This window comes from Arachis hypogaea, chromosome 8 (genome assembly GCF_003086295.3).
Source record: "Arachis hypogaea cultivar Tifrunner chromosome 8, arahy.Tifrunner.gnm2.J5K5, whole genome shotgun sequence".
In the NCBI taxonomy this organism is placed as follows: Eukaryota; Viridiplantae; Streptophyta; class Magnoliopsida; order Fabales; family Fabaceae; genus Arachis; species Arachis hypogaea.
This window is the reverse complement of record NC_092043.1, coordinates 26,503,349-26,573,697: the sequence shown is the minus strand read 5'-3', so window position 1 is coordinate 26,573,697 and position 70,349 is coordinate 26,503,349. Positions and strand designations below refer to the sequence as shown.

The 70,349-nt window shown below is 34.0% G+C and overlaps 3 protein-coding genes and 2 long non-coding RNA genes across 13 annotated transcripts; 3 read left to right on the top strand and 2 right to left on the bottom strand.

The window, feature by feature from the left end:
- Positions 1–15,552: 15,552 nt before the first annotated feature.
- Positions 15,553–19,636, bottom strand: LOC112706634 (protein FAR1-RELATED SEQUENCE 4). Of its 2 annotated transcripts, none has more exons than XM_025758038.3 (4): positions 19,404–19,636; positions 17,105–19,273; positions 16,969–17,016; positions 15,553–15,943 (listed from the first exon to the last, which is right to left on the bottom strand). In XM_025758038.3, the coding sequence occupies exons 2-4, from the start codon at positions 19,157–19,159 to the stop codon at positions 15,797–15,799; spliced, it is 2,250 nt and encodes a 749-aa protein (XP_025613823.1). In that variant the 5' UTR covers positions 19,160–19,273; positions 19,404–19,636; the 3' UTR covers positions 15,553–15,796. The 2 variants fall into 2 exon arrangements, with proteins under 2 accessions (XP_025613823.1, XP_025613824.1); XM_025758039.3 differs by having other exon boundaries at positions 17,105–19,293; positions 19,404–19,526.
- A 7,668-nt stretch (positions 19,637–27,304) lies between these two features.
- Positions 27,305–30,588, top strand: LOC112706635 (transcription factor bHLH122). 3 transcript variants are annotated; one of them, XM_025758041.3, is made up of 7 exons: positions 27,305–27,412; positions 28,067–28,583; positions 28,832–29,178; positions 29,318–29,488; positions 29,660–29,725; positions 29,825–29,893; positions 30,096–30,588. In XM_025758041.3, exons 2-7 carry the CDS (start codon positions 28,091–28,093, stop codon positions 30,147–30,149), a joined length of 1,200 nt encoding a protein of 399 aa, XP_025613826.1. In that variant the 5' UTR covers positions 27,305–27,412; positions 28,067–28,090; the 3' UTR covers positions 30,150–30,588. The 3 variants fall into 3 exon arrangements, with proteins under 3 accessions (XP_025613826.1, XP_025613825.1, XP_029144252.1); XM_025758040.3 differs by lacking the exon at positions 27,305–27,412 and adding an exon at positions 27,567–27,772; XM_029288419.2 differs by lacking the exon at positions 27,305–27,412 and having other exon boundaries at positions 27,849–28,583.
- A 6,164-nt stretch (positions 30,589–36,752) lies between these two features.
- On the top strand, positions 36,753–39,703 carry LOC112706633 (uncharacterized). The gene is made up of 4 exons (XR_003155818.3): positions 36,753–37,392; positions 37,469–37,561; positions 37,651–37,774; positions 39,455–39,703. It is a non-coding gene; the product is annotated as an uncharacterized lncRNA (long non-coding RNA).
- Positions 39,704–43,713: 4,010 nt separating this feature from the next.
- Positions 43,714–49,615, bottom strand: LOC112705153 (transposon Tf2-1 polyprotein). Of its 6 annotated transcripts, none has more exons than XM_072201667.1 (5): positions 46,978–49,615; positions 46,513–46,698; positions 46,367–46,420; positions 46,133–46,289; positions 43,714–43,992 (listed from the first exon to the last, which is right to left on the bottom strand). In XM_072201667.1, the coding sequence occupies exons 1-3, from the start codon at positions 49,613–49,615 to the stop codon at positions 46,410–46,412; spliced, it is 2,835 nt and encodes a 944-aa protein (XP_072057768.1). In that variant the 3' UTR covers positions 43,714–43,992; positions 46,133–46,289; positions 46,367–46,409. The 6 variants fall into 6 exon arrangements, with proteins under 6 accessions (XP_072057768.1, XP_072057769.1, XP_072057770.1 ...); XM_072201668.1 differs by having other exon boundaries at positions 46,513–46,695; XM_072201669.1 differs by having other exon boundaries at positions 46,513–46,670.
- A 5,765-nt stretch (positions 49,616–55,380) lies between these two features.
- On the top strand, positions 55,381–58,622 carry LOC140174819 (uncharacterized). The gene is made up of 3 exons (XR_011864711.1): positions 55,381–56,162; positions 56,461–56,600; positions 58,378–58,622. It is a non-coding gene; the product is annotated as an uncharacterized lncRNA (long non-coding RNA).
- Positions 58,623–70,349: the final 11,727 nt, after the last annotated feature.

Genomic DNA, 70,349 nt, shown 5'->3' with positions numbered 1-70,349 from the left:
CTGACCTTTTCGCCTAGAAAGCCTCCGACATGCCCGGGATAGACCCCAAGCTAATGTCCCACAAGCTCTTGGTGTACCCAAGATCCTGACCTGTACAACAGAAAAGGCGCAAGCTTGGCCCTGAACGAGCTCTAGCGGTGGAAGAGCAAGTACATGCACTCCTAGAAGCCGGCTTCATCAGAGAAGTCAAATATCCAACATGGCTAGCAAATGTAGTGCTAGTCAAGAAGCAAAATGGCAAATGGAGAATGTGTGTCGACTACACCGACTTAAATAAAGCATGTCCCAAAGACCCTTATCCACTTCCAAGTATTGACGCTCTAGTAGACTCCAGCTCGGGATATCAATACTTGTCGTTCATGGATGCCTACTCAGGATATAACCAAATCCCGATGTATGAGCCGGACCAGGAGAAGACATCGTTTATCTCGCCCAGAGAAAATTTTTGTTACGTGGTCATGCCATTTGGATTAAAAAATGCAGGGGCCACATATCAAAGATTGATGAACAAAGTGTTCGCTTCCCACCTGGGGAGCTCAATGGAAGTCTACGTAGATGACATGCTAGTAAAAACCAAGGAAGAAGTCGACCTCTTGTCAGACCTCTCACAAGTCTTCGACACCATAAGGCTACACGGGATGAGGTTAAATCCCGCAAAGTGTACCTTCGCAGTAGAGGCTGGAAAATTTCTAGGATTCATGCTAACACAGAGAGGGATCGAAGCAAATCCCGACAAGTGTAAAGCCATCCTTGAAATGAAGAGCCCGACTTGCTTAAGAGAGGTCCAACAATTGAATGGCCGACTAGCAGCCCTCTCCAGGTTCTTGGCAGGATCAGCACTCAAATCCCTGCCACTGTTTTATTTATTAAAAAAAGGGATGCCAGTTTGAATGGACTCTAGAATGCGAAGGAGCGTTCCAGGAGTTCAAAAAGTTCTTGAGCCAACCACCAATCTTGACCCGACCTCTAAGCGGGGAAGATCTCGTCCTATATCTGTCAGTAGCAGATAAAACTGTCGCATCAGCCCTGATAAGGGAGGACGAGGTCGGACAGCATCCAGTTTACTTCATCAGCAAAGTTCTACAGGGCCCTGAACTAAGGTACACAAACTAGAGAAGTTTGCCTACTCCTTAGTAATAGCCTCACGAAGGCTACGGCCTTATTTCCAAGCGCATACCATAAGAGTTCGAACGAACCAACCCATGAAGCAAATCCTCCAGAAGACGGATGTTGCAGGGAGAATGGTTCAATGGGCAATAGAGCTCTCCGAGTTTGACTTAAAGTATGAAACTTGGACAGTAATCAAGGCCCAATGCCTCACCGACTTCATAGCGGAATATGCGGGAGATCAAGAGGAAAAACCAATTACATGGGAACTTTATGTAGACGGATCCTCAAACAAGACAGAAAGCGGCGCAGGCATAATACTAGTCGACGAAAGGGGAACCCAAATAGAGGTGTCCCTCAAATTTCAATTCCCAACTTCAAATAATCAAGCAGAGTATGAAGCCCTGATTACAGGGTTGAAACTGGCAGAGGAGGTCGGTGCAACGAAAGTGATGATATACAGCGACTCTCAAGTGGTGACCTCCCAGATAAATGGAGAGTATCAGGCCAAAGACCCAAACATGAAGAGATACTTGGAAAAAACTCTAGAACACTTAGGGCACTTCACGGAAACCAAAGTTAAGCATATAACTCGGGATCTAAATAGCAGAGCAGATGCCCTCTCCAAGTTAGCAAGCACCAAACCAGGAGGGGATAACAGAAGCCTGATCCAGGAAACTCTCCAAGAACCCTCTGTAGTAAAAGTAGAAGACAAACGAGATGTCCTTGAGGTAACAGGACTAAACCTCGGATGGATGAATCCTTTGGTCAAATACCTAAAATTCGACATCCTCCCCAAAGAGAAAAAAGAGGCTAAGAAAATCCGGAGGGAAGCACAATACTACACTATGGTGAAAAATATTCTCTATAAAAGGGGAATATCAACACCGTTGTTGAAGTGCGTACCGACCTCAAAGACCAGGGAAGTACTAGAAGAGGTTCATAATGGGATCTGCGAAAACCATCTCGGATCCAAGTAACTAGCCAAAAAAGTAATCCGAGCTGGATTCTACTGGCCTACCTTGGAGAAAGATGCCACAGAATTTGTAAAAAGGTGCCAACCATGCCAGATGCATGCAAATTTCCACGTGGCTCCCCCCGAGGAGCTCATCAGCATAACTTCTCCATGGTCCTTCGCAAAATAGGGAATGGATTTGTTAGGTCCTTTTCCCCAGGCGCCAGGACAAGTCAAATACTTGATCGTGGGAATAGACTACTTCACAAAATGGATAGAAGCAGAGCCATTGGCCACCATCTCAGCCCAAAGAAGTCGGAGGTTCCTCTACAAAAATATCATCATAAGGTTTGGAATACCCTATTCCATCACTACAGACAACGGAACCCAGTTCACTGACTCTACCTTCAAAAGCCTAGTGGCCAGCATGAAAATCATACACCAGTTCACCTCGGTGGAGCATCCACAAGCCAATGGACAAGTCAAGACAGCCAACAAAGTCATACTGGAAGGGCTGAAGAAAAGACTACAAGAAGCAAAGGGAGCTTGGACAGAAGAGCTCCCACAAGTGTTATGGGCTTATCGAACGACGCCACAATCTGCCACTGGAGAAACACCCTTCTGACTTGTTTATGGCATAGAAGCCATGATACCGGTGAAAATCAGTGAACAAAGCCCAATGGTGATTTTCCATGATGAAATCGGGAACATACAGGGGCACAAAGAGGAACTTGAACTCCTCCCTGAAGTCCGCGAACGAGCCCATATTAGAGAAACGGCATTAAAACAAAGAATGGCGAACAGATACAACCATAAAGTCATTCGAAGGAGCTTCACTGCAGACGACTTGGTCTTAATTAGAAATGACATAGGAGTCAACAAGTCTGGGGAAGGAAAGCTCGCTGCTAATTGGAAGGGACCATACAAGATTAGAGAAGTCCTAGGAAAAGGTTATTATAAGGTGACCAACCTAAACGGCACCGAGTTACCAAGGTCGTGGCATGCTTGCAACATGAAAAGGTACTATAGTTAAAAGCGAGCTCTACTCCCTGATGTACTCTTTTCCCTACTTCACGATTTTTTCCCAAAAAACAAAGGGTTTTTTCTGAAGAAGGATTTTTAACGAGGCATCATAGTAGAGCCTAAGGGGAATAAGTTGCTAAAAGCCCTTAGTAGCAGTAAAAATACCTTTCCAAATAAATAAAGATCTTTTACAAATATCTCTTATAAAAATTCCTTCTCGTTTATTTTCTTTCTACGAAACGCGCCGACTTAAGCTCGACAAAGCATGAAAATCCCATGAACCGACCTAGATGGTCGTCAGGATAAAACGACGAGGTACAAGTCGGTGTAAAGATGTTATAAAAGTTGATCGTAAGAAACTCGGAAACACTTCGACTCATAAGTCGAAATGAAAACCCGAGTAGAGAAGCTCGGAAACACCTCGACCCCTAAGTCGAAATGAAAAACCGAGTAAAGAAAAACGCATCACAAAAATAACCTAAGTCATAAAAACTCAAAACGCAAAGTTGAGTATAAGGAATAGTGAAAAAGAGATCTCAGAAGGACAGACAAGCCAAAGGAAAAGGTTTTCAAGAAAAGGTCGAAAAAATTCCTAAGTATCAAAAACAGAAAAGCATGCACACGAAAGATAACTTAAACCCTTATCCAAAAAAGGGTATTTCTAAAATATTTTGTTTACGGCCTTAAAAGGCTAAATAAAATGTCAACTACCACCACCAAACATAAAAAAGAGAGAGTTTAAAAAAGAGGGGGCCCGGCAGCCAACAAATTTTTCAAGCATCACCAAGAGTAGTCGGATCACCACCAGAATCAGGAAGATTGGCCGCAACGCCACCAGGACCTGGGAGAGGAGCACCCACAGGAGTTGGAAGAGAAGTCTCAGGAGCCTTGGAAGAACTCAGAGCGTCGTCTGGTCGGGGAGGAGATTCTATGATTCTCTGACCCCGAGTCTTCAACTCGGACTCAGACACAGGTCGAGGAGGAGACACAATGGCCCCATCAATGACGATCTTGTCAGAGTCCAAAGGAGAGAGATCCAGATCGGGAGCAAGGACTCCGACCTGCTCCTTAAAAATCCTCCAAGCCTCCTCGGCTCCCTCAGCAATAGAGTCCTCCAACTCGGCGTAAGCAGTCCGAGAATTCAACAAGTCCTTCCTTACCGCTACGAAGTCCTCGAACAGGCTCGAATAACTCTCCTGCGCCTTCTTCCTCAAGCCCTCCTCCATATTGCATTGGGCTTGTAACTTGCTCCCCTTCTCCCGAAGGCCATCCCTCTCCTCCTTCAATTCAGCGACCTCCTCCTTCAACTCCTTCTCATGTTTCTGATACATGAGAACCTTTCCTCAAACTCTTCAACCCTCGAAGCTGAACCCAGAGAGCTAAGAGGAGTCTTCTCAAAAATATCAGGAAACTTAGTGCACACCGCCGCCGCCCTGATATTTTCCTGAGCAAAAATAGTGAGGTGGTTCCGGACAAAAACATCATCCATACCTATACGAGTATGGGGATAGATGTGTTTCCGGATAAATGCAAGAGCATCCACCTTAGCCTCTCCTTCAAAAGAAGAGGAAGACTCCAAAGTCTTGCGCTTCTCTTATCTGGCTCAGGAAAAGATTGGGGGGAAGGGGGCGGCTGAGAAGAGGCAGAGGAGGAAACAACAATAGGATGAGAAGAGGTCCCCAAATTTTGGGAAGAAGGGGGAGGAAGAGGAAGAGGGGAGCTAGTTACCCTAGCGCTGCCGGTCCTGGCACGGGACCTCGCTTTGGCCTCCTGGACCCTCTGGTAAGATTCACTGGAATTCCTCTTCGCCATCTCTGCAAAAAACAAATTAGTTGCCAAAAAAGTCAGACAAGTCGGGAAAACAAGTCGAAAATAAAGCAGAAAAGACAAAGGCTACCTAATTGTGTTTGGACAAAGGTCGGCGACTCCTGGAGAAATTTTTTGGTATCCAGATATGGGGCCCTCCCCCACACTTCTCGGAGGAACCCCACAATGGCTGCCTCCACCTCATCCAAGTCGTCCAAACCATATTTCTCACAGGGGGAGGCCTCTAACCAGTACAGAGGAAAGCGAGGAACAGAATTTTCATCCAGAAAAAAGGGGTGGTGACCCTCTACACCTTGAACTTTGAAAAAATAATTTTTGAAGTCATGGAAGGATTCATCAAAAAGGGTGAAAACTCTCCGACCTTGTATGCCTCAGAAAGACACCCATTGCTGCTTGTTATTTAGCCCACTAAAGGGCTTGGTCATGTGGAAAAGATAGAAGAAAATCCTCAAAGAAATCGAAAAATCTAAGGCGTGGCTGATAAACTGGTAAATTTTCAGAAAACCCCAAGAATTGGGGTGAAGTTGGGTAGGAGCAACTCGGCAGTGACGTAAAACAGCTATTTCAAAATCAGAAAATGGAAGAAAAACACCCAAACGGGTAATCATGCTTTCATACAGATAGAAAAAATGAGGGACCTCCTCAGTATCCCTCCCAAAACAAACCCGGTCTTCCAGACCCGGGACCTTGACAAACCCGGATTTCGTGGTTTATTTTGTGCTTATTTTGGGAGATTTTATCACCTTTTCCCACATTTATTCAATGAAATAGCATGGTTTTGTAATTCTCCTTTGAATTGTACTTAAATGTAAAAACATGCTTTTTAGGCCCTAAAATTGGTGATTTTAATCCACTTTATTTCCATTCGATGCCTTGATATGTTTGTTAAGTGATTTCAGGTTCATAAGGCAAGTATTGGATGGAAGAAGTGAGGAGAAAAGCATGCAAAGAGGAGAATGCATGAAGAAACAAGAATTAGAAATGCACCACGAGACGCGCACGCGTACAAGGCGCGCACACGCGAAAGTGGTCTCGCCAATGGACGCGCGCGCGTACATGCCGCGTCCGCGCGGGTGAAGAATTGCCAATCGACGCGCACGCGCACTTTGCGCGCGCGCGCCGATGCTGTCCGTGGCCCACTTTAATGAAATTGCCCCCAGCGATTTTGCAGCTCATTTTGGACCCAATCCAACTCATTTCTAATGCTATTGAACCCAAGGATTGGAGGGGGAATGAACACACTTAGTCATTTTTTAGTTTTCATCATGTTTTAGGGTAGAATTCTAGAGAGGGAGGCTCTCTCCTCTCTCTAGATTTTAGGGTAGTTTTAGTTAATTCTTCTTGAATCCAAGTTTTAATTCTTGTTTTGATTTAGTTTCTCCTTTTAATTTCTTGTTATTATAGTTTTACTTGTCATTTCCTTTATTTTGTCCTCTTTTATGTTTATGAACATTGTTGAATCTTAATTTTCTTTAATGCAATTTTATGTTTGATGTTCTTTTTATTGTTGATTTGTGTTGAGATCTTACTTTCCTTGGTAATTGGTAGATTTTATTATTCTTGCACATTTACTATGCTTTCCTTTTATGCCTACCAAGTGTTTGACAAAATGCTTGGTAGGATGTTAGAGTAGATTTTGAACATTCTTGGCTTGGAAAGAGTAATTAGGCAATCTTGAGTCATGAAAACCCAACTTATGTTGGTGATCTAGAGTTGTTAGCTAATATTGTTTTCATTGACGCTAATCTTTTGCTAATTTAATTAGTGAGTTGATTAGGACTTTTGGAATATTGTTTCCATTGACGCTAATCTTTTGCTAATTTAATTAGTAAGTTGGTTAGGACTTTTAGATTGAGATTAGCTAGTCTTATTAGACTTTCTCTCGTGGAAGATAATATGATACCTTCTTCCAATGTTGGAGATGACGTAATAAGATAAATTCTTGTTTAAATTTGTAACATGATTGATTAATCTTGTTTGACTTTCTCCCTATTTGTTAGAGTTGACTAAATAAGATGAATTAATCATGCATGACTAGGATAGAAAGCCTAATATCTCAATTCATTGCCATGAATATCTCTCTTTATTACTTACTTTCTTTAATTGCTTGATTTACTTTCTCGTCATTTATATTTTCTTGTCCCTATACAATCAAAACCCCTTGATCCCCATAGCCAATAATTGAGCATTTCATTGCAATTCCTTGTGAGACGATCCGGAGTCTAAATACTTCGGTTAATTCTTATTGGGGTTTGTTATTTGTGACAACCAATATTTTTGATGTACGGATTGTTGATTGGTTTGGAAACTATACTTCACAACGGAACTCCATTGGATAAATTCTAAACCGTCAAGAATCTGATCATCAGACCACCAATTCATACTTTGGCTCATCCTCTTCAGAAGTACAAATATGGTGATGAGTGTGAAGATTGGTGATAAACTCGGCATCAACCAAGGGTTCCTCCCCTAAGACCGTAACATCAACCCATTGAGCAAGAACTTCTACAGAAGACATTTTTCCTAAGGTACGATGAAAACCTACAAAGGAAAAAGAAAAAGAATAAAAAACGAGAGTTCCTAAGGGGGCATGGAATTTAACAGAAGCCTACGACGTCACCTTCTCCCTCTCCAAATAAAATAAAAGGCATGCAAAAGCACTTAATATAAAAAAGGGGAAGAAAGAACCAACCTTTACCGGAAAAGGGGTAGAGGAAGATGAAAGCCTTCAACGAAAGTGTTCCACGAACAGATACGAAAGTGCTCCACAAACAGATGAAAGGAAAAATTTGAAAAATCGAAGAAACGAAACAACGAAGGAAGGGGGAAGCACTTATAAGCACGTTAGGGGCATAATGGTAAAAATGGAAGCGGACATTAATGAATGCACCGTTACCAAGGTAATTAATACCTATGCATACCCCTAACGGACGCGACGTTTGATTAGACGTAACTGTGAAAATCAAAAGTCACGAAAATTCACGTCGGTTGCAAACAATCACGTCGGTTCCCCCACAAGTCGGTTATGACCCCGAGTAGAATACTCGAACCCAAATCCTAAAAGAAATTGGGCTCGAGTAGGGGCACTGTTCATACCCTGGCCCAATGATAAGGCCCAAGTCCCAACAAAAGGCCCAACCCAAAAGGATTGAGCATCGCCTTATACCGACCTCCTCCCTACAAAGTCGGTTCTTACCACGACTAACCCTAAAAAAGTCGGGGACGAAGATTAGCTGGCAGATAATCACTCATTCAAATGAGTAACTGCCCCTAAAATCTCTCTACCCACTTCTAGGAGCCATATCTCAACCTCCTTAAGATAAAGGGGGCGGTTATCCGCCTTAAAAGGCGGAACTACTTCAGCGGTGGTTATGGGTTCACCCCTATAAATACACTGACACCTCTCAGGTATCTCAGAAGCCCAATACTCTCTAGACCTGTTTTACCCCTTTGCTGACTTTGGCATCGGAGTGTCTTTGCAGGTACCACCCTCCATTCTCCCTTACACAAGTCGGACGGGGGTCTCGGAGCACAAACTCACTTGGACGTTTCATCGTTCAGACGATTGGGCCAGCCAAACTTGTCCAACCCATTAATCTCCGGTTACCCATCGTAACAGTTTATATTTTAAATATGTATTTAATTTTAAAAGGACATTAAATCTATTCATAATTTTTAGATGTGTTTATTTTATTTTTTTAAAATTATTGTAATAAAAAGCTGAATATTGTACCATTTTAAAAGGATACCTAGTTGAATTGTAATATTATTTAAGAGGTAGTGACCAAATCAGTACCCGAAAGATTCAAACGCTGACATTTCGGTACCTCACTATTATAATTGACAAAATGGTACCTGGATAATTTTAAAATTGATAAACGTGTCCATGTGCTTGCCAGACCAAAGCTCCGGTGAGGACAATGCTGAGCTGGACACCGAATTTCGCTGACAAAACAGGTTTTATTAGAGTTGGAATTTGTAATTAAATAATTTGTTAGCCTAGGTGAAAATAAAATTAATTGAATTTGATTGTGCCCCAAATCAGAGGTCTTTGCCCTAATCCCCAATTAACAAGTGTTGTTACTAGTTGCTTACTTACTGTGACTTAGTGTTTCACTATGAGTAAAACTAAAAGGTCAGGTAAAGAGGGAGAGACGTTGCTGTGGAAGCTTGGCGCGAAGAAGAACGAAAACGAGGTGAAAGACATTGTCAAAGTCGGAGCGTCAAGTGTGAGGGTTTGCTAGTGGCATCATCGCGCCTCCATTCTTTGCTAGGAACAACCCTACGAAGAGGTAAGTTCTCCTTCATTCCATCGTCTCGTTTACGTGGCTTCTGTGGACAACATTATGATCATTTTGATTGTTTTAGTATTGAGCCATTTCTGTTGTTTGTTTTCTCTGCTTGTAACTCCTTGTTTATTCATTGTATCTTCCCTCTACAATTTTTTAGATGGATCGTCTAGTTACGTTTGTTTATCATCATATGGGTGCCTTGAAAAGGGCTGGGGACGGTAATGTGATATACGACGGGAGTTTAGTAACTGAGATACACAGGGTGAATGTGGAGACATGCAATTTATTTTTTGTTGATGGCTTATTTCTAGACTTGGGTTACCCTGGATACAATGAGGTGTACTGGTTAGAACCTGGTTTAGACTTAGCTAAGGATCTTAGAGTGCTTAGGACGGATGCTGAAGTGATGAGGATGTGTGAGAGTGTGATGAAGAATGACAACACTGTCCACCTATATTTTGATCACCCCATTGATATTAACCCTGAAATCATTGACGAAGAAATCGTGTTTGATGGTAGCAGTGATAGTGTGGTTGAAGTCAATCTAGCTGGTGATAATGTGAACGAAGTTGAAGTGACTAATAAGGTAGTTGGTCAGGCTAATGAGAAGGAGAATAAAGGTGTGAATGAGACCAGTGGTGAGGTTAATGAATTGAATATGGCATTGAGTGTTGTTGTAAAGGAGACTGTGAATGAGGTTGTGAATGAGGCCATTGTTGATGTTAACGAGTTGAACAAAGGTGAGAGTGGTGCTATGAACGAAGATGTGAATGACGGGAATGAGGAGAAAGACACTGAAGGAGCATCAGCTCCAGAGAAGAGTGCTAAGAAGGTTAGAAAGAGGCATCCAAGACCACCACCAAGTGGTTTATCCCGAGAAAGAAGAGCTGCCGAAAATGAACAACCTGAGAGTGATCCTCGAGAAGCTGAAGCGGTAAATGAATCCACATACAAGACCAACGCTGATGATGTTAATGATCCGAATGAAGGTTCTGATTTTGGAGAACCAGTTGTGGATGAGTTGAGGCCAGAAGAACTAGTTACAGAAAATGCAACAGGTATATTTGTTGTTTTTATTTTGTTAGAGGCTATGTGAATAAGCATTGCATCAGTTCTCACGTATCTTAACTGATTCTGCAATAGATAATGTAACACAAACAAATGAGAGGACCAATGCAAGGAGAAATCATCCACGGCCTCAACCTTCTGGGCAGAGAATTGTACCTGAAAATGACGATGAAGCACCAAGGGTAGAGGTGCCTAACCCGAATAGAGAAGATGGCGAAAGTGAACTTGAAATGTACCAATATGAGTCTGAAGAACTCTATAGCCCTCCTGCATCTGATGATGAAGAGGAACTTGTATTTCCTCAACATAACCCCAACACGCCATATGAAAAAATAACTCTGGAGTTGAATATGGAGTTCGAGACCATGGACCACTTCAAAGCAGCAGTGCAGAAGTACAACATACAAATTGGAAGACAGGTATTCTATCTTAGGAATGAAAAGAAGAGGTGTAGGGTGATTATACGTGAGCATCTTTTCTATCTTTTCCTAGTGAATTTGTATTCAAATTGTGGAGTTTAATCAAGATTTAATTACCTTTAGCCACTATAAATGCTACTTTGAGTTATTTATTGCATAGAAGAGTATTACTCCTCTACAGGTAAATTTACTATTTCATATTTAACATATTATTATTATTATTATTATTAGATGAGTCGTGCTATTTTGTTTCTATTTCAAGTGACTTGCATGCTAACTCAAAATTCATTCATCATCATTGTCGAATGAAATTTTAATAAGATGATATTAATATTTGAATTAAACAATAAATAAATTATCAGTCTATGTTTTAATATTCTTTTCTTCTTCTTTTTTTCTTTTTTTCTTTCTTTTATTTTTTTAATCTTTATCTCTAAAATTATTAGAGATGACCACCAACATAAAATAATTAGACCGAATTAAAGATAAATAAAAGAGCAATTACAGGTATTCGAAAGAAAAAAAATAACACATAAAAATTTGATAAAGGTTTATAGGTTTCAACAATTTTTTCTAATATTAGTTAGATTTTTCATTACTTATTTGAATAATAACGCTTTTAAAATTATTAAAATATATGTTCGTAAAAATTAACTTTTTTTAATTATAACACATCTAAAATTATTAAGTTATACAGAAAATATTTTTGAAACACATCCAAAATTATAAATATAAAATTTAAATTTAAACATTAAAAATAAAATTAATTTTTTATATCTTATTCGATAAAAATTCATCTAATATTTCTCTTTTTTTAGTAGTTAGATTTTTTCGTTACTTATTTGAATATTAATGCTTTTAAAAGTATTAAAATATATGTGTGTAAAAATTTGTTTTTGTTTTCAATTGTAACACATCTAAAATTATTAAGTGATACATAAAATATTTCTGAAATACATTCAAAATCATAAATCAAAAATTTAAATTTAAACGTTAAATATAAAATTAATTTTTTTATATCTTATTCGATAAAAACTCATCTAATATTTCTCATTTTTTTATTATTTGTTGAATTTTATTGTTACTTATTTGAACATTAATGCTTTTAAAATGATTAAAATGTATGTTTGTAAAAATTCATTATTTTTTTATTTATTACACATATAAAATTATTGACTTATATACAAAATATGTTTGAAATACATCCAAAATCATAAATCTAAAATTTAAATTTAAACGTTAAAAATAAAACTAATTTTTTTATATTTTATTCGATAAAAATACATCTAATATTTCTTATTTTTTTATTAACGTATTTAAAATTATTAAAATGAATAATTAAGCTAAGCTTTTTAGATCTTATTCAATAAAAATATATTTAATATATTAGTTCAAAATATGATCTCTTTTAGGGATTTTAGATGTGTGGATTAATAATTAAAACCCTTAAGATTTATCTTTAAATTTTAAAATTAAAATTTTAATTTTACTGAATTTAATTTTTGAATATGTATTTAAATGATAATCTTTTATTAATTAAAAATACTAAAATTGAAACAGAAATTTTAAATTTTTAAATTTAAATTTCAGTTTTATTTAATTTATATTTTGGATGTGCATTTAATTTTAAAAAGATACTAAATCTATTTAGATGTATTTGTTTTAATTTTTTTAAATTATTGTAATAAAAGATTGATTAAAAAATTACTTTTAAAAAATACCTAGTTATACTGTATCTATAATACTATTTTCTTTTCTCTTTTTTTTTTCCCTTTATGATTACTGACGTCAAAATGTAACGAAAAAGATAGTTAAAATATGAATATGTGTTGTACTGCTGTATTAAATAATTTAGTCTAATTTATCAAATTATCTAATAATTTTTAATTATTATATCTTAAAAAAACAGTCATATTTTAAAAAGAATGTATTTGTTTGTTTATACAATATACCGTATTTGGAGATGGAAAATTGAATAGTGCTAACCTTTTTTTTTCAAATTCTTCAATAATTTGAAGAAGCGAAGCCAAATATGAATCAAATAGCTAAGATGTAAATATATATTGTGCTAAGTAATTTAGTTAAATATGTTAAATTATTTAATAAATTTTAATTATTGTTTTTATATTTTTTTAATTTTTAATTGTTCGTTTATACATACAGTATATTATATTTGTTGAGAGAAAATTAAATAGTATTAATTAATATTTTATTTTCTTCAATAATTTGAAGCAAGCATAAGGCCAAATATGAATTCAATAAGTACATGATTAGACGTCTAAATTATTGGGGCGCATGTGTAGATTTTTCAATTATTGTATTTTTTTGTTTTACATTCAAATGAAATAAGAATCCGAATCAGCCAGTGAAAGCCAGTAATAATCCGGAAAAAACTTATCCGCAAGATTCTAAGCTTCCTTTGGGGATAGATAAACAAGTTTTATTATATTGTTTTGTTTATATATACTAAGATTTCGAACAAGACCTGACAGTTAGGTCGGCATATGCGTGCATTCTAAATATTTTACAAGACCCCCTCAGAATATTTATGAATGTTGATTGACTAAATCAATAGCCAATAATCGTGCCATATCTTAATTAAGGTAATTAATTATATTAAGAGTGAGATGATTGCTAAGAAGCATGTGTGTACATGTGCAAAATGATCTTCATTACCCAGATGGTTGGTCATGGAATTATAGGGCCTCAGACCCTATATATGTCTTGGTCAAATTAAATATATGCCACATATTTAATTTATATATATGTTACATACAAGAGTTTAATTTATATATGGTCACATTTAATCAGATATTGTTACCTAAATAAAACAAAGTATATATATAGAGATGCTGGCAAGAATCCATTATCTCTTTTGTATTTATAATAAACAAATTAAAAGGAAACAAGGTGATAACTTCTATTTTTTTTGTCAACGTATTGTTAAAAACTAATTTGTCCTAAATTTAAATTCCATTTAAACGGACAAATAAACTAATCACTCGCCCAATCGACCAAGACGAATTGGTTGACAAATTAATGTTTAGGGTTAAGCATATTAGGCGCGAGAAACATGGCTTTCAACAAGGACGACTACGCGTTTGATAGTTAATTAGTTATGATTTATTTCCTATAGTATCTAATATATAATTTACAAAAAAAAAAATGAACACAATATATTCTGTATTTCTGTATAAATAGTGGTGAGAGTTGATTTTTTATTTAAGTAATAAACAACCTTGAGTCACGCAATGTTGAAGTTAGATTAATAAACAATGTGCTTGGAACTTGGTGGGTATCCCGACAAGGAAGAGATACATGTGGAGGAAATTTAGATCCTTAAATGAAATTCGAAGTTATTTCTAGACCGACACTTGCTTAAACTTAGGAGATAAACTCCTAAAGTCCTCCTAAGTAATAATTGTTGAATGTTTTCTGAATTCCTCCAACAGCGTAGAGGACTAAGTAGTAGTTTGAGCATTTGTTTATTGAAAGAGGTGAGGAAGTTTCCAATAGCTGAAACAAGTGGTCAAGACCCACGTTTCGTTCGTATATTTTTTTATATATATATTTTATGCTTTAAAATGACCTCGTAGTTTATACATTGTATTTATTCAATGCAGCATTGCAGCCCCTTAAATGCACTAAAGGAACATTTATCCTTTAGCTAAAAAAGATATCATATAGGATATGATTGATCCACTTTAGAGGACAACGGATAATGTGCAAAGTGGGGGCCAAGACATCACATGAAATTGCAGGAAAAAGGAGGGAAGGGAGCTGGTGAAAGGGAATCAAAATAATAAGGTCAAATTTATGCTTAAGGATTAATAACGCTCGGAAAGAAAACTAACTACAAACTAAATGGGGCAAGATATCCTTATTTATTATCAGCTAAGATACTCACTACCTATTTAAGAGAGTGTCCCAGAAGTAAAATCCTATATCTAAATCTAAGCTTTTACGCAATAGGCGATCAGCACAAATTTCATTTTGCTACAGAGTTTCTCAGTTGCAATCTTTCTTTTTTCCCTTTCAAATTAAGAACCAATGTTTTTCTTGCAGCAACAAGCTAAACCGAAGACAAAGGCCACCCAGCCCAAATATCAAACATGCAAAGCCTAAATATAGTACACTAAAATACCTAAAAAATGTACAGAATAAAAAAAAATACAGTAATATTTAGTGCATAACTGCATATGCCAAATGAGTGGTTTAAACTTTAAACTTTTATCATACCATTTCCATTCTAATCGATTGAAGACCTCGACAAACAATTGAAGACCTTGACAAACAATTAACTTTTATCATACTATTTCCATTCCAATCGATTGAAGACCTCGACAACCAATTTTGACAAACAATTAACTTTTATCATACTATTTCCATTCCAATCGATTGAAGACCTCGGCAACCGATTGAAGACCTTGACAAACAATTAACGTCTTCTTCCAATATCCCAATTGAAATACCTGTGAATGATATTTTTTATAGAAATAATATTCTTGCTCATTTCGACGATCTTCAATATAGAACACAAAATTCGAAAATTCCTAAATATAAGACTATTGAAACCCCCTCTTTTAAAAAAAGATTTAATTAAATATGAAAGAATCAAAGAATGTAAACCAAAATAACAAATCAAAATAGATACTATCTTCCCCATCTTTAATCCCACGTCAACCTCGAGTCGTTAAGGGGCCCACACGAGTTGATACTTTATTAATCAGACTACTCCCCGAACATGCCTATGGAAGGTAGCGGAAGGTGAGGACCAGATGAGCAGCTTCTAATGAATTGGGTAATAATAAGTGGGCCTTTTGTAAAAAAGATGAGGGAGATTCTGAGTAAGAGATTCGTGTCGGAGAAGCGAAATATACGAGATCACAAACGTAGATTGCTAATGGTGACCTACTGACCTTTGTAACACGATCAAATTCCCAAAAGCCAAAATACAAGTACCTACAATATATTACACAAACCCAAATAAACATAAAAAAACAACACTAGCAAAAGAATCGGTCTCGTCGTAAGGGCACCAAGTTAGCACAACTATCCAATTCAATTGCCGCCTAGCCTCTACACATTACATATGTACAGATTTATTATACATTGTCTTTGGTATGATGAGTTTCATGTAAATGAGCATGAAACTGTGCCGGTGAAACGTTGTGATTGTGGAACAGGGCTGGAATCATACTGTGAAACTGCATGGGGATGGCAGTATGTGGAGGAGTCAAATCAGTTGGATCCTGTCGCAAGAATATGCAGACGTTAAAAATTTGAAACCTTAACACAGTCATGCTTTCACTAATATATCATGAAAATTCATATAACAAAATCATCAAGAGTACCAATTTAAAACGTTTTCCGGAGCACAAGAATTGGCACGTATAAAAGGCAAGAGCAGATAGTCAGATACATGATTGCATACATCAACCGGGTCCATTTATATAATATGCAAAATATGCAGATTTTATAAGCCAGGAATAATCCGATATCTAATGGAACAAAAAAAAAAAAGAAAAAACTAACTAAACTCAGCCTGAGAAAAGAATCAGCCTCCTCTTCTAATTTTCCCTTCTCAAAACAAAGTCAAAACGGGTATTTCAGGTCAGCCAGTGACTTATCTTATGGTGAGGAGTGAGGAAGAAAGAAAGGTATTATGATTCGCCAATGAAAAATAACATACAAGCATTAAACAAGTACTCAATGCCTCAATGCCTCAATCCAACCATATTTTACTACTAAACAAATTTTCACCAACAAATGATGCAATGTATAGTCAGGACCTCTAAAAGCCAGTGCAAAAAACTATTTAGGCCTGCCACTACTATATCCCCTAGGGAGGTCTTGTGTAAATCTAGCTTAAATACAGAACACTTTGGCTGGAATACACCTGCATGCATGATGCATCTTTAAGGAGTTACACATGCCCCTTAATTTGCTTTTGAATAACCAGGAGTTTTTTGTTCTGTTGCTCAGCTCATGGACACTTCAAGGTGGCATTCTCTTGCCTTATGGGATTTGCTACCCTATCACATTAGTTGAATTCTCATTCACCTATTTTTATTTTGTGTGACTTTCATTTTTTTTTTAAAGTTATTGAGGATTTCTAATCCTGGACGGTGCATTTAATTACATAGAAAAGTATACCTAGTGATTCAATCATAGAAAACAAGTACTTTTATAGGAAATTTGATGAATTAGCAGTATTTATTCACAACAGTCAAATCTAGACTCTGATGGCAAAAGCAAAAGTTAGAACATAGCATACCACTTGTTGAAAACCATCTTTCACACATGCTGCTTCAAGCTGGGAAACCTACAACACAGAGAAAAAAACTCAAAACCAATTATTTAAAAAAAAAAAAATACAACAAGGTCAATCATTAATCACCAAATTTGCTGACCTTCTCTTTATTTCGTTCACCATTTTCTGTGCTTCCGAGATTCCTACAAGCTGCAAGAGTCCTCGCAACCTTATTACTTGTATTAATTTTTGGAACAGGGGTTATATTATTAGATGAAATAATAGATTGATACTCTTCATCATTACAAACAACATGGGTAGCTGAGGCATCAGCTCTTGTTTCATTCTCAACAGGGTTGCTCAAATTTGCACATTGCTTTAAAGCTTCGCTTATTGCACCTAAAGCGAGATAGTAGCTTTCCTGTGATAAAGAACCTTCTTCACCCAATATTATGGCCCGTCGACATAAATCATTGAATCGCCGGACCTTGACTTGAACCTCTTCCAGCTTTTCACCAATAGGATGCCTGCTCAAAGCAGCATTGGTCCATCTCTGCAATATATACTTTGATGGGATGCTGAAAACACCAGACATTTGTAGAACAACAATAGCATGTCTACAAAGATAGCCTTTATATTCAAATGAGCGACATGAACAACATATATCTGAGTTAGACGTGTTCCATTCTACCATATAGCTTTCATTGTTTTCAAAGTCTTTCACAGAATAAGTTTCAGTCACTCCAGTGTTCTCTCTCTTGAGATGGCAAGCAGCTGCACCCAAAACCTCAACCTGAAACCTTTTGTAAATTTCATGTGTGTAAACTAATAACATTTGTTTTTCAAAAGGGGAAGGAGACCTCAATTCAGGTGTTTCATGCCATGCATCAAAATTTGCCTTTGCTTCCTCTTCATGCCTGTCTCCAAGAATAACTCTGTACTGTTCTACAAATTCTCTCAATGAAGTATCAACTTGGACATAATTGTCAAAAAAAGCATTTAAACTCTCTGAGCGAGAACTAGTAGAAAAGCCACCAAAAGAAATATCTCTCATGAATGTAGGCACCCAATATGCACGATCATCATACAGGGATTGGACCCACGTAACGTCTCTAAGGTTAAACCTGTCGACTAACTTCCACCATCTCGTTTCAAATTGATCTTCTGTCCATGATTTATATATACATTTGTTGAACTTCTCCATAAAGCTATCATGCCACGTGCCTAAACAATCAAGCTGCTTTGGTATCTTTTCCAAAATCTGCCACAAACAATAATAGTGCCGTGTTCCTGGAAGAACAGCAGCAACAGCTGCTTTAATAGCTTCATTTTGGTCGGTAAGAATAACTTGTGGTGCTCGTTCCTCCATTGCTATAAACCATGTTTGCAGCAACCAAGCAAAAGTATATACAGTCTCATCGGCAATCAATGCACAGCCAAGCAATGTTGGCTGAATATGATGGTTTACTCCAATGAAAAGTACCAATGGTATTTTATACTTGCTTGTAAAATATGTTGTGTCAAAGGAAACAACATCAGAAAAGTAAGCATAATCTTCTAAGCCTTTAGCATCAACCCAGAACACATTTCTCAGTCGATGCTCTTCATTCAAATCAACTGCATAGAAGAACTTTGGATTCTCTTCCTGCATTTGCATGAAGAGTTCAAGAAGCAACTGTGCATGCCCTGGTTCTAAAATCAGACTCCGTCCACGATCATGTTGATTTTTCATGAAATTCTCTAAACAATCAACATTCTGATACGCGCTAAACAATTTAGAAACGGTAGTTGAGTTCTTCCTCCGTCGCATCCGAACATCATTACTCGGTGGATCAGAACTCCTATGACTCCGAAAGAAATGAGCTTGGGCAGGCAAAAGCTCATGATTATGATCCTTCTCAAATCTATAGACATACCACTTACCATCCTGTCTTCTCTTCACATGCATGCTTGCTTTACAACCAATTTTCGGAGAAGGCCGCGGATTAATGGCATCATCGGATTGCTGCTTATTACCATACCTTATACACGAAAATTTAGCATCAATGAATTCCTTGGATGCCCTAGACCTACGACTGCTCAACTTGGCAGTACCAAACCCAGCAGACTTAGCATATTCTTTGTAAAATGCATATGCAGCCTCATGAGATTCAAACTCCATATCATTCCGAGGCTCCAAAATTGTGGTACCCATGAAAACTGAAGTATCCGTCATTATTCGTGGTTAGCAATTTAGCATTCAGATCCACTTCACTTCAGAATCAATTGTTTCACACTTTCCCCAAAACGCAACTCACATTGCATTCATGATTCATGAAAAAGTGGCCTTCTGCGTTCCAAATTAGTATGCTAAATTAACACAGATTCAATTAAAAAGTACAATCGAGAGCTCTGAAACCTACCAATCAAGAAAAAAAGGAATAAAAAGTAAAAGTTAGAGGAAGCAGGGGTTAGCTTACTGGCGATTGAAACTGTGTTATTGGGCATGGCCGAACGCTCGCTTGCGATCAAAACTCAAATCAGCTACCACCACTTTATTCAGCAACAAACAAGGCATACTTTTTATTTCGATTAGCAAAATCTATTAAGCTAACCATGGATGAGGTTTTTTTCTTTTTTTTCTTTTTTTTTTTTGGTTCAGGAACCATGGATGAGTCAAAAGAAGAAAACTCTGTACAATTAAAATCGGCTTGGGCCTTGAAGAGGATGAAGTCCATCTTTATTGAAATAAAAAGCCTTTTGGTCCTGTGGCCCCATCATATACAAAAAAGAAAAGCCTTTTCATTTAGGCGTAATCTTTCTTTTTGGGCCTTCAGGCCCCCTACTAGCAACAAACAAGTTGAAAAAAAAAAAAAACAAAAGAACTTCAAGACTTAGCTGAATAGTAAATACTAAATACATAAATCAACCAACTTGGATTGGTCAAGTAGTCAACTCTTCGCTTAAACAAATGTCGAGAATTTGGATCCTACCTTGTGCATACAATAACTCATTGGCTAGTGACAAACCTCTTAAATAGAGCTCAAATTTACGACAAATTAGTCTTTAGCCGGTTGTGTTGGAAGATACCATAGACAACCAAAAAAATATATAAATAAAAAAAAGAGAATTTAATAACTATTAAATTTATAATTTTCATACTACTTTAATTTAAAAGTAATTACACTCATATTTTTTCATTTTAAAAATTTGATCTTTGTGAAGTAGCCATACATGTACATATATATATGTACAGCTACTTTACATTCACAGTTTAGTTCAATAATTAAGAGAGAAAAGGAAAAAAGAGTTTTCTGTTTAAAGAGAAAATAATATTAAAATTATGGTGGGGGTGTGGTGGCTGAAACATCTGGACTCTAGTACTCTACCACTGAGTTGTGTTTTGTCCATAAAGAAATCATTGAATTTAATTGAATATGAAAAGGTAACCCACCATTTGTCAATTGATATATATATCCGCGTCATCTCTCCAACAAAGTAGGAACCTTTTCTATATACATGTAACATGTGTTATGTGTAATGCGTGCTTTCAAAGATTCCCATTCCAAGTACACACTAATATAAATACATCCACACTTACACCACAATTTCTTTTTTAGCTTTAATTCACTACTTTTTCTTTTTAATTAGCGGTAATATATAACATTTGTCCAGCTTAATTACTATTATGAAGCTAAGGTTGACTTTGATTAATACTGCCACAAAATGTACAGAGAAAGGGATCTGTATACTCTCTATCGCATTCACATTTCACACCAAGAAATATAAAATGATATATAGTAAGCTTTGATTTGCGGGTAAGTGACATATAATATATGATATATAACAAAAGTGGATAAGATGTATTGAAATCAACTACTATATATACTGATGGAACCACCAAAATTGAAGCTAAATCAATTATCAAAGCAATCGTGCCGTAATTGGCAACACAGAAAGCACAACAAAACTACCTCTCATTCTCCTAATACGCCTCACAAAAGCTTCGAAACAAAGGTAAAATAGGAATAAGAAAACCTTTCTTTTTGTTTAAATGAGTACTTATAATTACAATAAACAAATAAATAAATAAACCCTCTATATATGATCCAAGATTAACTACTGATAACACCTCTAGTGATAACTAGGTTTGGGTTCGTAAATGCAAACGTTGACAGCATTTGCCATGGGGTCAAGAAATTAATGTCACAAGAGTTATATACTTATATTAGGGGAGAAAGTATTAAAAATAATAATAATGAAAAGAAGAACCCAAAAGCAAGTTAATTTAAGCCAAATAATTCAACTACCTAGAAATTAGGTATTCTCTTTGCCGACCATATGACTTTTCTGCCCTCAAATTTTCATTTCTTACATTTTTAAATGAATATCACAATATTTTTTTTATTGAGTAAATATGAGTAACCAAAAACAAAAAAGAATGCTTACAGAAATATAAACAGAAACTTCAAATATAAAAAATAAAAACTATTATGTATATATATACTAAACATCAATTATTAAATTAATTATTATATATTTTTATATGTATAAATATATATTGTTTTTGTATGGATGAACTTTTTAGATATAGCTCGTCTCTTGCGTTTGGAGCGAGAATAATTCGGACGTCAAAAAATACGGTGAGTGTGTACCTACAAAAGACACTCTGAGCCATCAATAAGTTTAAGTGGTATGAGAATTCTATGATTATAGAATGTTAAATATGAAATAAAACTTATCATGTGGTCTCTTTTGAGATATAGAAATAGATGTTTTTATAGGCATATAATTGATGTCTTGATGAATAGAGTTGATGTTATGATCGTTGGTCATTAAGTCAGAATAATGGTTATTAAGATTATCTGTTACAAACTTAGAATGAAGGCAAATAAAATCGAGTTATGACTCATAATGCACAATAAAGATCGAACTATATACAAGGTGACAATCGTAGCTCCCAAACGTTGTCTGGCGATCATATGATCCAAGCTAAATTTAGAAAATAAAATGAGTTTTGACTTGGTTAAAAGATAAGTGAATAATGATATGAGATCCAAGCTTAGTCGGGTTATTATATCGGCACTTATTCAAAACATAATTGAGTGGTAAGAGTCATTCAATTAAGATAATTGTGTGGAAGAAACTTTTTCTTGCTTGAGAACAATTTTTCATGACATGCATACAACATTTGATTGTATGTGAACTGAAAAATTCAAAAATATATATCCGTCAACGGAATCAATTGTATGATCCAAAAATATAATGATTAATTGTTTTGAAAAATTTTTCGACCCACAATAATTCACCGATGAATTTCTCACTCAAAACAATTAATTATTAAATATTTGCTTTATAATAAGATTTATATATGACATGAATAATATAAATTGAGATACTAATGAACGTGTATGAAATTGCAGCATATATTGAATAATATATCATGTAAAACTAAAAGAGTTCAAAATAAAAAAATATATCTTAAAGTTGATCATTGTAGAAAAATATTCCTTAAAGTGAATAATGATATAATCTAGTGATAAGAATTATTCGATCAAGATAATTGTACGGGGAATACTTTTTCATTTGTGAATAATTTTTCATGCCATACATATAGTATTTGATTGTATCCATTGACGAAGTCGATTGTATGATCCGAGGATATAATGATCAATTGTCTTGGAAAATTTTTCGATCCACAATAACTTATTGATAAATTTCTCGTACAAAGCAATTAGTTATTGAATATTTATAATTTATAATGAAAGTCATATGATATGAATAAGATGAATTGAGAAAATGAATATGTATAAAATCGCAACATATATTGAATAATATATATTGTAAAAGTAAAAGAGTTCAAAGTAGAAAAATATACTTTGAAAGTTGATAATTGTAAAGAAAAAGATAAACGACATATGAATGCCATACATGCCAAATGTGAATAATTTAATTTTATTTGTTAATATTTGAACTTTGTTTTGTAGAATCTGTATTAACTTGTTAATAAAGCAATAAAATAATAAATCATTTAAAGATATAATAAATTCTGTTTAACTATGAGGTATATTTTTTATTTAACTTTTTGCATTATTAATCATATATATAGCTAATAACATAAAATTTAATAACATAAAGTGAATAATATAACAGTTGTATATAATCGATAAACAATTGATTTTTGATGGAATCTAATTTTAAGATTTGAACTCATAATTATTTTTATTTAATTATATAAATAAAATTATTAAGCAATAAAAATATAATACATGATGAAATAAAAATTCAATTGACATGATAGTTATATGTTATTATTGTAAATAGATGACTTTGTATCTTAATACAGGAGATCTCTTTTTCATTTTTTTTTCAAAATAAAAACAAAAGAATTAATGAACTTTAATAATAGAAATAGGAATTGACTAGTATTGTCACAGAGAAAAATAGAAAAAGAGAAAAAATTATTCAAAGTATAGAATATATATTGAAGTTTGAATAATATAACTAATAAATTAGTAAATATTAGTTACACAAAACATAAATACAAAAATATGTATGAATAAAATATATAATCTTACTTGTATAAATATAGAATTTGAAAAAGTAAGTAAAATTGATAGGCGAGTTTATGTTTGGATTGATTGAAAATCGATTTTTTTTTTAGATTAATTGAAAGTTGAATTTATTTTTGGATTGGTTAAAAGCAAAATTTGTTCTCGAATTTGGTTGAAAGTCGATTTTCTTCTCAGATCGATTAAAAATCGAATTTGTTTTTGAATTGGTTAAAAGACGAGTTTATTTTCAAATTGAAAACCGAATTTCTTCTTGAATCAATTGAAAGCCAAGCTTTTTCTCACATTAATTCATTGATCGATTATGACATGTGAAATATTATAATACGTAAAAGTGAAATAATTTAAATGTATAAAGTACATACTTTATAAAAAGTTACGATAAATTTAAATATGATAAAAAGCATTAAATAAAATCTTAAACAAGATTGTTGAAGTTATTGGTTCAAAAATTTAGACGTAAATAAAGTTTTATGAATTTGAGTGGAGTAATAAGAATTATTTTACTAATCTCTACAAACAGCGCCAATTGTTTTTGTGTAGATGAACTTTTGAGATATAGTTCGTCTCTTATGCTGTTGTAATACGCCTTTTTTTTATTGAAATAAGAATAATTCGAATGTAAAAAAAAATATGATAAGTGGGTATCTGTAAATGACACTCTGATGTTCAAGTTAGTAAGTGTTTAGGAGATATAAAAATTTTATGATAAAAAAATATTAAACATGAAATAAAACTTATTATATAATTTCTTTGAGATATAAAAATAAATATTTTTATAAACATAGAATTGATGTTATAACGGTTGATTATTAAATCAGAATAATAGTTATTAAAATTGTCCGTTATAAATTTAGAATAAAAACAAATAAAATTAAATTATAATTCATAATACACAATAAAAATTAAAATATAAAATAATAGATTATATATTATTTAATTTATTTTTAATATATATTTTATATTTTAATATATATCCTGTACGAATAATTATTATTTTTGTTGTGTACACACGTAATAATTATATCATAATTAAGCTCACAACTCTTCTTATCTACACCCTACTTCAACCGAATATAATAATTCAATACTTTTATTATATGTGTGAAGCAACAGTGACAACTAATACGTGTATCTTTGACTGTGTATGCACTAATGCATTGATAAAAATGATTAGTTGTTCTATTTATAAAATTAATTAATTAATTGTTTATTTAAAAGTAAAAACAATATACATGTCTTATTTGAGAATAAATCTACTAATGTTCTACTCCTCACAGTCCCCAAATACCTTCTAGTTAGGATTAGTTCGTTATTACTAGTTATAGTTTTGTTAATAATAATAATAATAATAATAATAATAATAATAATAATAATAATAGTAGTAGTAGTAGTAGTAAAAACCATTAAAATAACGTGATGATACAATAAAAATAAAATAAAATAAAAACCATTTCTCTCTCTTTGTTTTCATTATTATTCCAACTTATATCAGCAGAAAATTAACAATAACACATGATCTGAAGCTGATGACAATGGTACATTCGTTTAAGTAAACAACATTATCTCAACACTTCCAAACGGGCTTATGTCTCACTCTCAATCAAAGCAAATCTGGTATAACATATATAATCCAGTAATTAATGGTGTAAATCACAATCTTAGACCATAATAATAGAGTGCAAACAATATTATAATCCTTGCTTAGTTGGCCACAACTCGTGCGTTCGCTCAATTGCCTACTCCTTTTAATGAAGACTTATGAGTCAATTTTTTAACACTCACAGTAAATCTCAAAAATCCACTTTATCATTAAAAACAATTTGCGATGATACTTCGCAATCTTTGAATAATCATATATCATAACGTAGTGTTCGTTGATTAATTTATGCAACTCCACTTCAATTGAGTTGGAAGCACTTCGTAATTATTATTAACGAAAGTCCAATTAATTATAAGCAGGTAAAAAATTTATTAATGTTTGAAATTTATTGAGTCCAATCGAACTTGTGATGCACACAGTCTTATTATTATTTATTAGTATAATATATAGTTTATTTATGCTCACGATCTTATTTAATTTTGCTACTAATTAACTAATAAAACTTTGATGCTCGAAATCTTTCTGCTGGCTGGTAACTTATTTTGTATAGAAGACTAGAAATTTTTTTAACATATATATTAGAAACGGTTTAATTATTAAATTAAGGTTTAAATAAGTAGTTGAATAGTAACCTTTATTCGTTATTAATATGCCAACTCATAACACCTGATTTAATATAAATAAAAAAACATAATGAGTTGCAATATGATTTTGTGCTGATGTTGGGATTAAATTTCAACTTTATATATACCTGCTATGTTAGAGACACACGAGCAACATAACATTAATTCGAGACACTTTCTCTATTTTAGAGATCATTTATTAATTTATTAATTGATATATATTTTATCAGACCAACAGAAACCGAAATATTCATTATTAAGTAAAAATATATGTTTTGTTTTCACATGTGCATGAGATGCGTTGTATTTTTTATATTTTTATATAGGTAGCACAAATAATAAAAAACATGAAAGGTTATTATTCATGGATAAAGAAAAGCTGAATAAAAATATATTAAAAAAAAGAAAAATCAAGTCAAATAACATATCAGCCTTTTGCACTTTCTCATATAACTTTTCCCTTCTACATTACCAGAAAATGATGACAATAAAGGGTGTACCTATTTTATATGCCAAAACTACAAAATCAATTATTTTAATATATATACTCTTTATTGTTTCTTCTTCTATTTATTAAGTTTTATATTGTGTAAATTAAAAGTTTGATAATTTTTATAAGTGTAAAATAAAGAATAAAGAATAGGTTAAAGCAGAGTTTATGTATTGAACAGAATAAAGAATAGCAGTTTTGCGTAATTAAGTATGAAAGCGATAACTAATGTAAAATGAATGGGTTGTCACATGCAAGAAAAAGGTTACATGATATGATAATTGAAGAAAATAATAAAGAAAAGGACAGCTGTGCACCCTGTATGCCCCAATATAGCGGGATAGCCTTTGTCTTTGTGTGGTTTTATTTGTATAAAGAAAACATAATGGGGTCTACATTAAACACTTAAAAATTTATGTGCCTTAATCAGTATATGGACAATTTTATTGTTAATTCAACACCGTTTTTCTTTTTCAATATATATAATCTCATGTGAATTCTGTCTTTCTTTACCAGTAAAAAGTTGCATATAATTAATTACTTCAAATCAAATTTTACATTAAAAGAAGGGACGTATAAAGTAATACAATGATAAGAAATTGAGCATGTATCGTCCAATATTATTTAAAATAAGAAGATAAACACGTATGATAATGATAGTTTTAATTTTTAAGGGTAAAAACGTCACCTTTTAAATCTTATTTGTTGAACCACCCGAGATCTGATTTCTCAAATGATGGGTAATTTATAATAATAATTTGATTGTATATTAATTTTAAACAGATATTTTTTAAATAAAAATTAATTATATATTTATTCTAAGTATATTTATATAAATCGAATTAAATAAATTAATTTAATTATTTAAATATAAAAATCTGATTTAATTTAATTTAATTTATTGTAACTTGCATATGTATAAAACACTGTAGAATAAACATCATACATTAATACATATTGAATTTGTGCTAAGCAATTAAGCATTCATTGTACATTTGGTTGGGCATACATTAAAATTTTTTATTATAATATTGCCAATTTTTTTATAAGATCATAATCAGTGTAATTGTACTACTATAGATAGGGTGGACAAATTAAATTTGCGCCCAAAGTGTAAAATTTAATTTCTGACAATATGTCTCTCTAAGTATGATGAAGCAATGTGCAGGCAAGCATTGAAGTCATTTCATTATTTCACCTGGTACCCTTCCCTAATATACCAACCTAGCCTTTGCTAACATTCACGTTATGTATGTTCTTTCCTCTTTCCTCCGAGGGCATTCTGGTAAAATTGCCCCCACGAAATACACAAAATCTGAGTCGGATTTATGGGTGGCTGTGTTTTACTTCCCATTGGCCACAACGAACACACATAAAACAAAACCTATATAAATATTTATTTATTTATTATTAATTAATTAATGACATATTTGGTTCCTTTCATTTCAATTGCTGAAATAAAAGCATCTCCACCTCCACCTTTGTTCTGTTCATATGCAGTCATGTGTATTAATCGTTATCATTAATTCATTATACACACTTAATTTAGTTTAATTAGAAGGTATAGTATTTTCTTTTATTTATTTGTTTTGTTAATTGTTATTCACTTTACCTGCACCACCCTTTCAGTGTTGAAAGGGATATAATATATATCATATTCGTGTTATCTTTTATCACTTTTAGATCTGATAAGAAGAAGAGAAACTTTTTTCTTAAGATGCTGAGTTTGATCTGATAAGATTAGATTATTAAGGAGTGGAGTGGAGTTGAGTTGAGTTGAGTTCACTCTCTGAGACCGAGACTGAGACTGTCTCTCTTTCTTTTTCTTGATTTTATTTATTTATTGTTGTGTTAGTTGTGCTTCTGAAGAAGTGAAGAAATGGAGTCAGATCTTCAGGCACCGAGTTCGAACGGGTTGACACGGTACCGATCGGCACCGAGTTCATACTTCACGGACATAATTGACCGCGAATTCTACGAGCACATTTTCAACCGTCCGTCAAGTCCAGAAACAGAGCGAGTCTTCTCCAGGTTCATGAACAGTCTCCGTGACGATGCTGCACCTGAAGACGATTCACTCCATCTCGATTCTTCTTCTGTCAAAGAAGAACACGATATCACTCCCTCGCAACCTCTTCTCTTTCAACACCACCAGCAGCAGCAGCAGAACAACGTCAATAGCTTCAACTATCAAAGCACGTCGAGACCGCCGTTGCCGAATCAGAATCTTGCTTCCTCCGGTGGTGTAGAAGGAGTGTATTCTAATAATAATAATAACAATAATCGGTTGCCGCAGATGAAGAATCAATCTAATCTTGTTAGGCACAGTAGCTCACCTGCTGGACTATTTTCCCAAATTCACATTGAAAATGGTACCTATCTTCACTATTTTTCTTCATCATTATTAGAACATTCTATATATATAAAATTAAAGTCGAATGAGCTAGTGAGTGGTTAGTTCACTCGTCGGCGCCGGTTCGAATCCCGCCTTATAACCAAAATTAAAGGCTAATAACTAGTAGTAACTCATACTAGTATTTAATTAAGATTTCAGATTTTGATTAAAATTAGGGTTAGTTGGTTGGTTGTTAAAATAAGTTATGCAAGCTTATTTTGGCAGGGTATGTTGTTGATATGCGAGGGATGGGAACTTTAGGAGCAGTAAATAAGAGTGTGGAAGAAGTGAAGTTCTCTTCTTCAAGGACAAGGAGGTTGAAGAATCCACAGAACTACTCCTCCTCCGCCTCCGGGAGAATGTCTTCAATAGCCGAGATTGGCAACAGGGATAGCAGAGAAGACAATCCAGATGCTGAAGCTTTTGGAGAAACCCACGGCGAGGATTTCATCACGGAGTTCGCGCCCTGGGATGATTCCGTCGCCGTGAATGACATTGTTGCTGGTCTAAAAAGATTCAGAGATGATGATGTCAAGCCATTTTCTTCTGGTTTGAATGCAGCTGAGACTCAGGTTTGTTTCTAGATAGAAATAATCGAGTCTTTTTCTTGTTAATGTAGGGTTATATACAAGTAACTCAGCAAGGTAGTGAATTTGTTTGTTTTCAAATTTAATGCCATTGACATGATTTTATTGCATTGATCTTGATCAGAACGAAAGTAGAGGACAGCAAGCTGCTCCTTTGGCTCATCAAATGAGTTTGCCAAATACTTCAGCTGAAATGGCAGCCATTGAGAAGTTCTTGCAATTTTCAGATTCTGTTCCGTGCAAAATTCGTGCCAAGAGAGGCTGTGCCACTCACCCAAGAAGCATTGCAGAGAGGGTACAATTATTTCTAGCCAATGTTTTCTTTTCCATCATACTTTTGTGATTCTTGATTCTAAAGTAGACAAAAGACAACCAACCAATTAAATTCCCTTGATCACTTTTTCTTCTTTTGGAAAGCATCAAACCATTTATAATGTTTGGGTATGTTTGTGGAACTTGCATTTAGGTTAGAAGAACTAAAATAAGTGAGCGTATGAGGAAACTACAAGATCTGGTGCCTAACATGGACAAGGTAATTAGATTCTGATTCAAGGCACAAACTATGTATGTGGATTGTGGAGGGTGGTGGAGGCATGCATGAACCTTGTTTAAATCTTTTTCCCTTTTGCAGCAAACAAACACAGCAGACATGTTGGATTTGGCTGTCGATTACATCAAAGACCTTCAAAAGCAAGTTGAGGTATGCATGATAATCACCTAACAAGTACCAACCTAGCTATCTCAATTCTCAACATAGATTTAATTTGGTTGCACATCTTATTAGAATTAAAATGTATATAACTTCAAAATCTAACACAATTTTAGGACCAAATAGCACATGCTATGTTTTTTCTTTTTGGATCATGGAATGTAAGTATATCTATTTTTGTACATTTGTACAGACGCTTTCAGACTGTCAAGCTAAGTGTACGTGTTCTTCCAAGCCACAGCAATAACAGGAAAGAGGGGGTGACATTTTATATCTACTTTTAGTCTTTATGTACAGATTTGTAATAATTCGGTTACGAAGCTAAGATATAGGGTAGGTTTTCTCTGTTTCTGCACTTTCAAAGATGACATTTATGATTATGTGAACCCTTAATGTACACAGAAGAAAAAAGAGAGAGAGAGAGATAAATTTATGTGGCTGTGGCTGTAGTGTAGGAAGCCACACCAATGTGCCATCTTCTTCAACGGTTGAAGAAAATTCAACCATAAAAAGCGGACTTTTGAAGGCACATGACATTGGATCTGTACAAAATTTTATTTTGTAAGTTATTGCTTTGTAAGCCTTCAAGGGCCCCATTTGTAGAACTCTTGATCTGATCTTGCAGTATATTATGAAAAAAACTCAAATTCATTAATAATATTAAGTTATGAATATTGTTAGAGGTATAACTCTCATTTTCTGTACTTTAATTTTTGGAGTGGATACTTCAATGAGGATATTTTACACGAAGATAATATTGTGAATTATTAGATCGTAGAGTCAAACATATCAATCTATCTTAACAATTTATAATATAATCTTTAATTTATAATATAATCTTTGTGTGAAGACTGAAGACATTATCGTTGAAGTATCCACTAATTTTTGAAACAAGTATTTATTTTACACGCATGTTCGGTTCACAATGACTTGGCATGGAAGACACGGGGCTATAGGATTAGGGGGACCAGGCAGACATTTTTTTCTTTTCTGATACTGAGGTTTTACTGTTTGTTTACCTTGCAATTATGCTATTTACAAACTTTCTTTATTTCTTAGATTTGGGTGTGTTCGATAAAGCCATTACGGGGTTGCTTTCATTTCCGCTTTTGGGATTCATTATCTCTATTGCCTGTATGAATGGTACTACTCCTCCCTGCTATCACTATTGATTTTTCGATCTCCTTATATAAATATGGATTTCTCTATTCTTTTTCTGTTATTGTTATTAGCATTCATGTCTAAAATACTATCAATTATATTATAATAACTAACTACATTGATGTGGAGGCCTGTTGCAAAGGATGGTACAAATTTGCTTAACTAATTCTAAAGAATAAAAAGGAAATTGAAGAATAAATATGTAAAAAATGAAGTGTTACTTTTACTACAAAAGAACAGTGTGTTCATCATTTAGTTGGCATCATGAATTTCATGTCGATGATAGTGAGAATGAATACAAAAGAGTGCAGAAAATGGGTTCAGTGCTGGTGGAAGGGTTTGATATGGCTTTAAAGAGAGAAAGGTTGGTATGGATATGGGTACAGCTGGAGCCAATGGACAAGAAGAGTCAGCATAACCACATTGGGCCATGTGGTGGGGTCCAATACCCCAAAATCATATATAAGTGAGGCCCATGTCACACATGACGTCAGCATGCAAGTCTTTAGTCACTTGCCCTAACCCCTAAGTAAATCTCTCAATTTATGGCCAAAAAAAAAAATCTCTCAATTGTTTATTGAATTTTTGTGTAAAGAGATTTACCCAGTGCTTGTTTGACTTATGTTTATTTTCTTCAAATTTTGTGCACATATTTGAATAATTTTATTTTTCAATAATTTGTCAAAAATTTTTGCGTTCATTTTTTCATATTTAACTGTTAATTTTTATTAGGTGTATATTAAAATCGGAAAAAGAAAAGAGAATACAGACTAAAAATTTGAAATTTGTAGGTAGTGAGCGTCGTGGAGACACGCAGCTTCTATTTGCAATGCCTAAAAGTGTGGGGGACCTTCTTTAATTTCCTTTACTGCATCAGTGTCATAGTCCTTGGCTGCTACCAATAATATTCACCGAATCAATGTCTTTTTCAATGGTTCCGATTCAGATGGATGGAGAAGGTAATCTAGCGCAACTTGAAATTTTTCTTCTTTTCAATTGGATATACATATAACATATGGAATGAAAACAGCATAATAATGAAATGCTTCCTTATTATAAGCTCCTTTCGGGGGATGAACCTAATAATTAAAATGATAAAACGACAATTAATGTAGATTATATCTTTGAAGTTTTGTAAATCAACAGAACCATGAAAGATATAATAAAGGATGTCCGAATATTGTCATGAAGTACAAATAAAATGCAAGCATTTTAAATGAATGTCCGTAATTAGAAAAATATGTATAATGAAAACTTGGAGTTAACATTTGATCCACCCGAAACAATGCAAACGTATGTTTAAACATGGCCTATTCGCAGCTGAGGCCCAGCACAGTTGGCATACCTATCCGCCTCATACAACGCTGCACTCGGGTTCAAATCCCAGCTTAAAAGATATTAATATTAAATAAATTCATATATATTAAATAAAGTTTTGTAAGTAATTGAAGAAAGAGTTGAGTTGGTTTGGATCTATTTTTTCGTAAATCTGAAAGAAGATGAAAAAGAGTAGTAGAAAGTGTGATAATAGAACTGTATCTAAGTGGTATATATAGAGTAACAAAATAATAATTTATTAATAATAACGGTAACATAGTAACGACTAGTTTTCAACAGCTAATTTTGTAACGGTTAATTTTGCAATGGCTAATTTTACAACGGTTAGTTTTGCAATGATTAATTTAATATAATAATATAAATAATATTCAATATTAATTATGACAAAAATAATTAATATAAATTATTAATTAAATAAAAATTTAATTATTTAATCTAATTAATTATTATAATTATTACTAAATTGAATATTATTTAATTATTTAATATAATTATTTATTATAATATAATTATTTATTTAAAAGGTAATGGTAAATTACTATTGGCTGTCATGAGTCCTTCTGAGAAGGGACTCCTCTTCCTTAAATAATGTGAAGGAACTCACTTTATTGCCTTTCCAACGGATAGAACCGAAATTTGTTAGAAAAAGTAAATTAGAACTCATCCGTTGGAGTTGGTCTAATTGAGTTGGTACTTGGTTGCAATTTGGAGGTAGTGACGAAGAATTCAAATTGAAGTAGGGTCGAGCATGCATGCAATGAGTATTGAGTTTTAATATACCAAAACCACTGGTACTTGGTCTAATTGAGTTGGTACTTGGTTGCAATTTGGAGGTAGTGACGAAGAATTCAAATTGAAGTAGGGTCGAGCATGCATGCAATGAGTATTGAGTTTTAATATACCAAAACCACTGGTACTGAGTGAACGGCTTGTTAGAATAAATTAATTTCAATAACTTAAATAATTCATATTGAATCACTAAAAATATATCATAATGCAGAAGTGTATTTTTACTCATAAAAAATTATAAATTGATAGAAGAATTTAGATCTTGTGGTTCTTTCGATCTTCCTCAACTAAAACCTTCTGTATCTCTAGGGCTTAATGGTAACTCTTTTGATGAAAAAAGAATGACAAAGGTGGCTTTAGTATGTTGGGGACCGAAACACTGAAGGCACTATTTATATTTGAACATGGCACCTATTAAATCCTAAAACCAAAATAAAAATAGTATCTAAAGTCCAAAAGATAATATATCTAAAATCCAAAAGATAATTATCTAAAGAATAAAAGATAATATCCGATTTTATTCTCATTTAATTCCAAATCAAAAGTAATAATGACTTATTCAAATTAGCATTTAAAACAATAAATGAGATCACCATTATATAAGTCATTTAATTTGAAATAGCATAATTTGTGATTATAATTAATATATGTATTGTCCACAAATAAATTAAAAAATTAGAATAATTTTCTAACAATCTCCCACTTGGACTATACATATATTCTTTTTTGACATAATCACATCTTATAAACTTTATGCGTGCATCTGAATGCTATTTCTCTCGTTATTTTAACAATCTGATCTGTCTCATATATTAAATATGGAATCACCGCAGCTTTTATCACATTAATATCGTGACTAAACCACAACAATTACCATCCTAACATACTTAACGACATAGATCAAATTTAAATGAGTAATATGAAAGTTACATGCCAAGTGATTTCATGCATATCTATTTCCACCTGGTCCAACTTTAAAACTTTATTGAGATCAAACACAAAGCAAATATTGCAAAATAAACATTTTACATAACATGAAATAAACCATCAACTTAATTCTGCAGAAAAATAATTCAATTATATGTCATAGGACATATAGCATAAAATAAACTCCCACTAAACCAAGACATCACAAATATTGACACCCATCCGAGTAGTGTGCTCATGAAAGAATTTAGGGATCAATTCCTTTGTTAATGAGTCTGCTAGCATATACTCTGTTCCTATATGTCCTATGAAAATCTGTTTTTCTTAAACTTTCTCCTTGACAACTAAGAACTTGATGTCTGTATGCTTCGATTTTGTCAAGCTCTTATTGTTGTTATTAGATATAGTACTGCTGACTTATTGTCACAAAATATCTTTAATGACCTTTCAATGTCATCTACTATACGAAGTTCAGTGACAAAGTTTCGTAACCATATGCCATGAAATCGAAATCAGAGTACCCAATAATCTCCAAATTTTCTGATTTTCGATAATTAAGCATGTAATCCTTTGTTCTCTTTAGATAACGCATTACGCGTTTAACAGCTATCCAATGATCTATGCCTGGATTGCTCAAGTATCTACCCAACACTCCCACTATAAATGATATATCAGAATGTGTGCAGACTTGAGCATACATTATATTCTCTAGTGCTGATGCATAAGGTTTATCATGCATTGTTGTCATCTCAAAATCATTTTTGAGACATTGCTTCAGGCTAAACTTGTTTTCTTTAGCTACGGGTATATCTATTGGTCTACAACTTTTCATGACATATCTACTTAAAATCTTTTTTGATATAGTTTTTTTGTGATAATCCAAGAATACCTTGAGAACAATCTCTTAGTATCTTGATTCCTAATACAAAAGAGGCATCACCAAGATCTTTCATTTCGAATTTGTTCGATAGAAATTTTTAGTTTCATGCGACAAGCCTATATCATTACTAGCAAGTAGAATGTCATCAACATATAAGACCAAAAATATGTATTTACTCCCACTGAACCTGCGGTATACACATTTATCTATAATATTTACCTCAAAACCATATGAAGTAATGACTTGATTAAACTTGTGATACCATTGATGGAAAACTTATTTGAGACCATAGATGAATTTTATCCTTTTTTCTGTTGGATCTCCTTAATGATACTTCTTGAGGTTGTTGAGCTTGCTGTATGGATTGGGATTGAAAATGATTCTCATTATTTTCCTGTGCTGTAGCAGTATCTTGAGTAACAACGATATTCTCATTGTGCTCATATATTGTAACTAGATCTATAGTAGGATTCTCATTGTTCTCTTGTACTATAACTGTGTCTTGAACAATAATAGGTACAAAGACCTGATCATTGTTAGTTACAGAATCCTCATCAAAAGCAACATTCCTAATATTTTCTTCCCCCCCAAACTCAACACCTTTAAGAAATCTCGCATTTTTCGCTACAAAAATAGACATTGATGCAGGATTGTAAAACTTGTACCCCCGTAAACGTTCAGCGTAATCAACAAAGTAGCAACTAATTGTCCTTGAGTCTAATGTTCTTTCATACTACCTATAAGATCGTGCCTCAACTGGACATCTCCAAATATGCAAATGCTTTATACTGGACCTTTTTCCAGTCCAAATTTCATAAGAGGTTTTGTTAACTGCTTTGCTTGACACCCTATTAAAGATATACACTGCGGTCTTTAAGTCTTCTCCCCAGAGTGATTCAGGTAAGGAAGAATGACTAATCATACTTCTCACCATGTTCTTAAGAGTTTGGTTCCTTCGCTCTGCAACACCATTCATGCTAGGTTTGCCTGGCATGGTGTATTGTGGAACAATACCACACTCCTTTAGAAAAAGAGCAAAAGGCTTGGGATGTTGCTCACCTGAACCGTTATATGTTTTGTAGTACTCACCACCACGATCAGATTTGACAGCTTTAATTTTTTTCCCAAGTTGAAGTTCAACTTCAGCTTTAAAAGACTTGAAAATGTAAGACTCAAGACTTTTGAAAACTCCTATTTTAAACTAATCTTAAATTATATATTTATTTATAGTTTTAATTTCAGAAATTATTTTTAGTAAAAATAATTAAAGGCAATTAATTGGATTTGAAATAAATTAAAATTTTTATCTAAACTTTATACTTATGAATTATTTTTCTATTCATGATTAAAGTTCTAGAAATTCGAGAAATAATGAGGTTTGGCTATTTAAATTAGAATTTTGTCTAATTTTATAATTATTAAATTATTTTCTATATTTAAATTATAAAATTGGTAGTTATGAAATAATAAAAATTTTATATGATTTGATTTTAGATAATTTAATTTATATCATTTAATACTTTAAGTTAAAGGTAAAGAAAATTAATTATATTACCATGTATTTTCAATTGGAGTAATTTATTGAGAATCAATTAGTATTTTTTATACCACAAATAATATTTTAAAATAATTTTAGAGATTAAATTAATTTTTCAAATATTAATACTTTATGCTCTAATTTTATTAAAATTACCAAACTATCCCTATACCTAATTTTTACCAAAACCCTAAATCCCCAAAATATCACCTTAACCTTAACTTTCCCATTCCCTTTCAACCGCCACACACCCTTCACCCGTTCTTCCAAAATCAAACACAACACAACACTTAGCAATAGCAAAAATCAACTGAGGGAAAGAAAAGAGAGGAGAGGGTGCAAGAAGAGGGGAGAGTGCGCCGGCGAGTCACTGCCGCTCGTTGTGCCGCCGTCGTCGCTGATGACGGAAGAACGAGGAGAGTGTGTCGCGGAGCAGGAGGAGCTATCCGCATGCGCCACCATCGCGCACCACCACCACATCGCCGACGAAGAGGAGAGAGCGAATCGGGCGTCCGTGAAATCTGGCTCACCGTCATCCGTGCCCGCTGCCACCATCGCACGAACCAGAGGAGGAAGAGAGCCATCATGTTGCGTGCGAAATGGAGGTCGAAGCTATTGCATGTGGAGGAGAGGAACGACATCGCGGTTGGGGCTAGGATCTTCTGCCGCCGCTGGGTTACCCACTGACATCGCCTTTCTGAAGTTGTTAGGCCACCACGAGGATCCGACGTGAGGAAGGGGAAACAGAAACGCAGACGGAAGAGAGAAAAGGAAGTCACCACTGCTGCTGAATCGACAGAGCCACTCTTGCGCTACCGCAGCCGTCGTCGGAGTTCTTAGCTGCCGCCACTGCCGTTGGTAAAGAGTATTCTTGCTTTTGGTTTCCATCCTTTCAATTTTTAGGGATATTGTTATCACTGAGATGTTATTACAGCTGCTGTTGAAGTTTTCCGCCATCACCGAAGCCGCTGTAGGGACAGTTCGGAGCTGCTGTCATTGCTTCATCTCCATGTTTCTCCTTTGTTAAGTAAGCATATCTTTTTCAAAACCTTCACCGCTAGTGTATGTCTGCTCTGTTATGAATTTGATAAAGATTTTGAGAGGTTGGTAACGTAGGTTCGAGTTCCGGTTGTTGCGTGTTGCGCTTAGAGTTGCGGTTGCTGCTACGGATAGTGGATAAAGCTGAGGTTACGACTGTTGCTGTTGGTGGCCAAGGAAAAGGGCGAGTTTCGACTTTGAGGTAGGGGCACTTTTCTCAAACTTGTTTTACTTTTCAGAGTTGTTATAAATCGATATTAATGCGTTAAATACATTTTTTGTGATTTCGTGAGTCTTATGAATTGAATTGAGTTATTTTGGTTGAATGAGATTATTAGTTAGATTGATAGACTGATCGATTGAGAAAGTTGGATATTTTGATTAGTTGATTGATGTGTTGTTAAAGTGGTTTTCCTTTAATTATTGGAATAGATTTATTATTGGCATTTAGTTTAATTTTGGAAATAGTTTAATTTTAGAAAATATTTAATATTAAAATTTGATTTGATATTAAACCCGATTTGATATCGGAATTTGATTTTAAAATAAATTTGGAAAGGACCTGATATTTGAAAATGGTTTATTTATTAAAAACGATTTGCTATTTTGGAAGTAATTCGAAAAGGGTTTGAGAGATGGTTTGGTTTGAAACTGTTGAGAAAACCGAGAATTCTTAACTATTGATTGATGGTGTTGGTTGAAGTTGGTTTAAATTGCGATTTATAGGATTGGTTGATTGAATTCTAGATTTTGTAATTTCCTTGGATTGAGTGTTGTTGTGATAATGATTATTGGAAGTGATTTGGCTGATTAGCAGGCGTTTGGTTTGGTTTTGTTAGGACCCGAAAAGGGTGGCAGCGTCCGAGTTTTAGAGGAGATGCTGCCAAAATTTTATAAAATTGGAAATTTTATTTGAAGTAATTGATTAAAAAGATTTGTTTTTAAACATTATATGTTTTAAGATTGATTTACTTATCAAAGAAAGAATTATATTTTGAATTGGGATTGTTAATGGACGGAATGGAAAGAAGGATGATGGGGATTTTCTTTGAAATATGGTTTTTGAATGAATTTGGAAATGAGATTTGGATTGATGAATGATTATGATGTTGAGAATGTTGAGATATCGATTGAGAATGTTGAGATATGATCTTTGAATTATTCATACGGCTTATGATTTTGAATTATCTGAGATACGAGGTTCCCTAGATAAAGTACCATGGCTTGCCACCATGTGTACCAGGTTGAAAACTCGATACTCTGTTGACCCTACGACGTAAGTGTGACCGGGCAATATTGATTATTTGAGAAAAGCTATGCATAGACTCTTGGGGATGCACGTCGGGGGACTGTTTAAGTTCAATTAAGACTTGTCGAGTTGGCTGGATAACCGACAGATGAGCCTCATCAGCTATAGGACAGGCATGCATCATATGCATTTATATGCTTTGCTTGGATTTGAACTTATTTTGGTTTCCCTAATTGCTAAACTGTTCTTAACTGCTACTTGAACTATTTGCTGTAACTGCTACCTAAACTTGTGCTTTCCTTGTCTGCCTTGCCTGTGTTTGCCCTGACGTGCTACATTTGAGAATGAATTTTGGTGTTGAATTAATGATTGTGTTGTTTGATTGCGTGGTTTGTTTTTGATTAAGATTTTCTTATAAGAAAGGAAATGTTTCGAATTTCTGAAAGATTAAACATTGTTTCTTTGAAAATGTTTTGAACGATTACCTATTGGTTTTTAAAAGATTCATAAGGCAATGATAATCACTGAGCTTGAAAATAGTTTTCTCATTAAATATCTTTTTATGACAACTTTGAAACTCCGTGGTGAGACCGTGTGGTTAGGTTCTCACCCCCTACAGCTTTACCTTTTCAGGAACTGGATGAAGGAGCATTAAGAAGAGTTAAACTGCGTTTAGTTTTATATGTTGTTGTATTAATTAGATTATTTTCTTCCCTCATCTTTGTTATTACAATTTTGTAAGAGGGATAGGAGTTGTATATTATATATATATATATATATATATATAAAAGTTATTATGTAAGAAGTCTTGTATATGAATCTATGCATGCTTGTTTTTTTTAAGATAAAGTATTTATTTCCGGTTTTCAAAGAAATCAGCAATACGGTGTTGTGTCATAGGCTCCTATTTTAATATTAAGTATATAAAATAGTCGTAATACTTCTTTCTATCAGAGTGGCGCAGTCGGAAGCGTGACATTCTTATAGTGATGGTGTTTGTGCCATAATGGTCCCGAATTCTCATTTACTTTTCGTTTTGTACCTGTTTGCAGTATTTCATTATTATAGGAATTCAAATCAAACCTATATAGATTACCCACCAAACAACCAAAGTAAATATTATTCGAATTATAAAAGAGACTGACTTTATTATTTTTGAATTTACAAAAATAACCTAATTTGTCCAAACAAAAAATGGAAACTAAATTCTGTCTAAATGACGGTGCATAAAATGTCTCTAATAAAACCAAATAAAATTCACTCGTGAAACATAATCTAAAGGTTCCTATAGTTTCAACTGTAATTATATTGCCGTCTGCCACATAGATGTATCTTTTAACATCATTTGGCGGTCGGCTCCACAGACAACTCTGTATAGTAACACTTACATGAGTAGTAGCAGCAGAATCTACCCACCAAGTATCAACAGGTGCATAACTTAAACTAGCCTCAGAACAAACGAAAGTAAGAATTATACCCTTCTTTACACGCCAAGTGACATATTTGGTACAATCCTTCTTCATGTGTGCCACCTTCTTACAGAAGAAACAGGTTGAAATTTGATCATGTTTCTTACCATTTTTCTGTTGAAAAGGCATATCCACACTAGTATCACGCTTTCTTTCATACTAAGAAGATGAAGCCATGTTAGCACTTTTAGTCTTATCTTGCTGTAGCCTCTCTTCTTCTTGCACACAGTGAGATATAAGCTAATTTAAGGACCAAGTGTCCTTCAAAGTGTTATAACTCACTTTGAACTGCTCAAAGTGTGCAGAAAGGGAGATCAAAATAAAATGCACGAGTAAGTCTGAAGACAACTCTAACTTTAGCGTTTTCAATTTTGAAACAAGATGAGACATTTTCATAATGTACTCCCTTATGTTTCCTTTACCTTTATACCTCATGGAGACAAGCTTGCTCAAAAGGCTACTTCCATAATCGAGCAGGAACTATTTGATATCTTTATCCTCAGTAATTGAGCCTCGAAACGCCTCAAGAATTGAGCGTTTCATGATCATAATGCTCATTCGATTGGATCTCTCCCACTTCTCTATTTTAACCTCATTGAGATTTTCCGGAGTAGAAGTGGGTTTCTCCTCTCAAAGAGCTATATCCAGATCCATACAGCCGATGACAATCTCCACGGTATCATTCCAAACTTTAAAGCTTGAGCCATTTAGCATAGGAATACTACTAATTTGTGCAGAAATATTCGTAGCTGAAGCCATAGTTTCTAGATTAGAACAAAAAGAACATGTAGTAAATATTAGTTAAATAATGGGAAAAAAATCTATATTGAAATATCTAGAACAACATTAATTTTCAATCTTTGGATAGAAAATTAACTGTAAATGATACTCTCATTGCAGTAATCAAATATTGTCAAAATTCCTGTCACATATTAAGCCTTTCTTTGGACCGACTTAATGCGCACATGAAAACTTAAACTTTACAACCTATTTATTACCGCATATATTTTCTATTAATTGGCCAAAACCTTCCTTTGGGCCGATTATTGACCGCATAATTAATAGAAAATAAACAAAAGTGTGTAATGCTTATTATTTGGCCAAACAATAAACTTCCTTTGGGCCGATTATTGTCCGCATAAATAATAAGCATTACTTTATTCTTAATTAGTTATCCAAACATGTATTTACCATTCAATATGTGTATATAATTCGGCCAAATATAGACCTTTCTTTGGGCTGACCAATATTCGCGTGAATTATATATCACCATATTTCTTATGTTTTAAATAAATCAATTTTCACAAAAGATGATACTTTAACAGCATAATGTTCAATCAATTTATTTCAAAACCAAATCTTTATAAAATAGTTGGGTATAATAATCAAAAGTGTTACTAGTTTCCTTATGTAACAATAAAAAAAATACTTAAATCCCCTAAAGGAACTAAATCTTAATGATGTCTTTTCAGACCTTAAAGAAAAATATGATTATAACTGTGAAACGAATTCATGTTTCAAAAATTTTTTTATCTGTTAAGATTAAAATCAATCATTATAATTTTATCATTTACATATTATAAATGTATATATATAATTTGGTCAAATATAAATCTTCTTTTGGATCGATTAATATTCGCATAAATTACATACACAATAATTTTATATTCCAAAAAAATTATTAATTAATTTTACACCAAATTAATGGCACATATAATTAAATCTGAAACAATCATAATAATAATCTATACTAATATTTCAAAACAAATCAATTATTATATCAAATTAAAAAATTGAATACAGTAAAATATATTTATCCGTGGCCAATAATATATATACACACAATAATATTAAAGCCATACCAAAGGCATAATAAAGCCATACATATATGCAAAGTAGCACCACCCATAATACATGTATGTGTATAAAGAATTACAATCCAGAACATTGGCATTAAAAAAAATTAATCCTTGTGCTCGTGCATCAATACCAGTTATATATGACGTGCACATACACATATATATCGATCGAAAGAATAATAAAAAAACTGATATTTTTTATGATTAAATTATGATGATTCTGATACTATTTGTTAGAATAAATTAATTTCAATAATTTAGATCATTCATATTAAATCATCAAAAATATATTATAATAAAGTCACCAAAAAATATATCTTAATGCGAAAACGTATCTTTACTCATAAAAAATTAGAAATGATAGAAGAATTTGGATCTTATAATTCTTTCGATCTTTTTCAGCCAAAACCTTCTGTATCCCTAGGGCTTAATGGTAACTCTTTTAATGGAGAAAGAACGACAAAGACGGCTTTAGTATGTTGGGGATCGAAACCCTAAAAACACTATTTATATTTGAGTATGACACCCATTAAACCCTAAATCCCAAATAAAAATAGTATCTAAAGTCCAAAATATAATATATTTAAAATCTAAAAAATAATTATCCAAAGAATAAAAGATAATATCCGATTTTATTCTTATTTAATTTTAAATCAAAAGTAATAATGACTCATTCAATTTAGCATTTAAAACAATAAATAAGATCACCATTATATAAATTATTTAATTTAAAATAGTATAATTTATAATTATAATTAATATATGTATTGTCTATAAATAAGTTAAAAAATTAAAATAATTTTCTAACATTACTATGTTGGCGGACATCCAAATGATTGTTAAAACTTAAAATGACTAGTGGATAATGATAATCATCTATGGTGGTTTTGAAGTTTTAAAAAAACCTTGTATAACTCGAGATCACACTTTATATATGTAAGATCAATTAAAAGAAAGAATTGAAATGCTCTATTTTTATTTGTATATTTAGATATAATATTTTTTTTTTTGCTTTTTGAATTTTTTAAATTTCTAATACTTATTTAAACGAAAACCAACTCAATTTGATTATATTTTAATGACACTTGTAAGACCTAGAACTTTCGAAAAATAATATTATGAGTTAATTTCAATTTATTTATTTATTAAAGACTTTGTTTTTAAATTTTTTTTTATTAAAAGTAATTAAATCAAGCCTTAATAATTAAATTAAAAATTTTACTTAATTTTATAATTATTGAATAATTTTCTATATTTAAATTATACAGCTTAACAATTATAAAAAAATAAAAATTTTATACGATTTAGTTAATGTAACACCCTACTACACAGTGTTTTATGCTTAAGTCATAGAACAGAGGTAGTGTGGTATTACAGACCTTTAATAGTAAGGATATACATATAATACTGAAAGAAATAATATACTAGGAGCCTTGAAACAGAGCGGGTAAACAAAAATCGCAAAATAAAAAGCGCAACGCTCAAGGAATAGGATTACTTGCGTGCTAAGAAACCTAATAGGAACATGATAAAACAATAAACGAAGGGATAAAGAAAAGCCAAGGAACAACATAACTAGCCTCTGACTCAGCCTGCGAAGCTAAGGCTGGCCGGAGGATACATATATACATATAAACATACATAAGTGTCCCCAAAATATACCAAAATACCAAAGTAAACTCCTATCTCTCCCTCAACCTCTAAGAGGAGCAGCATACATAAGTTACTTGGAGAGTAAGCTACACATATACATACATATATACAAATAGAAACCAAAATATACCCAAGGACTACTTCGCTTTCCAGAATCCAGACGCCTAGCGAGGAGCCTCTCGACCTGCATCTGAGAAACAACAATACAATATGGAATGAGAACCGGAGGTTCTCAGCATGGTAAAAGTGCCACGCGTATAAGAAATACGGTCCTGAGAATGCCATAGGCAATCCTAGAACTCCGTTATTCAATTAACCAACTTAAGTACTAAACAGAAGCCATAAACAGGGGTAGGTATTCTAAATCTGCCTAACTTACTCAAGTTCAAGCTTAACCTAACATCAAACCATTTCCTCCGTTTTCTCCATCCTTTCATCATTCAGAATGTAACAGAAACAAGCAACCAAACAAGTTCACGCACAAGTAATGATCAAATAGTACAAATAACAAGTATAACAAATAGCAGGTAATATATATCAATTAGGCATACCCAAAAAAATGCATAGCAATCAATACAAACAAATGCATATGATGCATGCCTGTCCTATGGCTGATGGGGCCCATCTGTCGGTTATCCAGCCAACCCGACAAGTCCGAAAACCTTAGACTGTCCCCCGTCGCGCATCCCCAAGAGTCTATGCATAGAGTTCACATTCAATCATCATATAATCACTCAATGGGGGCTATCCATACCCGGGAATTTATACGTGCCCGGTCACCCTTACGACGTAGGGTCAACAGAGTATCGAGATTCAACCTGGAACACGTGGTGGCGAGCCACGGCTCTTACCCAGGGAACTCGTATCTCAGATAGCATTATTCATAAGCCATTTCATAGTCATAATCATTATTTAATCATTCATCAAGCCATGGCATATTAACTCCTTTTATTAACAACCTCCCTTTCACATTTTTCATCGTCATTCCCTTATAATTCAACTTGATTACCCTTTCCGGGTCCTGACCAAACTTTTTATCAAACTCTTCTCATCCTTCTTAATATCGAATAATCTTAAAATCAACCCAACTCTAACATTAAATCAATCACATCACACGAGGATTGAACTTTAACTTCTCGAACTCATGACTATCACTAAGACATCCTCGACACTCTATTTTCTTTTCTATTTTTAATATAGCAAATGAACTCGGAATTGCACAAACTTTATGTCCAGGCGTTCATATTGAAATAAGCTTTCTAACAAACTAAATATCATAATTTTCTGATTTTTCTAGCCTCAGGAATAAAGGAAAAACCGTGACTGCTCTGCAGTGCATAAAACCAGAAAAACAGCAGCAGCATGTGATATTCAAAATTCAATATAAAATCCAAGTTAAATCCAATGACTTTGAAAATTAATGTAGTTAAAATTTACTCATCCAGGTTTCTTTCTCAATTGGTTCTGAGTCAATACCATTTTTAATGAAAAAGTTACATTACCTGGAAGTTAAGTAAAAATGAGACAAAATCTGTTTTAAAAACCAACAAGCTTAGTACCTTTCAATTGGAATAACTTTTATTACAAAACTCCAATTAAGCTAAATTTTGATTTGAGAACCCCTAGCTCATCTACAAACAAGTGTGTCTTGGTTGCAACCCAATTTCTATTTCATTCTAAGAGTTACAAGCATTGGAAGTTGATGCATAGCTTGCTGAAATCTGTTTCTTTTTAGTTTTGACCACCAATATTCAAAAATTCACAGCTCCCAATCCTCAACTCTTAAAATTCTGAAATTTTAGAGAACTAAAGAAAGTTAATCAAATTTTATAACAAAATTGGTTTCGCTCCAAGACTCAACTCGTAAAAGTCGCAGCAAGACAAACAAGTTGCTGCCTGTTTGATCTTTTCTGCTGCTGGACAGATTTAACAACCTAACTTTAAAAATTTGCCATAAATTGTATATTTAACAAAAAAGTCCCAAAATTTCCAGTTTAGTTCCTTATATTCCCAAGTTTAGCCCAAACTTGGTCTCATGCAATTCCGATCATTACATAATTAGTTACAGCATATACAATACCACCACAACACAACTCTACATCCTTATTAACAAACACCAATTCTAATCCATCATAAATAAATATAAGAGCACACTATTAATAGCTTTCACACCTCATAATTCTAATATATAAATTCACTAACAAATCTATTCTAACAACATTACAAGGCTAATCATTAAATACAACAAACAATCCAACTTATTCTATGGTTCCTCTAACCTGAGTTTTCACAACACCGTAAATATTAAACGTGCGAAACTTAAACCATACCTTGGCCGATCACTTAATTCACCCAAGGCAGCTTCTCAACATAAAATCACAGCCCCTCCAAGCTCAATCAAACAGCCCCAAAGCAAGCCTTGTCACCAACAAAGCTCCAAGTAATCCAAATTCAAGTTCAATGCATAAACACCCTCTTAAACTACACCTAATACACATATATATGTTCCAATTCAGTTCTCTATTACCAAAAACAAGATTGAGCTAGGGTTAGGGTGTTCTTACCATACCCATATGCTCAATAGCTTGAGCCCACAAGTTCCGGAATCTAACTTGAACCTAGAACACAAAAATTAGACAAGATTCACTATAGGTTTTCAAGTTTACCAAAGAAAGAGGGATAGAGATTCTGAACTCAATAGAAGGCTTACCAGAGAAATTGTTTGGATAGAAAGGTAGAGCTCGACGCGCTGAGCGCGTGGCCGCGAACGGTGCGGCAATCGGAGCCCGGATGAGGAAGTTATGGTAGTTGGAAGGAATGGTGAGGGTTAGGTTTCTTCTCTTCTCCCCCTTGCTGTGTTTTTCGTTGCTGTGGTGAAATGGAGAAGATGAAGCTGCTGCTTCATTTATGTTAGGGGCCCGGTTGAACCCATGGGTCCGGTTTGGGCCCCGGTTCAACCGGTTCGGCCCTTCCGGTCCGATTTTGGGCCAAATTATCGAAATTGGTATCAAAATTTTCGTTTCGACGAGCTCTATCCTATTTCAATATTAGTTTTGTATTTTTAACTTTCCTAATTAAAATTCAATATATTAACTAATAATTTACCGATTTTAGCGGGGTTTACATCCTACCCACCTAATTAGGAATTTTGTCCTCAAAATTCAGAGGGAGTTACCTGAAAAGAGGTGTGGGTAGTCCTTTCGCATCTCTGATTCAAGCTCCCAGGTATGTTCTTCAATACCTGCCCGACTCCAAGCTACTTTCACCAAAGAAACTTCCTTTCCGCGGAGACGTTTGGTGCTGGTATCATCAATCCTAACCGGAGTTACTGGAAGCGTCAGGTCTTCTCTCACTTGGACTGATTCCGGTTCTAGGACATGACTAGGATCAAAAGTGTATTTACGAAGCTGCGATACATGGAACACGTCATGCAGGTTCGAAAGATGTGGTGGTAACGCGATCCTATACGCCACTGGTCCAATTCTCTTCAGGATTTCAAACGGTCCAATGTAACGGGGATTTAACTTCTTGGTTTTGATGGACCTCCCTATTCCAGTGGTTGGAGTAACCTTCAAGAAGACGTACTCTCCTTCCTCAAATTCTAGAGGCTTCCGTCTTCGGTCTGCATAGCTCTTCTGACGGCTTTGAGCTTCAAGCATTCGACTCCGAATTCTCTTTATTTGCTCAGTGGTTTCACTTACCATTTCAGGTCCTATCAAGCTCTTTTCTCCTGCTTCGTACCAACATAATGGAGACTGGCATTTTCTTCCATACAAAGCCTCATATGGAGCCATTCCAATACTTGCATGATAGCTATTGTTATAAGCAAATTCTACCAAAGGCATATATCGATCCCAGCTCGCCGGTTGATCCAAAACACAAGCTCTTAACATGTCTTCCAAGGTTTGGATTGTTCTTTCTGATTGGCCATCCGTCTGAGGATGATAGGCAGTGCTTAAGCTCAATTGAGTGCCAAAAGCTCGTTGAAATGCACCCCAGAACCGTGATGTAAAGCGAGGATCTCTATCCGATACAATGGTGGAAGGTACGCCATGTAACCTCACAATCTCCTTTATATATAAGCGCGCCAACTCCTCCATAGAACAACTTATCCGAATAGGCAGAAAATGAGCTGATTTGGTCAATCGGTCTATAACCACCCAAATAGCATCACAACCGGTCCGAGTCCTTGGTAAGCCCAAAACAAAATCCATAGCAATGCTCTCCCATTTCCACTGTGGAATCTCCAAAGGTTGAAGGGTTCCTGCTGGCTTTTGGTGTTCGATCTTAACTTTCTGACAAGTTAGGCATTTAGAAACATGTAACGCCACATCATTTTTCATTCCTGGCCACCAGAACATCGTTTTTAAGTCTTGGTACATCTTAGTGCTTCCAGGATGAATGGAGAACCCGCTCTTATGAGCTTCCTTCAATATGTTATGTCGCAAATCCCCAACATCTGGCACAATTATCCGGCCCTTGAACCTCCACAATCCATCTCTATCTTCTGACACTCTCCATTGCTTGCCTTTCTCAATCGCCGGCAAAATCTTATACAATTCTTGGTCGTTCTGATGAGCCTTTATCAGTTCAGCCTTGAATTCGCTTGAGATCTGTAATTGGCTTAAGCATAAAGTCCCAAACTCTTCTCTGATTCCCAATTTCAATCCTTCGAAGGCTCTCAACAACTCTTCCTCTCTCAGCATCATCCAAGCAGCACATAGGGATTTTCTACTCAAGGCATCCGCCACTACATTCGCCTTTCCCGGATGATAGTTTAGCTCGAAGTCATAATCCTTCAGAAGTTCCATCCACCTCCTCTGACGCATATTCAATTCTTTTTGTTCAAACAGGTACTTCAGACTCTTATGGTCCGAGAAGACTTGAAATTTCACTCCATAGAGATAATGCCTCCAAATCTTCAAGGCAAAGACAACGGCTGCAAGTTCCAAATCATGAGTCGGATAGTTTCTTTCATGAGGTCTTAATTGACGTGAGGCATAAGCTACAACCTTATGATGCTGCATCAACACGCATCCTAAACCTTTCAAGGATGCATCACAGTACACCTCGAATGGTTCTCTCGGCTCAGGCAACACTAGTACAGGGGCGGTAGTCAATATCTGCTTTAAGGCAAGGAAACTCTCCTCACACTCGGGAGTCCACACAAAAGGAACATCCTTCCTGGTCAGCTTCGTTAAGGGTAAAGAGAGCTGTGAAAACCCTTTAATGAACCTTCGATAATAACCCGCCAAGCCTAAGAAACTCCTGATTTCCGTCACTGAAGTTGGCCGCTCCCAATTCATCACCGCCTCAACCTTAGCGGGATCCACTGCTATTCCTTGTTTACTTACCACATGGCCAAGAAATTTCACCTCAGACTTCCAGAACTCACACTTGGATAGCTTGGCATACAACTTCCTATCCTTCAGAATTTGTAGCACTGTTCGCAAGTGTTCAGCATGCTCATCCTCAGTCTTAGAATAGATAAGAATGTCGTCAATAAACACAACAACAAACTTATCCAGATATGGATGGAAAATTCTGTTCATGTAATCCATGAATATCGCCGGAGCGTTAGTTAGTCCGAAGGACATCACGGTATATTCATAGTGGCCATAGCGCGTTCTGAAGGCAGTCTTTGGGATATCCTCATCTCTAACCCTTATCTGGTGGTATCCGGATCGTAGATCAATCTTGGAGAACACGCCAGCTCCCTGTAATTGGTCCATCAGGTCATCAATCCTTGGCAGCGGATATTTATTCTTCACTGTAACCTTATTCAGCTGCCTATAGTCAACACATAAGCGCATGGTTCCATCTTTCTTCTTCACCAATAATACTGGCGCACCCCACGGAGATACACTTGGTCAGATAAAATTCTTACCCAACAGATCCTCCAGTTGAGACTTCAATTCGGCCATTTCTAGAGGCGATATCCTGTAAGGAGCACTCGAGATTGGTCCGGCCCCAGGTACTAAATCAATAGCAAACTCAACTTCCCGTTTCGGTGGAAATTCATCAATATCATCAGGGAACACCTCCGGAAACTCACACACAACTGGGATTTGTTCCAAATCTTGATCATCACCCGAAACACCCGCAGCTAGCAACAATATCCCCTGACATTCAGCCCCAGAACAGTTCACCATCATGGAATTGAAGTAGTAGTTATTCACTACAACCGGCCCTTCAGTGTCTTCAGGCATGAAATACACTGTTTTCGCCGAGCAATCTAATAGAACGCGGTTCTTGGATAACCAGTCCAATCCCAGAATGAGATCAAGACCAGTCATCGTCAAACAAATTAAGTTATGCACGAAATCACGCCCTTGTACTCGAAAAGGAACTTGGGGGCACCCTAATCTAGTCACCATAGCCTCGTGGGTAGCATTATATACCTTTAAATCATACCCCAGTACTACTATTTTCAATCCTAGCTTATCAGCCTTCTCAAATGCAATAAAAGTATGTGAAGCTCCAGAATCAAACAAAGCATTCAAAGTTTTACCCGCCATCTCACATTTACCTCGGATCAATGCCTCTGACCCCTCAGCGCCTATAGAAGAAGTAGTGTATACCCTTCCTGGTTGCTGCACCCTGCCTGTCTCATATCTCTTCTTCTCGGGGCAACCACTAGCCAAGTGTCCCGGCTGCCCACAGGAGTAACAGACTCCAGTCCCAAACCTACATTGTCCTGAATGATACTTTCCACATCTGTGGCAACTCATATCCTGCTGTGGCTGCTTACCCTGTCTCCTTCCCTGATTAGCATTGGTATTAGGCCTCCTGGAGTTGCCTTGCCCCTGATTATTCTGAGGAACAAAGCTACCACGCTTGAACTGTCTGCCTCTGGGTGCAAAATTTCTCCCTGTGGTCCTCTGGAATGGCATCCTCATACCCCCTTTTTCTGCTGCAGCCCTTCTAACACAATCCTCTGCCACCCTGCTCCTATTTACCAACTCAGAAAACACCCGAATCTGCATAGGCGCCACAAAGCTCTGAATGTCACTCCTAAGGCCTCCTTCATACTTTATGCATTTCCACTCAGCAAAGTCCTCAGGAGCTCCCTGACAGATGCGTGAGAAGCGGCACAATTCCTCAAACTTACTGGTATACTCAGTGATGGTCATCTGTCCCTGTTTAAGCTGAAGGAGTTCGAGTTCTCTGGCATTTCTAACTGAAGTGGGGAAATATTTTTTATAGAATTCATCTCGGAACAACTCCCAAGATATCACAATCCCATCAGGTTGCAAAATGCGCCTCATGCCCTGCCACCAGTGCTGAGCTTCACCATGCAACTGATAGGTCCCAAACTCAACCCACTGCTCATCCGGAACCTGTTGAGCCTGTAATGCTCGCTCAATGGCCTGTATCCAATTATCAGCATCAGTCGGATTCGAGGTCCCTCTGAAAGTTGGAGGGTGAACCTTCAGGAAGGAATGCAGTGACATAGGACCATTCTCACCATTATTGCCATTATTTCCATTATTAATTTGATTTCCCAGGGCTTCAGCTGTTGCTTGCATTGCTGCTGCCATATTGCCTAATGCAGCCATGAAGTCTATAGGATTAGGAGTGTTTCCTGATGCCTCAGGCATGGCATTGCCTATTCGGCCTCTACCTCGCCCGCGTCCGCGTCCGCGAGTAGACATCTGGTCCCTATACACACCAAACAGGTGATATCAAGTTGATCAGTCTCAATATCGCAAGTTCAGTGCTTTAAGTCCCAAATGCATGCTCAGGAACGTTTATGCCACATACATCAATTAGATATCCTAATAGCACATAAACACATACACAGAGAATGCACAAAAGCACAATCAGTCCGTCCTCAGGCTCTATAGGAACGAACAGCTCTGATACCATAATGTAACACCCTACTACACAGTGTTTTATGCTTAAGTCATAGAACAGAGGTAGTGTGGTATTACAGACCTTTAATAGTAAGGATATACATATAATACTGAAAGAAATAATATACTAGGAGCCTTGAAACAGAGCGGGTAAACAAAAATCGCAAAATAAAAAGCGCAACGCTCAAGGAATAGGATTACTTGCGTGCTAAGAAACCTAATAGGAACATGATAAAACAATAAACGAAGGGATAAAGAAAAGCCAAGGAACAACATAACTAGCCTCTGACTCAGCCTGCGAAGCTAAGGCTGGCCGGAGGATACATATATACATATAAACATACATAAGTGTCCCCAAAATATACCAAAATACCAAAGTAAACTCCTATCTCTCCCTCAACCTCTAAGAGGAGCAGCATACATAAGTTACTTGGAGAGTAAGCTACACATATACATACATATATACAAATAGAAACCAAAATATACCCAAGGACTACTTCGCTTTCCAGAATCCAGACGCCTAGCGAGGAGCCTCTCGACCTGCATCTGAGAAACAACAATACAATATGGAATGAGAACCGGAGGTTCTCAGCATGGTAAAAGTGCCACGCGTATAAGAAATACGGTCCTGAGAATGCCATAGGCAATCCTAGAACTCCGTTATTCAATTAACCAACTTAAGTACTAAACAGAAGCCATAAACAGGGGTAGGTATTCTAAATCTGCCTAACTTACTCAAGTTCAAGCTTAACCTAACATCAAACCATTTCCTCCGTTTTCTCCATCCTTTCATCATTCAGAATGTAACAGAAACAAGCAACCAAACAAGTTCACGCACAAGTAATGATCAAATAGTACAAATAACAAGTATAACAAATAGCAGGTAATATATATCAATTAGGCATACCCAAAAAAATGCATAGCAATCAATACAAACAAATGCATATGATGCATGCCTGTCCTATGGCTGATGGGGCCCATCTGTCGGTTATCCAGCCAACCCGACAAGTCCGAAAACCTTAGACTGTCCCCCGTCGCGCATCCCCAAGAGTCTATGCATAGAGTTCACATTCAATCATCATATAATCACTCAATGGGGGCTATCCATACCCGGGAATTTATACGTGCCCGGTCACCCTTACGACGTAGGGTCAACAGAGTATCGAGATTCAACCTGGAACACGTGGTGGCGAGCCACGGCTCTTACCCAGGGAACTCGTATCTCAGATAGCATTATTCATAAGCCATTTCATAGTCATAATCATTATTTAATCATTCATCAAGCCATGGCATATTAACTCCTTTTATTAACAACCTCCCTTTCACATTTTTCATCGTCATTCCCTTATAATTCAACTTGATTACCCTTTCCGGGTCCTGACCAAACTTTTTATCAAACTCTTCTCATCCTTCTTAATATCGAATAATCTTAAAATCAACCCAACTCTAACATTAAATCAATCACATCACACGAGGATTGAACTTTAACTTCTCGAACTCATGACTATCACTAAGACATCCTCGACACTCTATTTTCTTTTCTATTTTTAATATAGCAAATGAACTCGGAATTGCACAAACTTTATGTCCAGGCGTTCATATTGAAATAAGCTTTCTAACAAACTAAATATCATAATTTTCTGATTTTTCTAGCCTCAGGAATAAAGGAAAAACCGTGACTGCTCTGCAGTGCATAAAACCAGAAAAACAGCAGCAGCATGTGATATTCAAAATTCAATATAAAATCCAAGTTAAATCCAATGACTTTGAAAATTAATGTAGTTAAAATTTACTCATCCAGGTTTCTTTCTCAATTGGTTCTGAGTCAATACCATTTTTAATGAAAAAGTTACATTACCTGGAAGTTAAGTAAAAATGAGACAAAATCTGTTTTAAAAACCAACAAGCTTAGTACCTTTCAATTGGAATAACTTTTATTACAAAACTCCAATTAAGCTAAATTTTGATTTGAGAACCCCTAGCTCATCTAAAAACAAGTGTGTCTTGGTTGCAACCCAATTTCTATTTCATTCTAAGAGTTACAAGCATTGGAAGTTGATGCATAGCTTGCTGAAATCTGTTTCTTTTTAGTTTTGACCACCAATATTCAAAAATTCACAGCTCCCAATCCTCAACTCTTAAAATTCTGAAATTTTAGAGAACTAAAGAAAGTTAATCAAATTTTATAACAAAATTGGTTTCGCTCCAAGACTCAACTCGTAAAAGTCGCAGCAAGACAAACAAGTTGCTGCCTGTTTGATCTTTTCTGCTGCTGGACAGATTTAACAACCTAACTTTAAAAATTTGCCATAAATTGTATATTTAACAAAAAAGTCCCAAAATTTCCAGTTTAGTTCCTTATATTCCCAAGTTTAGCCCAAACTTGGTCTCATGCAATTCCGATCATTACATAATTAGTTACAGCATATACAATACCACCACAACACAACTCTACATCCTTATTAACAAACACCAATTCTAATCCATCATAAATAAATATAAGAGCACACTATTAATAGCTTTCACACCTCATAATTCTAATATATAAATTCACTAACAAATCTATTCTAACAACATTACAAGGCTAATCATTAAATACAACAAACAATCCAACTTATTCTATGGTTCCTCTAACCTGAGTTTTCACAACACCGTAAATATTAAACGTGCGAAACTTAAACCATACCTTGGCCGATCACTTAATTCACCCAAGGCAGCTTCTCAACATAAAATCACAGCCCCTCCAAGCTCAATCAAACAGCCCCAAAGCAAGCCTTGTCACCAACAAAGCTCCAAGTAATCCAAATTCAAGTTCAATGCATAAACACCCTCTTAAACTACACCTAATACACATATATATGTTCCAATTCAGTTCTCTATTACCAAAAACAAGATTGAGCTAGGGTTAGGGTGTTCTTACCATACCCATATGCTCAATAGCTTGAGCCCACAAGTTCCGGAATCTAACTTGAACCTAGAACACAAAAATTAGACAAGATTCACTATAGGTTTTCAAGTTTACCAAAGAAAGAGGGATAGAGATTCTGAACTCAATAGAAGGCTTACCAGAGAAATTGTTTGGATAGAAAGGTAGAGCTCGACGCGCTGAGCGCGTGGCCGCGAACGGTGCGGCAATCGGAGCCCGGATGAGGAAGTTATGGTAGTTGGAAGGAATGGTGAGGGTTAGGTTTCTTCTCTTCTCCCCCTTGCTGTGTTTTTCGTTGCTGTGGTGAAATGGAGAAGATGAAGCTGCTGCTTCATTTATGTTAGGGGCCCGGTTGAACCCATGGGTCCGGTTTGGGCCCCGGTTCAACCGGTTCGGCCCTTCCGGTCCGATTTTGGGCCAAATTATCGAAATTGGTATCAAAATTTTCGTTTCGACGAGCTCTATCCTATTTCAATATTAGTTTTGTATTTTTAACTTTCCTAATTAAAATTCAATATATTAACTAATAATTTACCGATTTTAGCGGGGTTTACAGTTAAATAATTGAAATTTTAAAATTTAATATTTTAATTTTTATAAACAAAAATAATTAATTATATTATTTTATTTTTAAATCAGAATACACGATTAAATGGCAATCATTAAGTTGACAATTAAATAATATTTTTTTAATATAATTTTAATAGATTAAATTAAATTTTTAATTAATACTCTACACTCTAATTTAATTAAAATTATCAAATTTTAAGTTATCTAAAAATTTCTAATTTCACACTTGTCCTAAATTAAACCCTAATCCTAAAATCAAGCACACTAACCCTAACCCCTTCTAACCCAACCCTAGCCGCCTTGTTCTCCCTATTACCAAACACAGCAATGGCGGCAATAGCAAAAAGGAAAAAAAGAGAAAGGAAGAAAGAACGGGAGGCAGAGGAGAGGGAAGAGAGGAAGGGGGTGTGCCGGCGCTGGTCAACTCCGACGTCGCCTTCGCCCTTCGCCTTCGCCGCGCCCTACCGGTCGTTGCTGAGAAGGTCGAACAGAGGGGAGAGAAAGCTAGCGTGGAGAAAGGGAAGCCTCGTCGAGCTAGTGCCGTCGCGTCAGCGCCGTCGTGTCAGCACGGCTGTGCCGCCACGGATGAGGAGAGATGTGTCGGAGGGAGAGAAGGTCCGCGGTGGAGAAAGAGAGAGAGCGCTCGCGAGGGGTGTCGGAGCTGCGTCCCGCCGCCGTGCTGTGCGAAGTCACCATCGTGCCTTGGGCCTCACCGTTGTCGTCCTCGGCGCGACCCTTTGCCGTCGTCGATGGGGTTGAATCCGCAGCCGGTTTGAGCTGAGGAAAAGGAAACCTGTATAGGAGAGAGAGCAGGGGGCTTCGTGGCAGCTCCATCGCACCGCTCCTGCTGAGCCGCCGCCAAGCCCTGCCGCCGATCAGAACCCTAGCCACTGCCGTCGAAGACGCCACCGCCGCCACTGCTGTCAATTGGGATCAAAATTGTTGCTGTGTTCCCAGAGCGGTCATGGAAGTGGCTGATTCGGTCCCAATTCCTCCATTGTTGAGACTGTAAATTTTAGTCCTTGTCTTGGTTCCATCCTGTTCCTCTGTCTTTTTCCTGTTCTAGCTAAGGGAACCTATGTCTCTGTTTAGTATTGCTACTCTGTTTTTCTGTTTGTTGTTAGGACCATTATGGTGGTGTTGAGGCCATCAGGAAACTGTTAGAGCTGCTGTTGATGAGTTTGATATTGCTATTTCGATTCTCCTTTGCTCTTCTCATTGATTATGTTCCATTTGCACATTTTATTGTCATTACCACGCTTGTTTTGATTTAATTCTAGTATATGCCCTGTTTTAAAATTCTCAGGGCTGTGTTCACTTTCAATACCTATTCAATTTGGATTCTCTATTCTGCTATAACTACCGTTACCGTCGTGGATTTGTTGTCGCTGCTGCCATGAAACAAAAAGAGAAGGGAGTTGTCACGTTTGGTTCAACTAAATTGGGGTAAGGGTTTATTTTAAATTAAAAATATTCTGGGCTTTGAATACCTGACAAGTTTAGTAAGTTAATGCAAATAGATGGATCTCTGTATTGAAAATAATTTTCTGTTGTAACTGAAAGGTTAGGTTTGTTGGTTATTGGTTGATTTTTCGAATCTATAGTAAAATTGATTGAATGCGTTGATCTTGGTTTTTAAATAGAAATTGATAATAAATGGTTTTGAATAATGGATTTGGAATTGTTAAACTTAAAGGCTAATTTTTATTGTGTTGGGGGTTGAAAAGTGGGGACCCGTAATGGTAGGCATATTTCAGTTTTTAGGAGAGGTACCGTCGAAAATTTTGTAAGAATTTTGAAGAAGTTTTGGTTGTGACTTGGTAGATGATTCTGAATCAAGTAACTTTAATAAAATAAGTATGTTTTGAATATTTTTAAAGATTATTAAAGAGAATTGAATTCTTATGATTTGGATAATTTGTGGTTTAAATTCATTTGATTTTTTTTAGCGATGAAACGATATTTGATTAACTAGTAGAATGCTTTAAAAAAAAAGTAATCTGAGTATAAGATTAAGGGATTGGGAGTAAGAGAGCGAGTTTATAGTTCTTTTTAATGAAACTGAATATAATGGTTAAGAGGAAGAAAGTTAATTTAAGAAATATGATGGAGAATGTGTGGTACTGAGTTGGAGGTGAATTTAGTGAGTTGTTTGAGGGTTGTCCTTGAAATTAAGGTGGAATTTAGTGACAATTAGGTTGTTTGAGATCTGGTGATTATTCTGGTTAATTATAATGTTGTGGAGTGATAATTGAGGTTGATGACGTTGGTTATGATATTGATGACAGGATTTGTGATGAATGATGATGATGTTGAGAATGATGAGAATGTTGAGATATGGATTGAGAATGTTGAAATATGATTTTTGAATTATTCATTTGGCCTATGAATTTGAATTATTTGAGATACGAGATTCCCTGGATAAAGTACCATGGCTTGCCACCACGTGTACCAAGTTGAAAACTCAATACTCTGTTGACCCTACGATGTAAGTGTGACTGGGCACTATATAAATTCTCGGGAATGTTACCCCCATTGAGCAATATTAATTATTTGAGAAAAAACTATGCATAGACTCTTGGGGATGAACGTCGGGGGACAGTCTAAGTACAATTCAGACTGTCGGGTTGGCCGGATAACCGACAGATGAGCCTCATCAGCCATAGGACAGGCATGCATCATATGCATTTGTATGTTTTGATTGAATGTGCAGTTGTTTTGGTTTGCCTAATTGCTTAGCCATGTTTATCTGCTACTTGTTTTACTTGCTGTACTTGAATCCTATCTGTGATTTTCTCTGTTTGTCTGGTATGTGTGTGTTTATCTGAGAAACCCTTTTCGGTGGAGGCATAAAGAGGGTGGTTCATGGTTTATGGTAGTGAAGGTAGGGGCAGGTAAACTAGGTTTCGCTTGAGTATTCTAATGTATGGTACCACTTGGACAACAGTGAGCAAAGTAAGTTGGACAGAAAGTCACTAGGCACGTCTTTGGTCCTTTTGTTTCTTTAAGCTATTATTCCTTTTGATTTGTAAGTTAAAGGAATTTTCTTTAAATCCCTTTTAAAATAAGTCTTCCACCAAACTTCTTCAGAAGCTATTTTAAGAATAAACTGCTTTATAATGGAGTTAATTCTATTTGCAAGTATTTTTTTACTTTGATGGTATTCTCATCCCTACTGAAAACGTATGGTTTGTTCTCACCCCAAAATCTTTCACTTTTTAAGTGATAGGTTCGAAGGCTCAGTTTGAAGTTGCGGGCGATTATTGACTTTATGCGTTGTGTTATCTTCATAGAGTTCCCTCGCTTGTTGCTTAAGATTCTTATTTTATACAGAGAGATAGGTATTGTATTTGAGTTTTATTTTGATTCACTTGTATAAGATTTATTATTATTAGTAATTATGTAATTATTATTACTTGGTGTTGTCTGGTATATTATTTTTAATGAATTATAAACAACTTTCTAGCATTTTATTAAAGATTGAAATGCGAGTTCGAACTAAAGGCTCAATATTAAATAGTTAATAAGAAAAACAGGTTAGTAACGCTTTATTTTTTGTACGATCATGACGTATTGAAAGTTGGGTTATTACAACACTCAACTATCAAATTTATGTAAAGTTAATTGCACTTGAGTTTCTAGTTTCTACCTTATTTATATACATACTAGTAGTATACCCCGTGCATTCGCACGGTCTTAAATATGATTTTTTTATTAAATTTAATTATATATGTATAACTCTAAATGGTTATGTATATAAAATATATAAAAACATTTAATTTAGTGTAATGAAAATATTTAAATTATAGAGATAATAACATTAAAATTTTAAATACATTCAACAATTTAGTTTAAAATTTTGGTATTAACACAATCAATTTCTAAATATATTTATATAATAACTCATTTAAAATATAATCAACTAAAATACATATTAATCAAAACAAAATATTTCATACAAAGTTCACCAATATCTTAATATAAATATAATAGTTTCGATCACATGAGGGATAACGAAAATACATATTAATTCATCTTGGAGAATTTTGCTCTAAATTCACAAAATCAAGACAAAATCCAAAAAGAACAAAATACAACTGAAAACATATTTCTATTTTAATGCATTGAGGTCGGATCAGATTGATGTTGCATGCATATTTTAAATGCATTTTGAAGTTCGTGTTCAGCTACACCATAAGAAGACGAATCTGGTAAAGCCATGCTGCTAGCACAATCTACTTCCTCATCCAACAAAGAATCATCCATCTATACAAAAATAAATATCAAATGCTAATAAGTACAAATATATAATAAAGTTAAACTAATAGTAATCATTTTTTAAAATTCAATCCCAATTCTTAAAATAAAATTATGAAAAATAGTTGTACATCGTAAGAAAAGAATTACAATTAAGACACCTTTTTTTCCATGTTAACAGTTGCTTCTGATAGACAGCCAATATCCATGAAGTATTCCTACAACCATAAAATAAAGAATTTTGAAACTTATAATTACTAATTAAAAGATGAAAGTAATAAAAAAAATTAACTTCTAAAAAGAATCAATAATTTAAACTTATCATACTTTGGTATCCACCACTTGATATAATTTTTGAAAATCATCCATTGTCAGCAAACGTGAGGATGAGCTCTCAGCTTTTTCATTTTTAGTAATACTATCAGGGAACTTATTCTGAATCAAACCTCTCTGAAAATGGACACATTTGAAAATTTTAAAATTTTAAAATAAACTAAATATTTAACCAAATTAAATATAAATAAAAATAGTAACATAACTAAAGCATATATAATACAAAGATTTATATTCGAAAATATTACATCGATCACCTTTTTATCATGCATGGAAGCAGCAGCTTCAAAAAGATTAACCAATGACATATCATCACAAATCCGATGAACCATATACACACTTGTGTTATACTGATACCCCAGAGGTCGAGGATCAATCATGAAAACCATCTTCCTTTGAATCAAATAGTTACCCAGTTCGGGAGGAACTTTACGTTCAGTATTAGTCTAAATTCAAAAAAATTAAATAAGAAATGAAACAAATCATAAGAAGGAATGGAATTACAATGAGTCTAATGAGAAAAAATATTCTATAATCAATATCAGCCTACGTTAAAAATTTAAAAAATCAGAAAAAAACTATAAGAAACATAAATGAACCTGTTTCAAATGGGGATTTTCATTTAGCAAAGCAGAGCATCTTTTCTTAATTATTTGAGTAATCTCACGATCATGAAGCAGAAACACATTGCTACCGTTTGCATGAGAAATAATCACCTTAATTCGGTAACTGTATAATAATAACACAAAAGAAATATATAAAAGATCATTTTGATGGCTTAACATTTATCTAAAAAGTATGTAAGTGAACAAAATAAGGAATTACTTGATTTTGAAAAATCATTGGAATTAAAAAAAAACCGGATAAAATCAACTCTTTGTGCAAACCTGGGTATAACATCAACACATTCAAGTTCACACATGTCACAAAAAAATGATCCTTTAATTGCACGAGTAACTCCACCACAAAGACAAGATGAGTACCACCATTTTTGTTCCTTTATGACAGAGACTATAGATCCAAGCAACAAACCATATACATCCTATGCAGAGGCCATTTTTAGAAAAGATAAACATATGATTAATAACAATAAATATGACAAAATTGCTCAATAGATAATTTTTGCAAAGAATATTTCATTTTTTATGGCAGTAATAAAAAACAATTAACATTCTTAATTCTTTAATAAATAAAAAAATTCACGTAATAAATATTAGAATATACTGGATCGGGAGTTGCACAATTGAAACCAGTTGAAATAGAATCCAGCAACATCTCATCAATATTGTTAGCATCAATAGAAGCATCAAATGGAATTCGACTTGTATATTTTTCTATTTCAGAATAATGAAAATCAGCTTCACATATTGGAGTGTACGCAGGTGCTTGAAAAGTATCCTACAGTATAAAGAAAAAATACCAAATGAGTACATTTACATAAAAAATAAATAAAAAATACATTGCAAAGAAAAATTGACAAATTTATATCTATGAAGCTAAGGAAGCATTATATAAAAGTTACAAATAGAATGTAAACATACATTTATATGTGAATCAACACTCAACCCTAAACCTGTCTGTCTGTCATCCAGTATTGTAATAACTTTGAACATTCCACCAAATTCTTCCTTAATCAACTCTGTGAACTCAATTTTGAGAATTAATTCTTTTCCAACAACAACCTCAAAAAAAGCAGGATGCAATGGATGATTAAAATCCTGACATACACAAATAAGAAGATATAAACCACATAATGAACTAAATATAAAGACTTGAAACTGACAAATAGATGATTGTTTTAAAAAATAAACGTAACTCACATTCAACTCTTTCTGAAACTGATCCAAAGCGACAGAGCAAGATTTTCCAAATAATTTAGTTGCAGCAGCATTAAGGAGAACAAAGATTCCACTTGAAGTACTATCTTCCACAATTATTTTTACTCTATAGCTAAGGAAATGCATAAAAAACAGTTATGTATTATATTTTAAACGTATAAAAAAAAGCTAAAAGCAAGAACAGATTTTGCCAATGCAGAGTTATATTATACATATTTAAAATAAATACCTAGCAATGACATTATCAATATTTTTGTCACAAACTTGACAATAGAAATTGTCATGTGAATGCTTCTGAACGCTGTGTCCACAAACACACGAGAAAGACCACCAATGACCATCACCAACAACTTGTTTAATTTTACCCGCAACAAAGAAGAATCCATTCTGGAAAGAATTGAGCACATAAAATGAAATTATAAAAGTTTGGCAAACAAGACTGGTTTAAAAAATAAATTCAAGTTAAAAATACGACGGTATGAACCACACAAATGAAAAATTACCTCCATCTTTTGTTGAATTAGTTGAATTGTACGGATGCGCCTCCAATCGAATGAATCATGATTAATATAGGAAACTAATGAACCATGAATATTCTTCTTAAAGCTAAAGAAATGATAAGAAGCAACATCAAGCCTACAGATAACAACAATAAATCATTAATTTATAATACTAATAGAAAAAACTTCAAAGATAGAATTAAAACAGAGAAAAAATTTAAATAAAATAACTAACCTCTCAAGAAATCTAACAGTTTCTTGTAAATCTGGATTAATAAGAATATCGGAGACATTCAATACATTTTGTAGACATACTTCATCTGAATAAGAAACCCAAAGATAAAACAAAGATATAAGTACAATAACTTCTTTTACAGAATAATTCAAAGATTAGACATCCTAAGACAAAATTATTCGAGAAATCATTTGTTAATTATAACACAAACCTCCATATACTTTGATTTTAAAAGATTGGAGCACAATAACAGGCAGTCTTTCGAATTTCATCAGAATGGAATTATCCAAAGAATCACAGCATTTTCCGAACACGTTGCATTGGACCTTTTTCCTATAAAATTTGGATTCAGAAACATCAAACTAAAAGGTATATAATAGAAAAAATAATTAAATTTGAATATGATTTTTTCAAAATATAATACCCATCAGCATAGATTTCCAAAATCATTAGCTTAAGCTTCTTTCCATAGTAGTCAACTTCCGTTTGGTGACGAACCGAAGTGATAACTCCTATAAAGTCTGAATAGTAAAAAAATAATAGTATAACTTTAAATTAGATAAATAAAAGATGGAACATATACGATTCTCATTTATATCGACATGATTAAAATAAAAAATTTACAAATAAAATTAGTAGTATTATAATAACATACCTATTAGATAATGGTAATCTGATTTTTTTTCAAGTATTTCGAACATTGAACAAAAACTGAACCCAGAATCACGAATTTGGAGACTTGGTTCTGGTATAACAGTGGTTCCTTTTTGAAAAAGTAGCTTAAAACGATGATGAGTCATCTTCATGATCCCAATATTGGGCACAACAGAAAAACTTGTCATACAAAAAGCACCACCAACATATAAATCATCAACAAATATTGATATGTAAGGTTCTTTGACGGTAGCCTGTATTTTATCCAGCTAAACTCAAGAAAAAAGAAAGAAAAAAAAATTATTATTTCATATTACAAAAAACATGAAAACAAAAGATTTTGATATCAATATGAATATAAATGAAAATAAAACTACTCACATTTTGATCCATTAGTATCATATGAAGCAATTTTTCGTTATCTTCTGCTAATGGATCTGTATAAAACCACAGCCTAACAATTTTCACTCTTAACCTCCACGATTCCTTCCATGCTGTAATACACTTGATCGAATCAACCTTGTCTTCCATATTGTTCTGAAGTTGCATTTTGATTGTAAAGGTATGAACTATGAAAGACTTTGCAAGAGAAACAAAGAACGAAATTTTTTCTGATAGTTTTTGTCTCCAATCTTCGAAGTCTGAGTCCCATATAAATAAATAAATAAATTTAATTTAGTCAAACACTTGAGTTCAATTTTTTTGATTTGATATATCAACAGCTCTTCTGAAAAACTTTCTCTACACGTTTACACCAACTCACATTAGTTTAGCCACTGTAACAGTTAATATGACTACACGTACCTTCTCAGCTTCTCTGCCATCTGAGGCACTCCATCAAATATTGGGAAAGAACAAATTGGTTGGATAGTACCATTTCTATTGATCTATTAAAAAAAAGAAATAAATTAATTACATACATCTTCTCGTGAACTCATACATAAAAGAATGTTTAATTTTTTTAAATAATTAATATTTTCTTTTATAAATAATAAGCTTTTATGATAATTGTAGACAAAAATATAGTGTGTATTTGGATTGAAATTTGTAAATAAGAGGTTGCATAAAATAGACTACAAAATTATTTTTTATTAAGAGTGAGTTAGTGTTAATTTCATAATTTGGTTTATGTTTAGCAATTTTAGTATAAAATAGATAGCAGTCAAATACAGATGCCGATTTAGAAGGGGCTAGTGGGGTCATGGGTCATGGCCGTCAAAAAATTTTAAAACTTTTATATATTATATGATGATACATTTAAATTTAAATTAAGTTGTTAGTCTAGTGACTAATTAAAATATTTTTTACATTTTTTTAGACAAATCATTTTGATTAATAAATCTTTTTTAATTGTTCCTCCTATTCTTTATTTTTTTTCATTAACCATTTGTTTTGATGAATTCTTTTTTTATTGTGCCTTGTATCTTATTAATTTTTTTCTTAACTTTTAAATCTATTATCATATAAAAAAGACTTTGATTTTTATAACAAATTCTAATTAAATAGTAAAAAAGTATATATATATATAATTTAAAATATTTCAATATTTATTTATTTTCTCATAATATTGAAATAATTACATATTAAATTATATATTAGTATGAATATTTTACATATTTTGTTAATTAATTATTTTAAATGCATATACTAAAAATATTCGAATAACTGATCTATATCATTCATGTTACATTATTTATAATAATAAAGGATAAAAATTAAAATTTTTGTTATTATGAATGATATCAAATATAAAAATTAGTTTTTAGTAGAAATTTCTGTTTCAATATAGCATTTACTAATAATTTTTTTAAAAAATAAAAAAATAATATCATCAATTATATAATACAATATTAATTATATAAATATTATTAAATATTTAATTTTCGATTCCCTGTTCAAAAAATTTCTGAATGTGTCCTTGGTCAAGTAAATGTTATTTTAGATAAAAAAAATTATTGAAAAAGACATAAATTTAAATAATTATTTTATACAATATTTTCATTTTATTTTACATATTTAAATAAATTTTAATATTCTTTTTCTAATATTCTCAGTACTTTTTAGTACTCTTTTGGCTATAATTTTTTAGTACTTATGATTCTAATATTACTTCTAGAAAAATTTATTTTATTTAATTTGGTTTGTCTAATGAAATTAATAGAATTACATTACAAAGTTAAAAAAAAGACCTCCATACAAAAATAAATAAAAAGAACAATAAAGAAAGGAAACTCACATAACCAAAAAATAATAATTCTGCATCAGGGAGTATTAGAGACATAGTTATAAAAAGAAAAAAAACAACAAAATTCATTGTATAAACCATGATGAGAAAAGTGATAAATATAAAATAAATTTCTTTAATTAATAGTTTAATAATAAAAAGTGAATACAAAACTTAGAATTTTTATTTTCAGATAAACATAAGCTAGACTAAAGGCATGTTTGTATTTAAAAATAAAAAAAGAAGCTTTCAACAAAATTAAAGTTGAATTTAAAACTCAAAACACTAAACCAAATACACTCGTAATGTTACAAAAGTAAAATAAAATATATAGTAACCTTTATTTAAAGATTTTTTTACAATTATTTATTTTATAATAACATTATAATTACAATATAAAAATATAAATTCAATTATATCATTTGACAATTTAGTAGGATTTAACAACAAATTCAATGAAATAAGATATAAAATATAGAAAACTAATGATTAAATTCAAATGAGAAAATAAAAGAACTTACCGAAAATTTTATTGAAAACTTCTGTGAATACTATATTTTCTGTCAAGTCGTCCTCTGGTCTATTCTCATCGCACAATAAAATTTTCAATCCCTTTTTGTACCTCACACGTGATATAGCCACATAAAGTTGCCCATGTGAAAAAACTGGACGACGTAAAAATAATCCCACAGTTGATAAGGTTTGACCTTGACTTTTGTTAATTGTCATTGCGAAGCACAATGCCAGTGGAAATTGCCTACGTTGAAATTTGAAAGGTAAACCAGAATCACTTGGAATCAAATTTACTCGGGAAATGAATACTCTATCCCCAACATTACTACCAGAAACAATATCTGCAGTAATCACATTTCTTCCAAGACTGTGAACAATAAGTCTAGTACCATTGCATAATCCACCAGCAGGGTCAATATTTCTCAATAAAATAACAGGAACACCTTTTTTCAACTTCAAAGAATGATTTGGTAATCCAGAGCATCTGATCTGATTTAAAAATTCAACATTGATCCAATCAATGTCAATGTCAACATTTGCATCACTGCCACATATGCTATCTGAGCTCAAATATTCTGTCATCTCCCCTGGTAGTAAATTAACAATATGATCATTGACTTCCTCAACAATCTCAATAGTCGCAGCAAGAATAGCTCTATCTTGAAAATATCTAGAATCAGCTGAATTCTCTGAGATATTTGGATATATTGCAGAAACAATATCATGAATTGGATCATCAGTAATAGGAATCGATAGATCTAAAGGAATACGAACAAAATGTCTATCATTAATTATTATACCACATTGAGCTTCTCCAACTTGAAGAATCCACTCTGAGAATAATTTTAACTCATCGACATCTGAATTTTCAATACCACTCTCGAGTCGCATATTCCTACTCAAATTAAACACTTCACAATGCTTCCATAGATAAGAAGAATTTATTGAAGCCATGACAATTTCAGCACGTGAACCTTTAGGTATAACTGGTAAAACTTGTCTAAAATCTCCGCCTAGAACAATGACTTTCCCTCCAAAAACTAAATTTTCATTGGAAGCACAAACAATCTTCATTAAATCTCGAAAAGTTCTATCAACAGCTTCAAATGCTAACTTATTTGTCATTGGAGCTTCATCCCAAATGATTAAAGCTGCTTGACGAATTAAATCTGCCTTTTGTGAATTGATTCTAATTCTACAAACTGATTCCTCATTCAATTCAATAGGAATACTAAACATAGAATGCGCCGTCTTACCTCCTGGTAACAATAAAGAAGCAATACCACTTGAAGCAACATTAATAACAATCTTTCTCTCAGATCGCAATCTAGTTGACAATGTTTTATACAAAAATGTTTTCCCCGTACCACCAAAACCATGCACAAAAAAGAAACCATGCTCTTTATTTGAAACACAATTAATAACCCTATGATATATGCTCATCTGTTCTACTGTCAATTGATGAAAATATGCATCATGTTGCTTCTGCATTTCTGAGATATCATATTGCAATTCACGCACCACCATAGAATTGGAAAAGTGAGATATTGAGTTAACATTAGGAACTGGCATTCCAGCATAATCCTTCAAAGATTTACCATTATTTTGAAGAAGGTTCTCAATCTCAACCAAACAAAAATTCTGTAACTCTTCAGATGTCATTCTTAATCCTATAAAAAAATTCATACAGTGGAATTTATATTTTATTACTTATTATAAACAAAAATCTAAATTATAATATAACATCACACAATAAATATAAAAAATTATTTAAAATTTTATTCCAACGAATAAAATTTTCTTTTCATACCTGGATATTGTAACTGGAGTCTTCTATGATAAAGGATATCTTCAGATAAATACATCCAAGTTTGATTCCAAACAGAGAAAGGCCTACTCATTGAACCTGATAATAATAAAGTTCCAAATAATCGCCTAAGTTGAGCACCTGTACCTAACTCAGCAGCTTCTTTAATAGCTTGAATGAATTCATTATCATCAGTCAACAAACCCAACGATGAACAAGCTTCTTGAAATGTATTATATGTCACGCCACAAACTGTTCTAAGGCTCTTAAAGCTTGTACAACCTCTTTGCACATTTAGTAATAGGCGCATATAAAACAATTCACCAGTTGATGGTGGAACAAAACTTAACCTGCCTACTGAAAATCCCCTTTGTCGTGGTCTCCATTCTCTATTGTCAACAATGTAAACAAAATGTTGTGGGAACTCAACATATGTTAAATGTCTTCCCTCCGAATAGGTCCTGTTAGCTAACATCCAAGCAATAAACATAGTAACCAAATCTCTATTCCTGACTAAAACTGAGCTTATTGAGTCACGATCATCAAAAATAACATGTTGCTCTTTCGGTAAATGAAAACTTAACCTTTGAACAGATGGCCACCGATGATGAATATCATAAGCAAAAAGCCTCCAAATAGACTCACATGGAGATAAGTACCGACAATCAAAGTATTCTCTAATCTCATCAATTGCGTGAGAGTGTTGATTCCCAATATTACTATTACCCAATGTTGCTGTTACGCGATCAGGACCTTTATTAACATATTTGAATAAATATTTAATAACATTCGATTTGTTACAAAACTCCAAATTAATATGAGCACGATACTTCATCAAAAGTAGCGGATTATATGGCACAACAAATCTATTATCAACTTCAACACCATATGTTTTATAGGTCACACCAAGATCATGCCGTTTATATATGGGATATCCTTCTTGATCAAAGTAAGTTTCATTAACAAACTGCTTAGGATAAAACTTAGAACATCTACCATCTTGCATGCAAGGAGAATTAAACCGAAGTTGACCACACGGACCATGAATCATAAATTTTGTTACCAGATCATAAAGCAGAGGATATTTTGCAGGATTAGGCAGTTCCGCACATATCAATTCATCTATTATTTCACTTGATTGCAATCTACTCCTCCCATCAAGCCAAAGCAAAATATGTGCATGCGGCAATCCTCTCTTTTGAAATTCAATTGTATACATTCCTAAAAAAAGAGATTAGACAAGAAAAAACATTAGTTTTAGAAAAAAAACAAGAATCAATGAAAAAATGAGACAGGTGCACATACCTGCATTAAGTGGCCCAAAGAAAACACCACTTTTCAAATCTTCTAATAAACACTTCATTTTCGCATGAAAAACTCGACATGAAATATCTGGACGCTCAGCAATTGGAATACCATCAACACTCGTATATCTTTGAAATTCAGGCCAATTTGGATTGCACGTCATTGTCATAAATAGATCCGGATAACCAAAATGCTTACAAATTGCCATAGCATCTTGACAATTGTTAAACATATATCTTCTACCACCAGTGAAAGAAGAAGGTAAAATAACACGTGTACCAATTGAGGAAGCTTCTGTATCTCCATGCTGCATAGCTTCTTCAATTCCACTCAAAAATTCTCCACGTATAGTACTTTGTTTCTTCCGTATCTCATAAAGTCGTTGTGACTCGACCATCGAAAAACTATCAACAACAAACTGTTGAAACAATCTTCTAGCTTTATGAATAATGCTTTCTTCTGTCTCTCTAATTTGTAACCGAAAACATATGAACTCCCGCAGAGAAACTTTAGTTCTTCTTCCACGCACATTTATAGTTCGAACACCTCTATAAGGTATATTATTCTCAAAACCATCTTCACCATAGGGAAAAAGCAAAGGATATTGTAATGGCCAGTATAAAGGATGAGTTTCATAAATTCGCTTCAATTGGCCATCTATAGATCGAAGAATAATATCTCGCCCTTGATCTGAACTATCAAAATCACCAACAATCAAAGCAGCAATCTCATCACAAGAGGGAGAATTATATGTTCTTCGATCAAAAGATCTATGAGAGAACAATCTAAGACTAAAAATTTCTGATCGGTGATCCTCATAGAATCCTCTAACTCTTCGAAATGACTTTGCTACCACATTATGTTCATCAATCATATGTATTAGACTAACAATCAATTCTGTATCCACATCTGATCCATGGCTGAAAAAATAAACAAAATTATAGAAATTTATAGAATAAATGAATAATAATAACAATCTTATAATATTCATTGCGCCAATATTTAAACAAAAACATACCTAAAAATGCTTTGTCGATTATTAACTTCATGCACTGTGTCGTAAATGTAGAGTTGTGCAAACTTAGGTCTTTCACCATCTGAGGGTAATAAACTACCAATTCTATGATAGTTTTGTCCACTAACAATAAATTGGGGTGGACCCTGACCATTGTTAATAGAACTAACAACTTTACCTCCAAATGATGTGAATGCAAACATACTATTGTATGATCGTATATTCTTTTGAAAATATTGGCTCTTTGCATCGGTACCATTAATTAAATTAACCAATAAATCTGGTGCTCTCTGTAAGAACGGTAATTGAACCTTCCCTTTAGCACAGCACACAGAAAATATAGGCTGATTTTGTCTTGAATCTTTTTCAACACGTTCTAAATACCAAAAAACAGCTCCACACCAAACACATGCACAATCAGGATCACCGATATCAAGACATTCTAAAAGAAAAAAAAATATGAAATAAATTATTTTAAAACTTCAATTTAATAAATAAATAAATAAAGAATTAA

Excerpts from the sequence above, each read along its gene's own strand:
- LOC112706634 (XM_025758038.3), bottom strand. The coding sequence starts at position 19,159 with ATGACGGATACTTCAGTTTTCATGGGTACCACAATTTTGGAGCCTCGG. Across the intron at positions 17,017-17,104 it reads GTGAACGAAATAAAGAGAAG|GTTTCCCAGCTTGAAGCAGC; the intron begins GTCAGCAAATTT and ends TCTGTGTTGTAG. Across the intron at positions 15,944-16,968 it reads AAGATGGTTTTCAACAAGTG|GATCCAACTGATTTGACTCC; the intron begins GTATGCTATGTT and ends TTCTTGCGACAG.
- LOC112706635 (XM_025758041.3), top strand. The coding sequence starts at position 28,091 with ATGGAGTCAGATCTTCAGGCACCGAGTTCGAACGGGTTGACACGGTAC. Across the intron at positions 28,584-28,831 it reads CCAAATTCACATTGAAAATG|GGTATGTTGTTGATATGCGA; the intron begins GTACCTATCTTC and ends TTATTTTGGCAG. Across the intron at positions 29,726-29,824 it reads TGGTGCCTAACATGGACAAG|CAAACAAACACAGCAGACAT; the intron begins GTAATTAGATTC and ends TCCCTTTTGCAG.
- LOC112705153 (XM_072201667.1), bottom strand. The coding sequence starts at position 49,615 with ATGCGCTTATGTGTTGACTATAGGCAGCTGAATAAGGTTACAGTGAAG. Across the intron at positions 46,699-46,977 it reads CTACCCACACCTCTTTTCAG|CAGCTTCATCTTCTCCATTT; the intron begins GTAACTCCCTCT and ends TAAATGAAGCAG.